The sequence below is a fragment of the Argiope bruennichi genome, chromosome 11 (assembly GCF_947563725.1).
Source record: "Argiope bruennichi chromosome 11, qqArgBrue1.1, whole genome shotgun sequence".
Taxonomy (NCBI): Eukaryota; Metazoa; Arthropoda; class Arachnida; order Araneae; family Araneidae; genus Argiope; species Argiope bruennichi.
The window spans coordinates 29,917,611-29,977,986 of NC_079161.1; the positions used below are offsets into that span (position 1 = coordinate 29,917,611).

Here is a 60,376-nt window from a genome sequence, read left to right on the forward strand (position 1 = left end):
TAGTGATCATTCCTGAATTATATAAAATCCTTTCAATATTTCTTTAAAACATTTTCTTCCATTTGAATTATATAATAAAATTTCTGTTAGCACAGATTTATTTTTAAAAAATAAGTTATTCATACAATTTTTTAAGAAAGTATTGAAAGAGTTCTAGCATTTAATTCAACCTTAATATTTATGATTAAAACATTTGTTTTTGTGCGTGTCTGCATGCCTTATTTCATGTTTAATAAAATTATTAACTAAGGAAAATAGAATCCTTCCAAAATTTGCATCCCTTCCCTTCTATAGTTCAAGAATGAACAATGGAAGGAAATGAATTGAACTATTGGATGAAGTTTTGATGAGAGTTTTCTGATAATTCATAAAATATTCAACAATTGCTTTATTCATTATAATTAATAAACATATAAAAAAGTGATAACATGAGATTATATTTTTTGATACGTTTAATTTTTATCTTCTTTCTACTTATGCCATCTTCTTTTTCAAATACATTGCAATTTCTTCATGACCTATAAATAAATAAATAAAAATTACTAAAAAATAAATGAAACATGCATTAGCTACTAAATTTCTAACAAATGGAAAATTAAATTGTTCAGTATTTGCATATATTATGATATAATTCATTGAAGTAATATTGAAACTCATTAAAATATATACACATTTCAGATCTGTTTTTAAAAACTTCCAAAAATGAAGCTATAATTATCGCATGCAATAACTTTTATATATTTCTGAATATCAGACAAAAATGCAATTTTTTCTTCAAAAATTTACCCAAAATTCAAAACCTACAGATGTTGAAGTAAAATCTTTAAAATCCTCAGACTTTCAAACATGTTTCCTTAAGAAAGAAAATATTGCCAAGTAGGTAAAAAGGTGGAATATTTTCTAATCAAGTCACTATAAAAAAAATCTTCAGACACCAATGACGATAGTTAATCTCTCCAAAGCTAGCACATCCCCCCCCCTTCATTTGTTGTCCTGCTTTCGATTTATGCCAGCTTTATTTTCTGTGGTATTTTACTTTTTGTTTTATAGATGAACAGGAATTCTTCTATGGCACATTTCTAATTATAGATTATCACAGTTGCAGAAAATATATACTATTTTCTATTAATAGTATGGCTGCTCAGCACTTTTGTATAAATCCTCAGTACAATCCAACAAGTCCACAATGATAAATAATTTCAAAAGTAAAATAATTCATTTTTACAAAATGAATAGTTACATCATTAAAAATTATTTTTTCATAAATTTAAAAAATATATTCTATATAAATAAAAAGTAATCTATTTAATTATTTATTGCTTGTGCCCAGGTACAATGAAATTGTCAAGGAGAGAAAAATTAGACAACATTTGAAAATTTACATTATTAGTCATACTATAAATTGTGCACTTTACATAATTAGACAGATTTACAACTAATGTATTTGAAAGAAAACTATTTTTGTCTGTATGGTTTGTTACACATGGTTTTATTTATTTTGAAAATGACTACCCCCCCCCATTTTTAAATAAATGTTATATGGCAATTAAAGTTAGAAAAAAAATTAAATGTAACATTACCCAAGAGATATAAAATGTTTTTAGAGAGTTATGATGTATTGAGTTTACTAAGTTAAAAATTTTTCTCACTCAGTTCGAATTTTGTTGGAGTAGTAACATAAAAAGGCTTGCAAGTTATTTAGATTGATATTATATTGATAATATTATTTAAAAGAATTTAGTTTCTAGTGGGTTGTCTCTAAATTTATGGGCCAAACTTTAAAGGTAAGTAAAATATATATATAAAGAAGCATTTTTTATACAACAATATGGGATTGGAAATGAAAAGTACAGGCAGTAAAACCAAAAAAATAAGCACAAAAAATCAATATAAATGAGTAAAACCTGCAAATAATTTAAACATTATAGAAATCTTAAGTATGTAATAGATTTTTTTTTTTTTTTTTAAATTATAGACAAAGTTCTATAAAGCATAAATAAAATTTCAAGACAATTAAATAGTTTATCAAATGCCTTGACACAAATGATGACACTTTACTTGGCAATACTATTATATTTTATCGGTTAAATGATTTATGACTCTTTAAATATGTGCAGTTAAATTCAGATTTAAACTCATTTTTCGTTTTCCCTAAAGCTCCTGCCAATACACAATTTTATTGGATCAGAAACCTTTTTCTTACATAACTGTTTGTCTCTCTTTTCCCATAGGGGAGTGATATAACATGGCTAATTATTTATAGTTAGTAAAAATTAGTTAATCAAATGTTCTCATATTAAAAAAAAAAAAATATTTTATTCTAATAACTACCATTTCTTTTAAATAAAAAATATATACTGAATCATTTAAAAATTATTAAGGACTTACAAGATATATATATATATATTTTATAACTGATATAATCTGTAGTTTTCTGAGAATCTAACCTTCAAAAATCACTAGATGTTTTGAAAATTTTAAAGTAAAAATGAAATCATGGGTGATGAGAATATTTTGTATATTGTATATACAAATGTATGTTATACAAATAAAATTATAATTATTAAAAATATTTTTATCCATATAAATAATATAGTTTGTTTATACAACAGTATTTTTTTAAATATTAATATGGGTGTGAGTGAATGAAATATATTTTTTTACATGTACATAGGTATTGCACCCAAAGCTAACATTTAAAATAAATTTATTTTCTTATGTGTAGAAGTTACATCATGTAATCTTCAACTGATATGAGAACTGTAATCAGTGTATGTTGAAAGTGCTTCAAACTTGCTTTTAATTACTGAAACATATAGAAGGTATCATGATATATAATTAAATAGTTAATTAATATTTTTATATGTAAAAGAGCTTAAAGTATTTTGATTTTGAAAATACAAGATGTATAAACTAATAAAATTAAGAAACTTTCTATCATTAGTTTCTTAATGTGCAGTGTGATTATTTTTAATTGTTGGAATGATATTCTATTACAATTTAAAATTTCAAATTCAGTAAGCCTTTTCAGTTTTTCTTTTCCCCGTAGCAAAATAGAGATAAACAAAAATTGGGATAAATTTCACATATATGTTGTTTATTTTTATTTTTGTAATAAAAAATACTGTTAGTTATTATTGTTGTTATATTTACAATTTTTATTTCTTTTCTGAAAGTTTCTAACTATATCTTTTTATGCTATTGTACATTTTTTTCTTAGGTAGAATGTTACCAGTAATTAATACAAGATAAAACTATTTTCCAAAATGTCATTAAAATTGCTAAAAGCAATACATGAATCCTTAACAGTATATGAACACTGTTGCATTGAAACTATATTCCTCAGAAATATGTAGCAGTTCATTAATTGATTAAAAATTAATTATACAAAAAATATATCCTTGCCTTCCATTGCAGCTATTTCATATGGTAAAATAGATTCAGCTGTTGATATAGTTGGATCAGCACCTAAATGAGAATTATTTTTCAAATGTGAGATTCAATAAATTGAAAAAAAATTTATAAATCAAATCAAATATACAAACAACTGGATTTTAGAATTTAAAGATATATATTGAATATATTTAAAAGTATTTAATTCCAAAATGTGCAATAATCTTTGTAAATATTATTTTTTCTTGCAGAATTTTAGTTTATATATGCTTATGTAAAGTGCATCTTTCATTTACAAATTTGAATAAATCTGCAATATTAGTGTAGAAACTAAATTATTCATCTAGCTAGTTTTTTTTTTTTTTTTTTTACAAATAGACAAAATTTTATCAATGTCATTTTTATAATCAGGGAAATACAGTATAAGTATCCTTAAGGTATCCAAGGTAGATATTTTCAGAATTACTTCATATCAAATCAAGAAAGAATCAAAATAAGGAAAGCTAGGTTTCTCATTAGAAATTTTCTAGTATTTAAAAATCATTTTTCCCCCCCTTGATGAAGATTTTGGTTTTAAAAGAGCTTATACAATTTTCAAAAATTTTATTAAAGAATTAAGCAATTCATTCAAAATTTTGCTTTGTTTTCTTCAAATGATTTTGATGAATATTAAATGTTTTTTACCTCAATCAATTAAAAAGTACCTTTATGTATTAAAATAAAACACAGTAAGCAAAATGGATAAAATTTGTTTTTGATCCTTATATCAAAACTGTAGATTTGTGCTTCTTTTCCTGAAAGAGGAATATATGACGGGGGAAGACAGGAACCTTTCATAAAAAGAATTTTTTTTGCCTAAAAGATTAAAAGATTACTTTTAAATGTTTTTAAAAAAGACTATTTTTTTTTTCTAGATATACTGCCTTTTTTGTTAAATAAAATAAAATCTCTAAACTTTTAATTATTTTATTTTTTGACTTACAAACTGCTACTCACATCTAATTTTTATAATTTATCTAATTTTTGAAGATTAATAAGAAGATATCTGAATAAACATTTAAAGCAGAAAGTGAAACTATGTGTGAATAATAATAATAAACAACATAAATTTTGTAGTTTGTAATGTTATAACTTGCCCGATCCCCCAATTTTTGAAATCTTTGTTGATTAATAAAAGAAAATATTGTCTATTTAAAAAAAAAAAAAGGAGAGTCTGCTTTTTTTAAACTTAATATATTAAGTTTTAATAAGTAAAAAAACAAGGCAAAATAAATAAGCACAAAATATTTTTGAAAAGATCAGCTAACTAATCTTAAGTCAAAGTTGTTAAAATACTTTTCCCTTTAACCAGATAAGCTGGAGCATATGTCCACAACTTCTCTCACCTGAGTCAGTTCTTAGATGTACACTGATGTAATATAATAATAGGCCTGTCAGAAATTCTGATTAAAAATTTTAAAAACTTCTGCATAAATTTCATGTTACAACTAGCCCCACACTCCCCTATGTCTGTATATTTGTTCAATAAGAAGTAAATTAAAATTTATCAAAAATAGTAAGAGGGACATTGCACAATAAGCCTGGTCTTTTATTTATTTTTGTCATTTTACTAATCCATTGATGATAAAAGTAATTTTGGATACTTTCAAGGGATTCTTTATCCTGCCAATCAAGAGCATTAGATTGTGTACCACAATCATTTTTATTAGTAATATGTGGGGGAATATGATCATTAATTCTCCTCAATCTACTGTTTAAAAAAGTGTTGTTCTTTTTACGAAGAAATACCACAATTTCAACATAGAATGAAGAATAAAATCATCATTAGGAAAAAAATAATTACCCTTTAATAAAAGATACTGTACAAGACACAGATTTCCTCTTGAACTGGCAAGGTGCAGAGGTGTAAAGCCATTGTTGTTTTGACAATTAATATCACAACCTAAACATAATTAAAAAAAAAGATAATATAAATGATTATAGTATATTATATTTTCAAAACATAAATTTAGTTCTAGTTTCAGATAATACGAGATCAATAAAAGATTTAAATTAGTAACATTTAGTATAATCATATAAAAATTAGATGTATAATATTCCTTCCAAAGTTAATCGAACCACTTATATAAGCCACTTATTTAAATATATTTTGAAATTTTACTTATACAGTCAATTTATATAAAGTTTTTTTTTCTCAGCTTCAAATATCAGTATTTTAAAATTGTGAATGGCAGAATTCAAAATTGATAATAAATGAATATAGATAAGCCAAAAAGCAAGCTGCAGTTATCCAGCTTTGTTAAAATATCATCTGTAATTAATGCTGTCAGATAAGTTTCCAATTTTCATTCACATACAGATAGGTTTTTCATAATCGAATAAGTCAAATAGACAACGACATAGGGGATCTACAATTTTAGAAAACTCTAATGCATTAAAAAAAAAAAAAAATTGCAATAATTTATGTATTACCTAATTTTTTGATTTCATTTAATCTAAGAGGATCATGTACTTAAACATATTCAAATGAAAATCAAATTTTAGAACACTGTTCTAAAGACCTTTTTTAGAATTGCTTGCAGATCAATGCATTCTTTTCATTTTTTTCCTGTTGGCTGATCTGAATTTATAAGTCAACAGTCTAATAACTCTGTGTTTCAGTATTCATCATGCATTAAAAAAGTTTTATAATTTTTTCCACTTTGTTTAAGTTTATTTATATATTTGAAATTTTCATATGCATGATATTAAAACTGCCTTGAAGGTGATCTGAAAAGAAATACTTATTATTTCAGTTTATCATATCTGTTCTTTAAAAGCAACTTATGTACATTTTAAATAAAAATCAATAGAAAAATATGTTTTTAAAAATTTCAAAACAGGAAAGTAGGCCCTGAAACTTGCATTGTGCCTTTAGAGTTTAATCTACCCCTACCCATAGGGAAATCTTCAACAAAATGAAAAGTAAAATACACTTATTAAAAAGGCATTTCTAATTTTTTTCTGAATTATCTAGTAAATAATAATGATGATATGCTTCTTTATATAAGAAGAATGTAATAACATTTAATAATGAAAAGTTTTATTTTTAAAAATTACATGCTAAATCCACACATTAAAGATGGAACTCATAGATAAATTTAAAACATACAAAAAATATTTATTATGCAATGAAATTAAACTTAAATTTTGCATTTCTTTAATTTATAATGGGGAAATATTTACTTGCATACCATTCACTAATCTAAAAACATTTATTCAAAATTAAATATTTTAAAAGAAATACAATAAGAAAGATACTGAAACAATACAATAAGAATTATATTGAAACACACATCAGTAAGATGAAAATGTAAGCAGACAGTTAGCTTCATGTATCATTTGTTAAATTGTATAGCCTGATATAATCAGTGCTGCTTTGGATGAAATTTTCATGGTTTTTTTTTATTATTATTATTAATGAAATATCAACTATTTACCTATCACAAGATCTAGAGAAATTCGAAGCATAACATGACACACACACACATATATATATATAAGATCAAACTTATAAAAAACCAGATGTTGAAAAATGTAAAAAGCTGTATACATTACATGCAAGAAAATAAAAACAAATTTAATATTACTATTCAACAGAATATCAATGAGTCTGTAAACAAATGCTTTTTTAAACTTATATAACATTTTAATAATTTTTTTTTCTATAAAATATTAAAATAAAATCTTTGTATGATCTGCAACTACATATTTAAATAAAGAATGAGAAAATGCTTTTTATCAAAGAATTTTAATATTAAACGATTTTATATCTGCAGCAACAAATTGTAATTAAAGTTAAAAGCAAAATGTTAATTTTTAAAAATAAACTATTTATAAATTTAAAGAAAGGTAAAAAAAAAAAAAAAAATTCCATTAAACAATCTTTGGCAACTTAAATATGTATTTGCAATATGGAATATAAAATCAGCTACTTCAACAGTGAATTTCAATCTGTAGTTTTGTAAAAAACAAGCAACTAAATTCTTGTTAAGAATATTTTAAACTAATTTTTAAGGTTAAAGAAACATTTTCTGTAAAAGTAAGGAAAAATAAATCTTATTTAAATATATTTCCCAAATTTTCTGTTTTAAATTATTTTACTAAATAATAGCAACATGTTATTTGTATGCATGGTATTGTGCATACATGATAAAATATTTTTCAAAGAATAAGAAATTTAGTTTTTAAATTAATAATAACAAAGCCTTCGACAAATTCTTATAGTATTTACAAGATAAATTTGAAAAAAAAAAAAAAAAAAAAAAACCCTATTTGGTAGTTTAGATTGCTACAAAGAAACAAAAAATTACATTTCAGTTTTATTTATTTAGATTATAATGCACATTCCATATGACAAAATTTTATGAAAATTAATTTTGAGAAAATGTAATAATCATTAAAAACCAAGTTGCAGAAAAAAGGTAAAATACTTCCATACCAGCATCTAATAAGATATCTAAGTATCTGAAATCTGATACTTTTGTATTTAATCCATACACAGCAAAATAAAGGGCAGAATCTCCATATTTTGACACACTATGTACATCTGCACCTGCAGGAAATAAAGATTTTTAATCAATAATCTGCATTTTACAATTTGATTTTTTTCTCCACATTTTTGAATGATTGGAATTAAAAGATAATTCATATTTCACCTCTTTTGATCAGGAATGTTATTAAATCTGCATTACCACTAAAGCAAGCACACTGAAAAAGTAAAAGATATTTTTTAAAGAGCATGTTATAAATATTTATTCCCACATGTAAATTTTTTGCATAATCTTCAAGATAAATATAACTGAAATCAGAAAAAATGAAAATGTAAATCTTTATTTATATATTTAAATAATTAAAGCTCTCAAAATAAAACAGTTTTATATTTATTTTAACATTTTCAAATCATTCATTCAGTTTTCAAACTAGTAAAAACAAATTGCAAAACTTAGAAAAGAATAAAAGATGTATTATTGTTTCTAAACTGCTTGATTTAGAAAAGATCTTTATAAGTGTCAAATTGTATTTATAACAGTCTTTTTAAAAATCCACACATTTAAGATGTGATAAAATTAATTTGATTGAAAAAAATGGCAAAATATTTTTAAGTGTTGGTTTGAAAGTACTGACTGTTAGAATGATTTTGAATTATCATGTAAAATATTATAATTAATACATGCAGACTCAAATTATAATTGCAATTCAGAGTCAAAAAAGATTACTGAAGGCAAAGAATATTTCAAGGGATTACAAGGAAAAACAACCAAAATATTACAGAATTTAGATGAAAAATTAAGAAATAAACAGTACAATTAACTATAAAAAAAAACATCTTGGGAGAGGGCAGATTTCCCCAGGGGTAAAATAATGACAAGAAAATTAATTTAATAAATTTGCAAAAATTTCATGTCTTCCAGATATAAAACCAGAAATGAATTCTTCAAATTGGAAAATGAATTTGTTTACAAAAAAATTCATAAACAAACCTAATTATATGAAAATTTAAAATACAATGATAATACTTACTAAAAATACTGAAAATTGTAAATCCGAATTAGTATAATTTACATCATAATCTTCTTTTTCAATCAGTATCATACATAACTGAGCATGTTCTTGTTTATAGGCAGTCTAATTTTTTAAGAAAGAAAATATATCAGTAGTGCTATCATTAAGAAATTTAATATTTGCAATTTATAACTGAAAAGAATAATTAGTAACACATACTTATTTTCCAATTTATTTTACTGAATATGTATTATTGAGGTATTTATTAATATAATAATTTTTGAAATTCATTTGACTTTTAAGTCAAACAGAAGGATGATAAGAAATTGATAATATTGATTGGCAATAGTTATTTATGATAAAATTGATCAATATGACTTACATATAGCAAAAATTTTATATAATCAAAATATCAATGCCAAGCGTTTGTATAAATCAAAAAATAGATAATGTATTTTTAATCTTTCTATGAATAATGCCAAGTATAATTTGAAAATTTAATGCAAGAAAAAAAAATTATTCTTCCTTCAATAAAATATGGGTAATGACTTTTTACAAATACAATCATATTATACATACAATAGTGTAAAGAATTCTTAAAGTGTACCTTAGCCAAATAATACACTACTGGAGCTGGGGGCTTTAAAATTCTGATTTTATGACCTAAAATTTAAAAGAAAACATAATAATAATTATTAAATAAAAATAATAGATAGATGTTCATTTGGTTTTAGCAATTCAATAAGCATAATAGATATTAAAGAATTAAACTCATAATATTTTATGATTATTTACCTTTCCACAGATATAAAAATATTATCATAATGAGAGTGAAGAACATTAGAGTTATTATGAGACCACCATAATTCACTCTGTATACATTTATTGTAGTTGTATGATTGCCATCTGATTTGACATTCATACCTAAGAAGAAGAATATTATTAGCAAAGATAATTGCATATAGAACAAATCAAACATGCACAATATTCTTAATAACTACACAATTAAATAGCAAGATACAAAGCAAGCAGCTTAATTTATTTTTGCTGTATTTTTTTAAAATAAAATATTAAGAGATAGATTCTAAAATTTTAGGTTATTTATGTACACACCTTTGAAACCTAAACCACATAATATTCCTTTACTTATTTACATAGAAAGTGAAACTTTCATTTAATCTTATTTTACCTTTTATAAGAAACAACTTTAACATTCAATAATATTTGAAAAATCAAAAATTGATCATGTTAAATATATAATTAAAATACATAAAAACATTTAAACTTCATACAATATATAAAAAGTCTTATACAATACAATATTGAATTTCCTACTCCAGGAAATAAATAATAAAAACTAAGCATCAGTTAGCAAGAATCATATCAATTAATATAAAATTTAATAAGGAAGATTAAAAAATTATTTTTAATTCTATGAATAATGAGCTCAGTTACATAATCAAGAAGTTGCAGAAACTTTCAAATGATCATCTAAATTCTTATTTTTTTTTACTAACATAATTGATTAATAATTAATAATTGAAAAAGTTATCTCTAATTAAAGAATTTATAAATAATCATTTTAATCTATATATTTAAAATACTATGGAAAAAACAAGGAACCAGGTGTCCAAATCTAAATACTGGTTTGATTTTGTTAATTTTTTATTTCATATGAAAGTTCATAACTTCTCGATATATGAAGGGACAGCCTGCAGCAGAGTTTGCCAACCACAAATCATTGAAGAAATTTCGAAATTTTAATTTCATATGAAACCTTACGATGCCTAGATATATCATCAATGATCTCCTGCCCCTTATCCATACACTTATTCCTTTTTACAAAGAAATTGAAAAAAACATTACTTCATATTTCCTATGAAGAATATCCATGACACAGTTCCCCAGTTGTAACTTCAGAACTTATTTTGAGAATTTTTATTTGGTATGAAAGCTAATGATTCTTAGATTCATCACCAATGGCCTCCTGGCCTTGTTATTCACAATTTTCTGAGAAATAATAATAATAAGCATTGCTTAACTATACATTCCCTATGGGGATAAAATCCTGACTAAGTTCCCAAACTGCAATCATATTACTGATTTCAAAATTTTTTGCTTCATATTACGGATCTCATTTTTGAAAATTTTAACCATATTACTAATTCCTAAGTACATCATCATTAATCTTCTATCCCTACTTTCCATTTCAAGAGATATTGCAAAGAAAAATTTTTGGAGGATCCCACCTCCAGAACCGGACCTTGTTTTCATTAGTAACTTGACAATTTCACCCCATTGAAGTGTAGTTAACCAATCAGAAAGTTCTGTCATTACTATGCAAATGTAATTTAAAATAGTACTTTTGTTTATATTATTGTAATCGTTTCCTCTGATATTTTTTATAGATACCACTAAAAAATGATCCTTGATATCTATAAATAGTTTTAATGAAATAATAAAACTTTATTATTATTTTTAAATAATTCTCAACGAATTTGAACATTTAGAATTCATTAGGAATAGATAATAATTTCACATCATATTTTTTACTTGTATTTTGTATTCTTTCATTTCTTATCAAAATTTCTAGATATATACTTATTTACTGCAAATGTAGTACATTAGAATAATAGAAATGCATAAAATCACTTTAATTGTCTAAAATTCTAATATAGAGCACTAGAATTTAAAGACAAAGTCATTTAAGTTTTAAGAAATACAGAATAAAAATACAATAATTAAAGCTTTATGAGAGCTTGATAGAAATTTAAAAATATTTGCAGAGATGAAGTATGTGTATTGAATTCTGAAATTGAAATCAAATTAAATATGAAGCAGTGCATTAAAAATGAATCAAATCTTTATTGCAGCAAAATCCAAGCTAAGAATGAATGATTTAAATTTAATGCAATGTAATATGATAAAAGGATAATTCTTACAAGGAGATATTCCACTGATTTCTGGAATTTCATAATCTATGATATGATTCAAGGAGGGATGGAGAATTTGAGGCAAACATTTGTCATATACCGATAAGTCAGAATCAGGTCCTAAAAAGAGAGATTTTTTAAACAAAATATTCATATTTTAATTTTGCACAATCAATATCCAATTATTGCAAAAAAATTAATGCAAATGTCTATGAGATATCAAAGAACAGAAATTACAAAACTGTATCAATGAAGAAAGCTTTTCATCAATAAGAAGTACTACAGTGCAAAGAAAAGTATCATTCATTAATTAAGAAAATAACAGGCAAAAATCTGAATTTAATAATAAGATGTTCTTGTCTTAACTGTGTTGCTTTTTTTAAAATTATTTGCCTAAACTATATATATATATATATATATATATATATATATATATATATATATATATAATATATTTCAAATGAAGAGAAAAAAAATTCAGCTTTAATTGACTTTATATAAAAAAAAAGGAATGAAATAACAGTTTTTGCAATAAAAGTTAAATAAGATACAGTAAAGTAGCAGAGAAAAGAGATCCAATTATTTTAAACTATAATATTAGCTGTTTTGTTTTCAATCATCCAGCTCAACAAAAGAATTCAGAGTTAAATTATTATACAACACAAATAAAAAAAATAGTAAAAAACATCTACTTTAGATTTTTTTCATTTTATTTCTAGAACCTGAAGACTTTGTTTCTTTAAGATTTCTTACTGGAATCTATATTCTTGAAATGACAGTAATGTAACATCTACAGAACTGAAAAGCCTATACCAAATATTTTATAAAAAATACAACTGGAATATATATTACAACTTAATGAATAAAGTAAATAAAAGTTATTTAATCATAACTATAAGACATATTGCTTTGCATTTTATCAACTATCATAAAATGTTAAATATTAAATTAACTATTCCTGCTTTCATATTCAGAATCATCTAAATGATAGCCGGTGTATAAGAGATCATTTACAATATATGTTATAAGTATTCTTCAGAATTTATTAACTTCAACCTACAAAAACGTAAATTACTTCTGCAACTTTTTTTTTGAATCAGTAATAAGTATTTAATTAAAATCATTTGTTTATATCCAAAGTTTGCATTTATTTTAATAAAAAAACTACCAAAACACAGAAAATGTGTTATTAATAATATTTTACAGATATTGTAAATTCTTACATTGAACTATATCTTTGGTTTACATATAGATCAGCACATAATCTGTTTATCAAATCATTGAAAAAAAAAAAAAAACTTTTTTGCAAAAAAAAACAGAAATTTTAGTAACATTTTAAATATATTTCTTTAAAAAAATAATTAAAAAAATATTTTTCCTGGTTTTGATCTGATTTAGTTTCTTAAAAACTTTTTTTTAACTTGACAGTGATTTATACCAAGAATGAAATTCTCGTGGTATTGCTTTCATTTTAGAATACAGAATCAGGCCACAATACTTCTGTTTGCAGACTGCAAAATGAGAAGCATGAGAGTAGGTTGGAAAGTTTCTGGCCTAAGAAGGAAAATAGATAATATAAAAAAAATCTGTTTAATGGTTACTTTATTTTTCAATATTATCCCCCTGTCAAAAATATACACTTGCTCCAGTGGTACAGCAATGTCTTTTTCTTACAGAGAAAGTATCCAAGGCACGCAAGAGGCTATCCTTTCCATCTAACTAAGGCCTCAAAATAGGCATTCATCACTGAGATGACTTCAGTATTAGAACAGAGTTTTCCTACCAGCCAGATATTTTTTTCAGGTCAGGGAAAAAGATATAGACTTAGGAGGGCATATCAGGAGAATAGGCTGCATAAGGAAGAATTTCAAACTTCAATTCATGAAGTTTTGCCATCAAAATGAAGCTTTGTGGATGGAAGCAGTGTCCTGGAGAAACATGACTTTCCTCTTGCCCTGAGCTGGACTTTTTACTTTGATTTTTGAATGCAATTTTCCAAAAGATTAGCATAATATTCAGCATTGATAGTCCTTCCTTTTTCTAGATAATCTAATAATACAATTTCCTTAGTGTCCCCAAAAAACTGTTCCCATACCTTTCCAACAGATGGCTCACTTTTTTGGTGTTAATTTGACGTTTAATTCCACTAGTTTGATTGCTGTTTAGTCTCTGGAGAATAATAATGGATCCATGTCTTATAAATAATAATGAAACACTGCAAAAAAATCTGTTGAGTTTGAGTTATATAGAACTAAGCATCATTTCAGGTATCATCATGTGCTGCAGTTTTTAATCCAAGGTCAGCAAATGAGACACCCATCTTGCTGACAAGTTTCTCAAACCCAAAATGTTGATTAAAATACAATATGCTCATTCATTAGATATATCAACAGACTCAGTAACCTCTGTAAATTTCAATTATTCAAAATGCTTTTATGAACTTTTCTAACGATTTAATCTATAGTGGTCAATTTTGGTCTTCCAGAAAACACTCCGCTTCTAGAGCGCTTGTATGGCCATTTTTAAAATCTCCAACCCATGTTTTAACAGTTGTAAACAAAGTAGATGATTCCCCCCCCCCTGCTAGTGTAGCATTTAGCTAAGTTTTAATATGCAATGGAGATAAGAATTTTATATAAAAAAAATATCTTATCATAGCTCCCACTTTAGTTTTCTCCATACTCGGTTAAAAACAAAAGAAGAAAACTAAAACAGCACTATATAAAAACAACCAAATATGAATTCTTTGAAATATGCAAGCATTAAACAAAGATGACATTTTGAAATATCTTTATCAAAATAACTCTTGCAGTGTCATCTCTAGTTCAGACCAGAAATTTTTCATTTCATCTTCATATAAGCCTTAAAAAATGTAAGAGTTTGAGTGCTATAATAGATACCTGCACATATAAAATATGAGGGAAACTAATGTGCTGATTCTTTGGCTAAAGAAGTCAGAGACCTTGACCAATTAAATATCATTATCATGTTTGCAGATGCAAACACAATGAGAAAATTGCTTCAAGAGCATGGAGATTTGGACAACATAAACAAGATCATACATATATTGGAAAAACTGCCCTGAAGTCCAGCTCACACCAAAACATATCTTTGAATGCCCATATTTCTCTACAAATATATCAAAATTCAGAATGATACCATTCATGAATGATATCCACTATGGGAAATCCTATATAACCCTTTTGTATAGTAGCCACAGTTGTTCGAACTTTTGGGGGAGTCTGATGATGAAATTGCATTTTAAATTTTTCTTTGATGTGCTTTAAAATTTTAGGATTTTGAATATTTTAAAGCATTAAATGTTTTTAAGGTTTTAGTGTATTCAATTATATATTTTAAATTGTATTGGATGTTTAAATTATTTCTTCACATTTTGTCATTTCTTTTGCTGCTAATCCATGGACATAGAAAAATATACGAATCCTTAAATGACCACATCAGAAAAATATTAATCCAAGATATTTATTCTCGAAGCAGAAGCATTTTACTTTCAGATAGTCAACTTTATTACATTCAATATTCTTTGTTTTATTCTATATACACATATAAGTTAATGTTTAAAAGATTAAGGGAATCATTGAATTTAAGCTTCTCAACGAATATGGGAAAATATTTGACCACTGTGTAATGTACTCATTATGTACATTACACAGTGGTCAGTCTGTAATATATTTAAAAATATATTACAGACTGACATATATTTTTAAAGAGGTTCAGTGGAGTTATATATATAATCACATTCCAGCATTCAATATGCAGATTTAAAAAAAAATCTGAGTAATTCTGCTGTGCATTTTAGTATTGACTTGACTGGAACCCTTTTAATCCCAATAGAAGAATAGTCATTAATATGGTATTTGTCTTATGAGAGTCTCTGGTTCAAAATGAATTTGGAGAATCAATGCCGAGTCATCAGTTATAGTCCGGAAAAACCTGAAATGTGGTGACAGCATTGTGTAGTCTAATACTATTACTCACACAGCCAGTTCGAAAAATTCTTTCATTTGGGCGTTAAGAGATAGAACAATTATAGCCTATAAAGGTTCAAGAAGTAGTAGATAAAGCAATGTTAATCAATAAAGTTAATAATTGTAATAAAAAAAACCCAGTTAATCATGAACTTTAATTTTTTTAAAGTATTGTTAATCTTAACAGCCATCTTGATTTTTGACCATGGCAACTTGACATCTTTGGCGATGTAACAGGGCACCATTAAAGTAGTTTTCAAGAAATCTTCTTATAATATAAAATACTGTATAATATTTTTACTATGCAGGATATCATATAAAGGTATTCTGGCTTAATATAATACATATTTACCTTCATTGCATAATTTTACAAAATAAAGAAAAAATTTTTTTTTCTGGACCATAAGAATACGGAGTATTATTAATAAGCAGAAACAGATTTATGTTTTATTTAACGGGAAAGCAAAATTGTTAATCAATAAAATAAATTACCCAACTTTTTATTTTCCCAACATGCAACAAAGTCAAAACAACCTAAAATAATTTAATCAAAATATAAAACAAATGTTCAATAAAATATAAAATAGACAAAAATTCTACTACAAGTCATCTCAATGAAACATATGAGATAAAATTCACAAATACAGACGCTTTTAAGCACCTGCTTCATGGATTATAGTAATAAAAAACATTTTATAATTCAAACATGGGTAAAGCAATAATACTTCCTTTTTATGATTTTGAATTAACTTTAACAAAATTTATATTTTGGTTAAGTTATATGAATAAAATCATTATAAAGAGAGAAATATTATTTTGCATGCAAATAAACTTAATATTTCGACAAAGCAAAACAATAACTTACGACTCCAGAAGTCCATATCTTTAAAAAGAGATTTTGTATCTCACATTAAACTTCTTCTGAAAAATATCAATGTCAGAATTCCATTGAATCTTTCTAAAAGAACTCGAAAGATAATAAAAATACAAGAATAAATAAGTGACAAACGATTTCATTTTCGTCCCCAATCGTGTTGCTTTTTTTTTTGAAAATACCTCCAAAATTCGATGCAGTAAAGTTGAGAAGAAACATGAATTTCCAAATACATGAATTCCATATTTCCCCCCCCCCCCTCCAAAAGGTAATGTTCATATGCAATGTATTTTATATTTTAATTTATAGAAAATAATCAATTAAAATTGGTAGCAATTAAGTCAGGCATATAAATGTAGTCAATGAAAATAAAAATATATGCAATAGCATTGATTTTTAAAAATCTGAAAAAGATGCACAAATCTGTGACATTTATGAATTATTTATTCAAAAAATAATAATCATATTAAGGGTGCATTTTTAGATTTTTTTTTATCTCTTCGAAGATTTAAATTGTGCGGAATAATCAGGCCAGTTGAAATTTCTTTGTAATCTTCTGAGTTTTGAGTGGCATCATTGTCGTAGCCGCATCGTTTTCGTAAAATCTGCGCTTTGTGCAAGGGTTAGCTTGCGGACTGTAAAATTCGGAAGTAATAACTAAAAGTTTTCAAAAATGGTTTGTATTTCAGTATATTTCTTATTTTAATTATTTATTCTGAAGCCTAATAATAGATTTATTATGTTTCCTTAGAGATCAGAATATCTTAGATTGATTTCGGAAATTCAGTGACACGTGCCCTTCTTTTTACATATCCCTAAATTTTGCGGTTTTTTAGTTTAAATTTTCATCACGAAGCTATTTATTTTTTATTTAAATGCATTAAACTTGCGCATTAATATAGAATATATAATGTGCAAATTTTATTAATGCGAATAAAATTTGAAGTAATATATTAGATATATTTTTTACACTATTATAATCGCAATAAAAAAATGTTCTCTCAATTCTAATTATGTGTTAGTTGTACCCTAAACTTAGTTACATACAGCTTAATAGTTCTTTTTATAATTTGTATTGATAGGTGAATGTACCAAAGCAAAGACGCACCTTTTGCAAAGGTAAATGCAAGAAACATACCTTGCACAAAGTAACTCAATACAAGAAAGGCAAGGATTCTATCTGGGCTCAAGGTATTCAATGTCTAATATTTTTATACTATTGACCTTATCTTGTTGGTTTTAAGTGTTGTTTAAAAGATGTGTTTTAACCGTTTTTTTAAAGTTATTATAAAATTTACATTTTGTGCTTTAAAAGAATTCTTTTGTATAAATTTCATCAGACATGTAATAACAATTTTTGTAATTGTAACACAGCCATCAATTATTTTGTAATAAATGCATGTGCACTTTATATTTGGGAGATTTCAAATTTCTAAATTTAGTATTTGTAAGATTTGAAATATTTGTTAAAATTATTTGTATAGGTACTCTTTCTTTTAAAGTATAGAAATTTATTTTAGAATTATATTATTGGTGTGCAAAAAAAAAAAAAAAAAAAAAATACTATTTAAAACATTTCGTTCTCAATGCTACCATTTGGATATACTTTCTAAAAGTAGTTTTATTTTAGTATAATAATAGCTGCATATATATATATTTTGGTAAATTAATATCCTATATATAATAATAAGTAATCTTGATATTGTTTCATAATCATGTTAAGAAATAACATATTTTTGATATTTGTGTTGAAGAAAAACTGGATACATTCTATTTTATTTCGTGAATTTGAAAGATTGTATTATTTTAATATAATTCTTGCTGTTTCTGTATGTATATATTCTCTTTTAGAGGAATATCTTAGCATTTGTAAACTGAATTAAAATGTGAAAAATATGAGTACTTTTTTTTGTATGTAATAGTAGGAAATATTGGAGGAATACTGCGTTGTCAAATTGAAAAAAATAACTTTCTTTTCTTTAAGTCGTTTATGTGATCTCAGATCACTTGGGAAAAGAAAGTAAATTATTTATGTTGGTGTCAGGTTATTATATTGTGTAAATTCAGAGCAAATACGTTGGGACATGCATACTATTTTCATTCCTGTAATAAAACTCCTTTTGGTGGAAATATTATTTTTGTATAAACTAAAATGGACTTTGTGTTCTACAATTTAACCAGCTTCAGAGAGCGCACAAAGAGCGAAATTTTATTTGTATAATTACTTAAATTCTTATGTTAAATAAGTTAATTATAAAACCAATGAAATATTCTAAATATTACATCTTGTTCCCCAAACAACGCTGCCACTTGAACAATTTTTTCAGGTCTGGTTTATCTGAATTGGGGTAGATAAATTCTGCATTAAAAAACATTGATATTTTTTATAGATATTTCAATATCCTGGATGCAGTTACATTTATAAAGTATAATTTGCTTGTTTGTCTTAAAGTCTCAAACTTTTAATAGCATGAGTTGAAATTTTTTCATGAGTAGTGGTTTCGATTTGGATTTTCTTTCTTTATCTTTAAGTGGTTTGTGCTATTTCAAATCACTTGACAGAAGAAAGTAAATTAAATCTAACTTCCAAGCCAGATTTTTTTTCTAAAAATTCTGGGTAAATGGCCTAGTACAAATAGATATCTATTTTGTCTTTGTAATTACTTATATTCTTGTATTGAGTTGTTATTTAAGTGCAAAAGTAGTGAAATGTATTAAATGTCAGATCTTTTTCCCCTAACAACGCTGCCATTTGAACAAATGTTTCAGGTTTGGTTTTTCTGAATTGGGGTAGATAAATTCTGTACTAAAAAACATTGATATCTTTTTATGGGTATTTCAGTATCCTGGATGCAGTTACATTGATTGGTGATAAAGTTTATTTTATCTTTAAAAGTTATTTAAGTTAGTTTTATCTGAAGCTTTTAATATTGATCTTTTCCATTACTTACGTTTGGCTTAATGTATGTAAAAATACTTTGATGTTATAATGGTTTTCGAGCATTGTTGAAATCTTAACTAAATTATATGAAGATTAATTTAAAGGGGCATTTTTATTTTTAGCTCTATACTTGTTTAATCCATAGCATTGCTGTGTTCCACGATAGGGAACACTTCACTTGTTTCTTAAAAATTGTTAATTTCAATTATGAATGAAAAAAATAGCTTTAGGATTCACTTTTTTATCTTTTTTAATAATAGATGACATTTTAAATCAAACAGGTACATATTTTTATACGTATGACATTACAAGTTATGACATGGGTAAAAGTAAAGTTTAAGGTACGGACCCTCGCCAAACCGCGCCAAGATTTCGCCAAAAGCTACAAAATTCGCCAATTGTCCTCCATCTTAGATTGCTCAAAAATGGCGCTATTTTTACTGAAAAAATGATTGTGATGGGGGGGGGACCCCCCCCCAACCCCCCCGACACAGAATAATTAAAATATCATTAAAAAGACTAAATAAAGCAATTTTTACTTAAAAAATGATGTAACAGACAAAAAATTAACCCTTTTAACGATTCTAATGGGGGGGCCAGCCCCCCCCCCAACCCCCCGATTAGCAAATATTAAACATATTTAAAGCACAAAAAGAATACATAAAAATGGTCAAGAAATGAACGAAATAACTAACCTAGTCATTCCTCGTCAGGAGAAGCCTTGGACCAAACACAAGCATACTCATACACACTTCACGACAAAAACTCTTCCAATCAGCCAAAGTTGGTTTACTCAAGTATGTAAATTCGTCAAGAATCCATTTTGTGGGTGTCTCTTTCACCCACAAATAGGATAAGATTAAGACTTCGGGGATGGACAAATGACTTCGAGAAAACCAACTACCCTTTCTCACAGATCTTTTTATGTAGTGCATACTATCACGACAAACCCAAATCCATCCATCATTCGCATCAATCCTTTCAACCAAATTCATCTTTTCCCCACATTTGCAACACACATACTCATTAACGATCAATTTCTCATTCATACACCATTTAATCACATCCAGTTTCGGCGCCTTTCGTAAGTCCAAAAAAAAAAGAAAGATCATACAAACCAGCATCGTCATCGAATTGTTTCTGGATTTGAAATCTTGGCAATTTTTTAGCTACAGCACCCATCACGAGAAGCACGTGTTCAAAATCTAACCCTTTCGAGGATAAAAAACAAACGTCTGATCCTAACGGAGTTCAAAGTGGAAAAGACCCCTGACCCTTGCAGAACAGACTAATTTAGGGTTGCCATAGGATAGCCACCGGTCAAGCTCGCCAAGAAAAAATTGAAATTTGGCGCCGTACCTTAAACTTTACTCTGGCCATGACGTGCTTTGTAAAAACCCTACCCCTTATTTCCTAAAGAATTTAATTTTTTTTTTGCTAGTAAAAAATTTAATTGATGGGGGAGAAAATTCAGTGCTATTTTGTTGCTGTATCTTAAACTATTTATATATTTTTAATTCTTTTTGAAGAGAATACATATGCATAATCATTGGATAAAATTAGGTGTTCATCAGCTGAAACACGTGTTCCAATTGTGTTATGCAACAGGATGTTATGATGGAAAGCTAATATCTGTCTTCATTTCCTGGTCTTCTCTCTTTTTTTGTGGAAAATGAATTTATTTCAAGGAATATTGTTTGGGTGGTTTAGAAATCTTGGAAATTCTAGGTCTCTGAAGGTTTTTTTTTTTTTATGTGTGTGTGTCAGTATCTTGGTCTTTTTACTTAGCATGGAGTTTTCTGCTGTTTGAGTTTCACTGGCATTCATTTTATATCCTTTTGTAAATATTTCTAATTATATATATTATAGCTTTTTTATTTTAAATATAATTAGTTATTTTACTATACATTTTGTTAAAATTGCTATGAAATAAATTTATTTGTATTGAATAGATCAACTAAGATGCAAAATGTCAAAAAGGCTTGAAGTATTGCCCATTAATGGCACACCTGAGCATGCCTCCTTGTCGATGAACTTTGGAACATGCTAATTCTGCTATACATGTTTAAAGTTTTTTTTTTTTTTTTTAATTGAAATGCAAGAAATTTTACTTATTTTGGCACTTACTAATACTTGCTTAGCTGCACTTCTTAGAGCTACAGTTTGCAGTGTTCATGAAATTTAACAGTGTACATTTTTAAACTTTAATAGGTTACATACAATTCTTTTTTGCTGGAGTTTAAAATTTAAATGGTAGCGCACTATAAAGGGTTTAGCAAAATTGTAGATTGCACATGACAAATGGGAATTAATATTGAAATATGCGAGTGAAAATTAATATGAAATTAGTTTCATGAGCAGTGTTTTTGTTTGGATTTTATCTTTCTTTATCTTTAAGTGGTTTGTGCTATTTCAAATCACTTGACAGAAGAAAGTAAATTAAATCTAACTTCCAAGCCAGAATTTTTTATTTTCTAAAAATTCTGGGTAAGTAGTCTAGTACAAACAGATTTTTATTTTTTCTTTGTAATTGCTTAAAAAATTGTTGCATTCAGTTGCTATTTAATTGCAAAAACAATGAAATATTTTAAATGTTTAATCTCATTCCCCAAACAACGCTGCCACTTGAACAATTGGTTCAAGTTTGGTTTTTCTGAATTGGGGTAGATAAATTCTGTATTAAAAAACATTGGTATATTATAATGGGTTTATCAATATCCTGGATACAGATACATTTATTGGTAATAAAGTTTATTTTGTCTTATAAATATCTTTAGCTTTTGAAAGCATTCCTTTTGAATCTTGCTTTTATGTGTGTAAAAATGCTTCGTTCAAGGTTTTCAAGTATTATTAGAAGCACTGAAAAATTAACTAAATTGTATGGAAACTTTTGCTTCCAGTTATTAAAAAGATTAGATGAAATTAACAAATTCATCACCAAGAAATTTTTGTCTTAATATATATATATATTTAACAAGTGTTTTCTGAAATCTAGTAATGTTTAGTGTTAATTATATGGATATGCTATTTATTTGTCCAAATAGTAATGGCTTAGAAAACTCATGAGTATTCCTTTCTTTAACTTAGGTAAAAGAAGATACGACAGAAAACAGCAGGGTTATGGTGGTCAGACCAAACCTATTTTTAGGAAGAAAGTAATTATTTTTTGCTTTTTTTTCATTCAATATAGTGTTTTTTAATTTTATTTTCTATAAAATATAATAATGATAATAAATATAAAAAAAATAAGAAATTAATGCATTTCAGTATCGAGCTAAAAAAAATCCTATTTTTACTTGGAAATCTTATCTGATTTATATTTAACTAAAAGCTTATATTAATATTTAAAATATAATTTATGTTAATTTACAGTATGTACTTAATATTGAATTTTATTGTCTTAGGCTAAAACAACCAAGAAAATTGTTCTAAGAATGGAATGTTCCGAATGCAAATACAGAAAACAATTACCTATCAAACGCTGCAAACACTTTGAAATCGGTGGTGACAAGAAGAGAAAGGTATGATTTATGGAATTTTTTTCATTTAGATATTTTGGAGCTGAAAATTTCTTTAAAACTTTGTATGTTATTATTAAAATCCATTAAAATGCTGCTAACATATGAAGTAACATCTCCTATATCATCAATTATACTTATTTCTGAGTTTATTGTATATATTATTTTGCTACTTAATTATTTTTATAATTGATTAACTATATTTTTTCCTTTAAACTAATTATAACTAATTGTTTCTACATCTCCTCCCCTTTGAAAAAAGTCAATTATTGTAAAATTTCTTTTTGCTTCTCAATTCATTAGCGATACATTTCAAATTATAAATATGCATTTTGACTGAGATTAATGTTTTTATTCTTTCTTTTCAGGGACAAATGATCCAGTTCTAATCTGTATGTCGTGTCTTGTACAGTCGTTTGGAATAAAATCTTAAGATCTAGTTGTGTTGTGAATGTTTTTATAGTTACAAAATATTGCTCTATGTTACAGAGCAGCTTTGTTCTAGTGTTATATTTTTAAAAGTTCAACCATTCTTTCACGTATTTACACTGTAAGTTACATAAGCTATGATTTATCAGATACGCTTCCTAATGTTAACCTTATAGTTAACTCAAATGAAAGTCATTATTTGTATTTTCAAGCTTAGATGTTTGGGAACACTTAGAAGCTAGATAATCAATAGGGCTTAGGATGTCAGTGTTTTAATTTAAATATGTTCTTACTATATCAGATTACTTAATTAGTTATAATTAATGCATTGTCAAAATGAGAAAAAACAGCGGCACCAGTCTAGATGTAAATGAGCCCAAAAGATCACATTTATTTTTATTCATTGAAACCTTTATTAATAAAAAGATCAACAGTATTCTGAATGACTGATCCTTTGAAATTTGGCCTAATGCTTTTGAATGCAAAAAGGCCAGGAATAATTTTCATAAACCAGTGGGAGTGGTCTTCTTAAAACTTTCTCACATATCTTCTGTTATGCAGCAGAAATTATTATGTATTCCACGATTTCTAAAGCTTGGAATATATTGTAATGCAAAACATGAAACACTATTTTAATTTCATAGCTTCATTTGGTTTACGATATTTTGACACTTTGCAACTTTCACCTATTCTTACAAGGATTTTGAAGCGTAACAAACTGCACAGTAAATTACATTCTAGTAGAGGTATTATTCCAGAGAAAATTTGGCATGGCATTTGCACACAATAATAATGAAATATGAATGTTTGACGTTAATTTATCATTATTAATCTCTGGCATTGGTCAGTAGTAACCAAAAATTGAATTTGTGTATTAGAAGCATAGATGTGACACAGAGCTACACTTGTAATCACAAAATCGCATACCAAATTTGATATATTTTAAGTCAGCTCATTTTTGAGTTAGTGTTTAAATATTTCTGAAAATACAATCTACAGACGGTCAATCCCTTGTTGTTGGATCTAAATTTGATATTTAAACTATAGATGTTAAATATGTGTAATCAATTATTATCCATCTTTCATTTGTAGTTATTGTAGATTCGAACAGCTGGGCAGACGGATGGCCTCTAGACAGATTTTATTAAAAATTTGATTAAAATAGCCAAGTTTGGTTTCAAGATTGTATACGAAATTTCAACCGTCTAGCTCTGAACGTTTTTTAGTTATCTTTGTCACAGACAGACATTTACCAAAGATGTGTGTTTTAAATTCGGGGAGATCTTCATCAAAATTTCGAATTTTTTGACGATTACTATACTTATTCTATACTACTCGTATGAGGAAGTAAAAATCGGAGTTTGCGATCAAAAACTAACTTAATAATCGAACTAAATATGTTCTAGTTTTTTTTTTTTTTTTTTTTTTTTTCCTTGTCGGAGAGAAAATCGAAATTTAGTTGTAGGGCAATATTTCAAATGCTGGGTTTCTGATTGAGTATGGAATGAAACGTATTTGCGATAATTGTCAATATTTTGATTTCTAGAAAAATGTAAAGGCATTTGAGATAATGATGCTTTTAAAGTGATTTTTGCATCTTAAATTACTTGATACTTTTACTTATTGGCATATTTAAAATTAAAAATTTGGTGATTCAATTTGCGAGTTAGAAAGGTTTGTATACGAAACAGTTAAGAAAAGCCAGTACATGCAACTAAAATTGAAAATGGAGGGAAAAAAAATTTTTTTTTTGAAGAATATTAGCTTGTAATATAGACAGAAAAAAGTACTTAACGATAAGAACATATGCTTAAAAATGAAGATTAGAAACTTCATATTCAAAAACTAATTGCTTTAAAAAAAAACGCGATTGTTTTTATTTTTAAATATAGAATGAAAAATATTGGGAAATCTGATGTTTAAGTATTCCATTTTTCACATGTGCATTTTTCTTATCTTACTAAGCCTTACATAAAATAGTAAGTTTGCACATGCATTTACAAAATATTTTCTCTAGTCTTTATATCAAACAGCATCATTCTGTCTTTTCCGCATTCTGTATTGTCTGTACCCAAACTGCAGTAAACTTTAGTTCGTGCATGCGAGCTTATTCGCCTTGGACTCAAAACATGTCTGAATTCTTGCTCGTTGTTGCAATGTTTATATAAAAATTATTTTATTAACTACGTTTTTTTTAAAAATAATAATTGACTTTTGGTGAAAACATCGAATATTTTTTTATTGATTATTCTGGATTTCTGAAAAGTTTCTCTTATAAAACCGTTTGAATTTAGTTTCTACAATTGTTTTATATAGCCTTTATGGTAAAAGCCTGCAATCGATACAAAGTTGAAAGTATTCTTTCTCAAGAATGTCTTGACGCTGATTACGCTAAACAATACAAGAGTGCGAAACATCCGGTATACAAAAAAATTAGGTAGCTGCAGTCTTAGAAGTGGATGTAAAGAAACAGAAGAATCCATGGGAAATTATTTCATCAAAAGTTCCTAGCTTGAAACAATGGTTCTAATATTCTTTAAGGTACTGATGTCAAAGATGAATGATTCTCTCCCCCTCGTATTTGAAGGGGTTTATAAGAATGAATTCTTGTTATTTTTTCGAATTTTCTCTAATTTGATAATTGATTGTGTTTTATTCATTAATTCTTTTCATATAATTATATATTTTAGAAGCAGTATTCACTTTTAAGAAAACCTTTAAAAATTATTTAATTTCATTTTATAAAGTACTATTTTGTTTGTGTTATTATCCAATATTAAGCATTTATAAATTTCTGTAATTCTGTTCGATTAATTTATTTTTCTTGTAACTGAAACATTTTGCTAGTATTGAAAAAAAAATTAAGAACTGTGTCAAATTTGAACCGAATTCAAAGTAGTTAAAAACGTATTCCTCGTTATTTTTCAATTAAATATTTCATTGGTCATGCAACAACAAATTTAGTTTTGCAATCTGTGTTTCTATCTATACCCTAAAATTTAGAATAAAATATAACATTGTTCTTTCTAGAATCAAAAGTCTCATAAAAAATAAACTCAAACATTGATAACTAATAAAAGAAATTCTGATTTAAAAAAAAAAACATCTTTGCAAATTTTCAACAACGAGAGAAATGTCAATATCTGAACGATAAAAACTAAATAATACTTAAATTTTTTTTAAATTATATATAAAATTAATTATTATGAGTTACTTTGAAGCCAAATCAGAGAAGTTGTGCTTGTCCCCCTGCTACCCCGTCGTCAAACATCTGCCACCGGTTCTGATTCTTAGTGGGCTGACTACAAATTATCGGTAGAATTGACTTGCTACTTTATCGATTATTTTGAAAGGTCTCGGCTTCGGAACCGGAGGGTTTCAGGTTCGAGATTCGATTACACCAAAGAACCGTTGTGTGAGCGGGACTGGTGCACGCTACATCCGTCTGGGCCAAACGTCCTCCCACTGGTGTGGTGTGGAAGTCTGGAGAGAGGGTACCAACCAGACCACGGTACAAAATTAGAAAGTTCGTCCCAAAATAACCCTTTAAAACGGGACGTTAATATAACTTAACTAAAGAAATTAGTCAAACAGCTTAAACCATTATTTGGATTAAATATGTATACTATAAATAATATTTCGTTTATTTATAGTATATTAAGATGGTTTTTAAATTGTCTTGTTCATTAATGCCCAGCACTCCATAACTGCCCGAGAAGGTGAAAACTTTCTATCTCTTGCTACAGGAGGACAAATGGTGCCTGTGTTGGAAATAAAGGCTTATAATATACGCTTATGGCTTACAGCTATTTTAAGTGTTAAACACAATAAAATATAATGAACTTCATTTTATCATTTATTTACTTTTTGCTCGAAAAGCAAAGGGTGTAAATTTTAAATCTCTTATTTATGTGAAAAGAAATAGCTTTGATCTTCCATTCTTGCGAAACTAACGAACACTCGACAGTAACATAGATTGTATAAATCTCAAAATCTTTCAATGAGAGTATGATCTGAGTTTTAGAAAAGAGTAGGTTTTTAAATACCTGGCAATGAAAATAGAATCATAAATAATAGAAAGTATATGTATGATAAGTATAACTAAGATATAAATCTCAAGATAAAATAATGAATGGAAAGTTTTCATAATAAAATGAATTTCCCAACTATTCTTATTAGGGGCATCAAAAGAAGACGAGAAAAAACCGTGGTGCCAGAGAAGATGTAAATAAGCCCGAAAAATCACCTTTATTTTCATTCAATGAAAATTAAAAATAAAATTAATTAAATACCACTTTTATTAAAGTAGACTAAAGTATAAGCCAATTTTTCCTAGTCACATTCAAATTCCTAACACCATATAGATGGTCCTAAAAATTTGCAATTATGAACTAAGAAAATTCATGATCGCAAATTTTCGAGGCAGTTGGTATTGGTCTACGAGGAATCGTATTATTTATTTTTAAATCCATTTTAAAATGCAGTATATTAAGTTTTTAGATATTTAAATAATTGTTATCTACTACGGAACAGCAGCTTTCACATTTCAAAACGTACTCACCTTTCCTAAAAAGAATTCTATCAGAATATATTTACACTTTAAAATATTTTTTTAATAATCTTTTTTGTATAAAAGATTATTGAAAAAAAATTATCGGTGCTGCCAAATTTTACAGCTAAACAACGCAATTATCTCAACTTAATTATTGAAGATTGTTGAAATTATTTTATATGTATTAACAAAGGATTTAGTTTAATATTCAAAATTTCCATATAATGTCTAATGACAAAGAAATATACATAACTTTTTAATTATTATTGAAACATATTTCCATGGATTAAGATATTTTCTAGACATTTTATATTTTTTAAAAATTATTATATAAACAGAAATCATTTTTGATTGATATTTCAATAATGTATTAAAAATTTCACACTAACAGCTATTTGATTTTTCAATCGGCTTTCTAACTGATTTTGTAAAATTTGATTTTCAAACATTTTTTTAAATATTTGTATGATACATTTCATACTTAAGGGCTCACCATGTATAATGATCATACAGAAGTTATTTATATCAGTTCCAAGATATTTTATATAATATTATTTATATTTAATTGCAGTTTCAATCATTGCATTCCTTGGTTAAGGTCTGAAAAAAATAAAGGTCACGGAAAAGGCATAATTTTGGCCCTGTATGCAGGTGTTTATGTCTACTGATAATAATGTAGTTTAAATGTTGTTTCGATTTTAAGAAACAAAAACACATACATCACAAAACTAAGTTATTTTAATACTGAAATAACTGAGATTACACCCTTTTTTTTTTTAATATACAGATCATTGTAGAATATATTTTTTTCTTAATAAATAAATATTATAATAATTTATTAAGAAAATAACATCGATTTTTTTTATTGCTATATACAAATTCCCAAATATTTTCATAGAATATGACAAAATTAATACATAAAAAAAAAGTAAAATATAAATGTTTATTTTCATAAAACATGATGATTAACTTTCTCCCACTATGGATAGTGCATGAATTTGTGCAAATCTTTGATTTTGTTGCTGTCTCAATTCCATTTCAGTCAAATCAGTTCCATTTTTCAAACTTGGAATAGTCTCAGCAAATAAATTGACAGAATTGCCACTATGCTCGACCTATGAAATGAAGTATTTAAAAATTTAAATATCTAAAAGTAAATAAAAAAATTATTTAATCAAGTAAGATTACATTAAAGATTAAATAGGATTAAAAAAATTTATGCTCTGATTTTAGATGATATAATAATTAGCAGAAAGAAGTGGTAGAAATAAAATAAAATAAAAGCACAGTGGCGACTGGTTTTTGATATACGTTACATTAAAAAGTCAATTTTTGCAAAAAAAAAAAAAAAAAAAAAATATTTTTTTATTTATTTAATATACTCAACTTCTGAGCAGTCTTTGAAAACTATTTGAATTTTGTCTCTAAGCTTATTCTTTTGGAAAATTATATTGATTCTTAATGACTGCAAAATGTATATTCTAATACTATTTTAAATCTTTAAATGTGATTTTATCATATTATATATTTTGATAGAATTTTCTTACAAAAAACATCATAAATTAAAATATAATGTTATTTATGAATCAAAATCTAATATTTAAAGATTGGATAGAAAGAGAGATCCTTTGTTAGTTCTGAAACTAAGAATATATGCTTTAAAATTTCTGCAAGGTTTTGATCAAATCATTTGGTAAACTTCTAAATTAGAAAATTTTTTTTCATACCTCTTTCATCAAAAATATCTATTTTTTTTTTCAAATTTTTTAAAAATTTGACATTTAATTGATGTATTTTAGTTCCATTGAGATTTTTTTCAATCAATTGTAAGCAAAAATTAGAAAACATTACAAATTTACAGAGTTTTTCAAAATAGTCATCCCAAATACAGTCACATCGTCATTCCTGAGCATAATAATCATTGGTCAATAATTGAGACAAAATATTAGTTTCAAATCAATTTCCAAATTTTTTTTTCCTGAAAATTGGCGATTATAATACTGTTTAAAATTATAGAGGAACATTTTTAAAATAGGATATTTTTGACACACAAACCGAAAAAAAAAAAAAAAAAATGGTTGCACATTTCGCTTATTTTTCTAGAACTTAATGAAAAATGAACAACTTTTCGGGTGGGGGGGGGAGAGAAAATGAGCATAGAAAAATAAAATTCAAGGAATTTACCAGGACTTTTAAGGATTATAGAAACTCTATTAATGAAACAATGGAATTTACACTTTTGTGCTTCCTTTAAAACTGAAAACTTACTTGAGCTTTAATTAAAGCCTCTAAACAAGGTTGGAAATAATCTATTCTTCCTTCATTTAATAGAGGTAACTCTGACTTCAACAATCTGTCCTGGGCTTTGAAGTCTTCCTCTAAATTTGCCAAATTCTGCCGTGCCTGCAATATTTTGATGACTTAATATAGATTAATAGATAAAATAAATATTTTTTTTTCAAAAAGATAATTATAACAAATTAATTTACAATAGAATTTTTCACATTAAATATATATATATATATATATATATAATTTATAATTACAATTAAAAAATTAGGAGAAAACACAAGGCAGATATTTATATATATAATAATGTATTTTTAATTACAAAATACATGCTTTAAAAATTATTAGTTAGACCATAGAATAATCTGCAAAGAAAGCTACAGAGATGAACACAAATTATAAGTTTTAAACTAAATCTCAGCCTATCTTAGTCTAATCAGTGATATCCAAAATTAAGATTTTGTAAAAAGCTACACAATTTAATTACTCCATTGAAATAAACAACTCTTGCATATACTGAAACAATATGTTTCCAATTAAGAATAACTGAAAATTAAACATTACAATAGAATATCTCTAATGTGACTTCCCACTAGTCCAATGCAATTGCTGTAATCTGTTGCTTGGTGATGAGTTATTCTTCCTTGCTTTTGTACATATTTTGTACATATTTCCCTTTTGTACATATTTTTACTATTTAACATGCTTCTTTCAATGCCTTAACATATTTTTCTGTTAGTTTGTACTCAGACATAGAAAAATGCATTATTGTGTAAATTCATTCATTAAAGCATATCATATCATATATAAATTCATTGACATCTATAGTCCAAACACTATAATCGAACAAGTGTCTGGTCCAATAAATATCGGATTAAAGAGAGCCTAATGTGAAAATAATAACTGGTAAAAACTAAACAATACATTTTTGGTAAGCCCTTACATAATATTTCATTTAATTTGCTATGTATAGTTTGAAATTAGTGTTTAAATTCAATGTGAATCATTGATTTTACTTTAAATCCAATTTAATTTTTAATAATATTAAATGTAAATAGTTAAATTTTCAAGATATAATTTGTTATAACTGACAATATAAATTTAAATTGCATTTTTTAATGATATAATTGAACCATTCAATTTTGTTTTGTTATGATTACTGTGGGAAAGATAAATTTCATCTATACAGTATTTAAATAAAGTTACTTTTATAGAAACAATATTTCTTATTTGGAAAGCCAATTTATAAAAAATTATTTTAGTGAGCAAAAGTAAAATTCATATCGATGTGTACACAAAAAATTATAATTTTTTCCACATCAGCTTTGTTCTGTAGCATGATTTGAATAGATGAATAACCATCATGCTTAAATTAACATATTTTAAGCAAAATTTTTATTTAAATCATGCCTCAATTTTATGTGCAATTTAGAAAAGTAATTAATCACATTCTTTTTCAAAAAATTAATAAATTTTGATAATTTGATAACTTTTTCTTTCAAGAGTGAAATAATAAACATTAAATTTGAAAATCCAAAACTTTTCTCATTTTTTTTTCTTCTTTTTTTTCTAAATGCAAATGAACTTGAGCAAGTTATAAGGTAAAGAAATATACTACAATAACTAATCATTGATTGAAACAGAATTTAACTTTCAGTACTACATTCATATAAAATTTCAATAATCAATAAAATTTATTAAGTATAATCAAATTTATAATTATTTCAGAGAATTTCAATTAAAATAGCATTTTATTAAATCATAATCGTTTATGTAAATGTAAAATACAAGATGCAAGCATTTTCAAAAAAATTATTAAAATAGTTTGCTCACAGCTTCAAGCTTTACTATATTAGGACCAGTTTTTTCTTTTTCTTGAAGTTTCTGCACTTTCTGTCGAGCCTTCTCACATTCCTATAATGTAAAAAAATTCATGCATAAATAATTTTTATTTCTGTATTTACTTTGATGAAGCAGAATGTCTCAAAATAAAATTTTTCTAACATTTAGTTTGATTTGACATTAACACAATTCCAATTTAAATTACTATTTTGTATTAAATAGCATTCTATGAATTAAAGAATACTTTTTTAGAATAATTTAAAACCAAATACAAAATTTTCAGGCTTAATAATAAACACTGCCAACATTAGTAAAATAACATAAATATACATAATGATAATATGTGGTTATAATGTAAATAAATACAATTTATCATATTCTCTTCTAATAAAAGGAATCTAATGTAAAGAAAGTGGACAATGTGTGAGGAGGGGAGGGATTAATAAATGGAAACTACTATGAAATTTAGTTCTAATGCTCATTAGATTTTACATTAATAACAATATTTTCCAAACAAAACCTTTTGTTTCAGAAATGTTATTATTTACAAAGCATTTGTCAACTTTTATCATGGTATTACAAAGTATGTTTGTACAAAATTAATCAACAATAAAAATATAAAACAAATTGTAAGGATTAGAAGAAAAATAGACGGAAACTTAATCAAAGAAAGTCTTCTACATTTTTAATGGAGAAATTTAATCATTAGTAAAACCAAACAAGTAAAAGCAGGAAAAAGTACAGAGCAGAAAAAACTGACTTTGTAACTGAAAAATTATGTGTTGGTGATAGTTACAATGATTAAAATTTATACAAATTGAAATAGTACATTGCAGTATAAAGCTGAATGCACAGACTATTTACTTGGGTTGTAGATTTTTGGTCTATGATCTAGAACTGCTGAAATACCTTTTTATGCATCAAGAAGGGGCAGAACAAATTTATAAGGGCTACAATTCATGCAAACTTTGCAGAAGCAAAGAGAGCAATGATATTTTATCAAATTTCTCTGTTTGGTGTGTGTGTGTGTGTGCGTGCGTGTATATATGTATGTATGTAAAGAGAAGATTTGGAGAATTCTGAATTTATTATGTATATTGTGTTTTAGTAGTGTTGAAATATAAAACATTTCAAAGCTAATGATACTGGTAATATTCATGTGATTGATGAAAATACAAATAAACAAAACTGCACTTATATGATACTACGAGGGCAATTCAGAAACTAACCTCCGATTGGTCACAGTGCGGGTAGTGGGGGGAGTAGCGCGCCATCTGTGCATTCACACGCTCAGCAGGTCAGTCGGCATCAAGCCGTAGTCGAGTGAACATCGTACCTGCGCTAGTTTAGTTTTTGTGGCAGTTTGAAATGTGTGCTGCAATAGAAAATCCCGCCAAATGTGAAGTGCGTGCTGTTATAAGGTTTTTTACAGCCAAAGGATACTCTGCAGCAGCTATTCATCGTGAGCTTTGTGCCGTGTACGGACCAAAAGTTATGAGTGAAGGAGTTGTCCGTGAATGGGTACGTTTATTTAAAAGTGGACGAGAAAACGTTCATGATGAAGAGAGGAGTGGTAGACCAACCTTGGTGACTGACGAACTCGTTCAGACAGTTGATGCAAAAGTTCGTGAAAATCGACGTTTCACAATGGCGGAGTTGTCTACTGATTTTCCACAGATTTCTAAGACTCTTTTGTACGAGATAGTGACAACAAGATTGGGTTACCGTAAGTTCTGTGCACGATGGGTGCCCAAAATTCTTACCGACCACCACAAAAGTCAAAGAATGGCCTCTGCATTAGACTTTCTGTCACGTTATGAGGACGAAGGAGAACCATTGTTAAACAGAATCGTGACCGGTGACGAAACCTGGATTAAGTACGTGAACCCTGAGACAAAAGAACAATCAAAGATGTGGGCACATTCAGATTCGCCTACCAAACCAAAAAAAGCCCGGCAAGATTTTTCTGCCAGAAAACTGATGGCAACGGTGTTTTGGGATGCCAAAGGGGTGTTGTTGGTTGAATTCATGGAACGTGGGACGACCATTAATCAAGACGTGTACTGTGAAACACTAAAAACATTACGACGGGCTATACAGAACAAACGCCGTGGTATGCTGACTTCCGGTATCGTTTTTTTGCACGATAACGCCCGTCCTCACTCTGCTCGCAGAACAACAGCCCTTCTTGAGTCCTTCAAATGGGACGTTTTCTACCATCCACCTTACAGCCCAGATCTGGCGCCAAGCGATTATCACCTCTTCATGCGTATGAAGAAATGGCTCGGGTCCCAGCGGTTTGATGACGACGAAGAGCTCAAAGATGCGGTCACAGGCTGGCTCAAGGCACAAGCGGGTGATTTTAATGCAGAAGGAATTTCAAAGCTTGTGAAGAGATACGATAAGTGCCTCAATCGTTATGGAGACTATGTCGAAAAATAGTGCAAAGATGTAGTTGTAAGATGTATATATTAAAATATTTTTACTTAACTTGGTGTATTTTTTTCAATCAACTGGAGGTTAGTTTCTGAATTGCCCTCGTATAATGACCAGAGTCTTCAACACAAAGGTTTTTAAAATTAATGAAGCATTTATGCCCAATAGGAATAGAATCAATATCATATAGTAAAGCATATAAATAATGAAGTCAAAGTAGTTGCATTTCATGTTGGAATAAATCAAGAATAATTTAGAAAATAACATAATCAAAAATTTATGATACTAATCATATATATCTTTTAAATATAAATAAAACCCAATCAAATTAAAATATAATAACATAATAGAATTAAGAGAAACTTTATTCACTAAATGGAAGGACTACATCTATAGTTAATATTAATAATTACACAGATAAATATTAGCTAATGCAGTGAGAGATTTAGTAAAGCTTTTCTATATGTTTCTTTTCCTTCATAATTGTCATTGGTAAAAAAAACTAGGTATATAAAAATTATTGCATTATATTTTTCACTAAATTCTTTTCTCATATAAATTTTGATCTAAGTACTCTCTTCTTCTCCAAAAAACAGACAAAATCAGCTTTTAAAGTTCAAAAATTCCTTTTTTTAATTGTTTCTTCAATTTTGATTCATATTGTAAATTATTCAGATGGTGGGACCAATCATTCTTGATAGAATCATTACATAAGATCACTTCAATCTATCACAGAAGTATCACTTTAGGAGATAACTAACTGCTGATCCTGATAATTAATAAGAAAAAAAAATCTACATGCCAAATTACCTTTTTGTTTATTGATTAATTATTATTATATTTGATACCAAAAATAAAAATAAATGACAGTGAAGGTTTCAGTTTCCTACTGAAATATCCATCTTAAAATAGTGAAATGAGAATGAATTATCTGGAAGAAAGAAAAGCACTTTCAGGTTAAAATGGGGGGGGGGTCTTCAGAAAACTGATGAAGGAATTTAAAATTTCATAAAATAAATATGATAGGTAATCTTACCTGCATGGCCTGATCCCGTTTCCTTAAAGCACTTCTAGTAGCAGAAAACACTCCCTGAAACCTAAATTATTAAATATTAAAAAAATTTTAAACAGATAAATGAATTCATTCACAGGAAGAAACTGACATACCTATAGATAATTATCTTATACATTTTTTGAAAACAAATTAAAATGAGTTCGAATAAGAAAAATTAATAAAATAACATTTAAAATTTCTTTCAATAATATCATAATTTTAGAAAATGTCTTCAAGTCAATTTTTTCCTTGTGAATGACTTTTTACTTTTCTTAAAGAACAGCACATACTCGATAAAATTCTCACAATGTAATCCAAATAAATCTATTCTGTCTCTTTTTGACATGGATGCTAAAATTTAATAAGCATAAATGCAAAGAAAAATGCATTTTTTTTTGCATTATTAGAAATTTTTTAAAAAGAGATATTCATTAAAAAAAAAAAAACTTTAAAAAAATAGAATCATGTTTTTTTTATGCAAGTTTTATCATATTATTTAAACAAAATTAAACAAACAATACCACTCTTTTCATTTCCAGATAAAGTTTTACTGAATATCAAATATAATGCAAATAAAACTTTAGATGCAACTGAAATTGGTAATTTCCTTTCTTTAATAAATAAATATTTTTTTATACTGTATTGATTAAAATGATCCCTTTGTGACAGAAATTAATTTAAAATCATTTTTACATTTAACATTTCAAACTAATATCACTCAAATATCATCCTGATAAAAAACTAGATACAATAGTATTCCAAATAATGATAAAAAAAAAAGTCATCATACCTGGAATTGCTAATTAGTAAAATGTAATTTATAACAAAGAATAAAATATCTTACATAAAGTTTTCATCAAAGTAAAATAATATGTTAAAAAATGAGAATAAAAGAAACTCCTTTTTTAATGAAGAACATTTAAAAGAAAATATTAGAAATTTACTATAAAACAATGAGGATTTAAAAAATAATCTTACTTTTTCATAGGTTCTACAACTGTGCGCCGAGTCACTAATACCTGAAAAAGAAAGACATATATCTTAAAAATCTTATGTGAGATTTATCTTCATTATATATATATATATATATATATATAATATTTAGAAGACTATTTGAATTTAATCATTAAATTGAATTTATCATTGAAATGAATTTTTTTCCCTTCATTTCTAAAAGAAATGTAAAAAGACTTATTAGCGTAAATTCCAATATCTATTTGGGAGAAATATTTTGTAACTGACAATTATTCTTTTGTTCCTTTTCAAATATATCACATTTTCAAGATATTAGTAGCTGCAGAGGCAATAACAACAATTTTTCTAGAAACATTATTAAGTGCAATTTTCCATAGTTCAAAAAACAGTTTTGTCTTCTAGCAGTGAGCAGTTCTTTCCATTTTATGGACATATGAATAAGCTATTACAATGATAAAAAAAACCCTAACACAGTTGAAATATTTCAAGTTAATTTAATGTCAATGCCACTGCTTTCTTAAACTACCACAAATAAATTTAAAAGAAATGTTCATGTACAAAATTGATATTTAAACAATGGCTTATTAGTTAAAATTGATAGTCCTTTTCTTTTTGTCACAAGTTATTGTGCAACTTTTAGGTACATTCTGCAGGATTTAACAGTTATGAAAAATATTTTCTCTTGTCGACAAATAGAAATTGCTCATGTTCTTTAGTTCTTATACATAAAAAAAAAGAACACATTAGAAAGTAGCACAATCCTCCCCTCCCCCCCCCCCCAAAAAAGGATGCAAAGACAAAACTGTTGGTTCTTTCATCCTGATTTTAATTTTCTATTTTTAAAATAAATTTAGCCACATTTCTATTGACTGAAACACATGAACTAAATTTATACTTCAATAGATATTCTACAAAAAAAAAAAAAAAAAAATTCTTATCAGCAAGTGAGGATATAAAAGCAAGTTCTTCTTGCTTGATCCATAATATAGCATGATAGAAGTTAATTATTACCAAAAGTGAATGTCTGCATATAAGCAGGTAATAATTGTCCTTTTCTCTTCAGTTATAAAAGAAATGTAAAGTGAAACAAAATTATCCTTCACTATTTCCACTATTAATTTTGGAAGGGCAAGAACCATGAAAATTGATGATAAAGAAGAGAATGTAGATAATAAAAGTTTTTTGATGAAGTAGACATGCCTGGGTTGAAAAGCAGTTGAAAGGCAAGTATTGAAAAACCTATTTTAGCCACCAAGGATACCAACATTTTTTAAGGATAATTTTTTAAAATAAAATTATGATTATCAGGTAATTCATGTAATTATAATTATCTTTTTATCTTAAATAATAAGCGAGTCTTAGGGAAATTATAATTTCAATCCCACTATTTCACCTTCTTTGAGCCTAACAAGTCATCCATGAAACTGTTCAAGACTTCCTTTAACAAAATATCTCTGGACAATTCAAATTTATTCAAAACTACTTTAGATGAAGAGCTGTTGAAGATTCCAGGGACTTTAATCATAAAAATTAAGGTAAAATTTTATCAACTTAACTATAAAACATATAATAGGCAATTTTAATCAATTTTAGTTTTTTAATCAAATAGACAGTTTTATCTATAAGGACAATGTCCTAGTAAGATAATGAATTCTTAATTTAAAATATATTTAACAGAAAACATATTTTATAAACTTTGAAATTTTTATAATGTATTGTCCTTATTAAAAAAATAAACATCCCTTGTAATAAACAATTAAATTATTTATATATTTGATGCATATAATAATAACAATGTAACATACAAGATCTTCATCAAACGCATTGACTTGTGAAATATAAGAATGCCATTCTTCAAGTAATTCTCTTAATTTTTCTTCTTCATGGCAAAGCATACTGTTAGATAAATCTGATGTCATCTTTTTTTCAGTGCGGTTTGCTTCTGTAAAATTAATATAAATATAAACTAAGAATAAACATTTTTATTAGAGAAATGCACAAAAGAATAAGAAAAGTATTTCTTTTTATTACCAAGAATACAATCTTCATATTTTTTAGCATCCTTGTACAGTTTCTTAGTTGTGTTTTCTAACCTATGAAAAAAAGAAATATATTATTATATTGAACAATAACTTTCCAATATATTTTTGGATGAAATAGGTAAGTTAATAAGAAATAATATTACTATGAGAAAGTTAAAATCATTTTACATGAGCAGATATGAAGCATGCATTTAATAAATGAGATCAAGAACATTAGAAATAAGGCTGGACAAAACCTATTCTGGACCTGATTAAATAATTAAATTAAACTGGTCTAGTTTGGCAACCAGCTTATTCACTCAAGTATTGACTTTTTAGGTGGCCATTTGACTAATAAGGAATGAATCAATATACTATAAATTACTATGGGTGCAAATTAAAAAGATAATGTGCAACAAAATAGAAGTGAATGGGAAACTCCTATTTCAGAGTTCATGTCATATATATATATATATATATATATATATATATATATTACGCACACAATTGAGTATTTTGATGGATGAATTTCAATTTCACCATAACATTAAAAACAAAACTGTACAAAAAATTTTTTAAGTAAGTTTAAAAACATAACTAATTGATTAAAATAATTTTAAAAGCAAAGTTCAACGCATGAAAGTGTCAAACATAGATAGAGCATAGGCTGTGGATTTCATTTGACCAGCTGTATCTTTCCATTAGCAAATAAATATTTGTCATTAAACATAAATCTGGTCTGAAACAACACGCTTTTGCAAAATAACAGTCAGCAGAACTTATTCCAAATACAATAAGTCATAGATTTATAAGAAGTCAAACTTTTCAGTTGCTATACTTAATGAATTCGGCTGCTGTTGAATAAAAAGGAAAATAGTGATTTTTGTTTCATGCTTTCACTAAAAATTAGTATAATATTGCTCCACTGCTTTTCATAGAATACTATCACTGTTTAGATTACCAATAACTTTATAAAATTTCAATCAATTATGATAAACAACTGTGAAAGCTTAAGTGTTTAAGTATTTCATTACTATATTGTATATCATTTAACAAGGGAAAATATCACGATAGATTTCATTTAATCACACATTCACTGTGTCAATAATATTATTCATATTTTACACTTTTCAAAAGACCATAAAAATGGTGCATTAAACTGAAGGGAAAATTGTAAATCATAGGGAAAAGCTTACAAGGTAGAATAAGAAACCAGTGAAAAGCAAATCTGAAGAGACCAACAAAAGTGTTGCTAATGATAAGAATGCTTAATAAATAGGTATGCAAATATGGAGTAATATATTTCGTGGACAAAATCAGCATTATCAATGAAGTATAGAAATAATTTTAAAAAATATCTAAAAGATGATTTTGAAAATGATATAGTGCTACTATAGAACAGAAAAAAATGTAACTTTTCTATTTATTAATAATAATAATTGCAAAAACGTTCTTTGTAAATAAATAAAAAAATAGCACATATATTTATGTATATGTAATATTATAGGTGTACAGAAGATATTTTATGTTAAATTAAATGTAATACACATTGCACTAACCTGATTGTTAATTCAAACATGTTAATACATATTATTGCTGTTCAACATACCACAAATTTTTTTCATTATTGCTCCACAATTACATCATTAATCTGATTCATTATTCTGTGTCAATAGGTTAATTTACATTGTCCCAGATTTAAGAAATAATATTTTAGAATTTTATTCAAGAACACAGTACTTCATTTTACTTTAAATTTTATTCAAGAACACTGTACTTCATTTTATCTTAAATTTTATTATGAGAATTTAAATTTTGAAAGTTCTAATCTGAAAAATAATCTTTCTGCAATTTACAAGATCAATAAGATAACAGAAAAATGTAAACCTACATAATATTAAAAAAAATAATTATACAGCTTCAAATATCATTTGCTTCTAATTATTTATTCACAATGCTTTTCTTTGTAAATAATGAAAAACATAAAAGGAAATATATCACCAAAAAATAATAAAAGATATTGACAATATTTTCCATACTGCATCATGTTCTAGTTATGTGGTGAAAAAAAGAACAGATTTCAAACCACTTAAGATGTATAAAATTTAGACTTCAAGTAAAAATATTGGTGTAATCTTTACTGAATTAAATCTAGAAATCAGTAAAACATTCTATTGGTGGAATTTAGAGAAAATGCACACATAAAAATGTATTATTTGCACTTAAATTGAACAAACATAAAAAAAGGGGGGAAGTTTGCTTAGTTGCTTTGTGGATTAATGTGCTTGAGTCAATTTATCATAAAATAGCAAAGGAAAAATTAAATAAATGATAAAAATCAAATAGCTATTTGATTTAGATGTAAAAACAAAATAATTTTTATATATTATTATGATAATGTTGCCATAAATATACCTATTATTTCATTATAAATATGTTAGTTATACATTATTCAATATATTTAATTTTTTGCATTTTCTTTTGTCTATTTAAAGCAACTCTTAACTTCAATGCATTAGTTTGATTTTTGATTAATGGATGCCTTTACTTTTTCTTCTATTAGGTGAAGTTTTTAAATCAAACATCTTTTACCAACTGACATAGCTCAAGAATATTAAATTAAATTATATATTTATTTTCCATAGTTTCAGATATTTATATAAAATACAAGCCTAAATGTTTTTTTTTTTCTTTTTTCAGAATGGTTGCTAAATGTGCTTTACCATCATTTTATTTGGCAATATACTAATCCAACAAATTATATCCAATTAGATAACAATGGTGTTTTTTAATAATCAATTAAAAATAATAATTAATATAGAATGCCAAATTTGGCACATAAAATAAAAAAAGGAAACCTAATTTTAACTTAATATTTCTAATAGAAACCAAATGGATTTGATTGCTAGAATTGGACATTAGGGCACCATAAGTTTTTCTGGCTGATGACAATAAAACAGAAAGCATATCCATTTTAATGATGAATGCTCTATTTCTATTCTTAATCTACCAGGTCTAGAATAAGTAATGCATATTCATAAAATTATTTTTTAATGCCAGTAGCAACAAGCAGTTAAGCATAACATTAACAGCATTTTTAACATAGAACAAGCTGATAAAAAAGTTAGAAGCAGAAAATTAGCAAGTTAGTTAGATTAAAAGATTGCATGTATGAAAACTTACTGTTCCAGTTTAGAAACATGCTTCTCAAGCACTATCTCATCCTGCTATAAAGCATCAAACAAATATAATATTAAAATATGATGGTTAGGAAAAGATTTTTAAGTTAGGAAGTCATAATACTAATAGGGAGTTATTTGTGCAACTAGGCTACAATGACAAGATAAGAATATTTGTAATTAAACTTTTACTACTACTTTTTTCTATAGCTTGATCTAATTGGGTAGCATCAAATTTTGTAGCAGAACTGTCAGGCTTACTTCCTGACAATTCTGCTATGTTACGTTCAGGCTTACATAGTTAAATTTTATGAAACTTTATTAATGCAGAAAGGAAATATTTTTTTAGAACAAATGAAAAATAACTGTAAGTAATAGAAAACAATGAAAAAATTGTTTGCTTCATGAAGAAACAAAAGTAAATTCATGATAATAAATGTAAATAAGAATTAAATAAGCAGTGCACAATATAGATTAAGGATAGCATGAGAAAAAAATAACCTAAAAAAACTGTAATTCTAGATATTTCTGAAAGAAAAAAATATAGCACAGAGAAAATAAAAGAAAATTTTAAAGATAAAATAAATGAATAACAATGGGGGGGAAAAAATGTGTTGAGATTTCCATTTTTTTTTTTTTTTTTTTTTTTTTTGTTACTGCTACCACTTTCATAAATTTCTGAATAAATTTTATTCCATTTGGTTACACTGAACAATAGATGGCAGAGTAGTCTAATTTGCTTAATTATAAATACTTTAGATATGATATTCTGATTGAGAGAAGAATCAGTTTTGCTAAGAATAGATAGAAGAAAAGAAGAATAAATGCACATTTTAATATATCTTAAGCTCAAGAAAAATTTTATTTTGGAAATATACTAAAATAGAATGATTTATTCTTAAATTTTATTTAATTTAATATAGCTGTTTTTTTAAAGCTTATAATTTTTAAAATGTGCTAAAAATTTACAAATACACCAAGTTCATATTAAAAGCCTGAAAGCTTAAAAAAAAAAAAAAAGCATAATTTTTGCAAAAAGAAAAAAATTAAGTAATAATGTAGACAGAACTAAGGACTTTTCATAAATATTAGCTTTTAAAATATAGGAACAAGCAATAGGATATACAGATGGGTGACAAAATAATATGAACACTCATGAAACAAGAGAAAAATTTTTATTAATAGGGAGTTAGACCACCCTTTGACACAATTAAAGATTGTATGCAATTTGGGATGGATACATAGAGATCATGAACATTTGATAGAATATGAAGCCATTCTTCCCGAAGAGCTGTTTTTCTAATTCCAAATACATAGATGGTGGAGGAATTAAGGCATGGAATTTTAACTCTAAATATCATAAAAATGTTCAAGTCAGGAGACTGAGGGGGCCAGCAGGATGTCCTATTTTCTCATCATGCTCTTCAAATTGTTTTTGGATGATTTTAGCAGTATCAATAGAAGCAATGTCATTTTCATAAAGTGGCAATTTTCTGGGATATAAATTGTGGACAAAAGGATATGTCTAACCCACCAGAATATCAATATAGTGAGCAGCTGTAATCTTTCCATGCAGAGTAACAAGCAGCCCAAAACCATGCCAAGATACTGTACACTATAAGAGGACCACCTCCATGCTCTATAGTTAGCAAGAGGTAGTCAGGAGAAAATGCATTTGTGGTCGTTCTCCATACATAAACAAGTTTGGTGAAGGTTAATTTGAAATATGGTGAATATTAATTTATCAAACCAGATAACTTGTTGCCACTGTAGTGGGTCCAATTTATGTGTGTTTTACAACATTAGCATCACTGAAAAGTATGATGTGATGTTATCAATGGTTTATGAATTGCAACTCTTCCATAAATATTCAAAGCATGAAGTTCCCTTTGAACAATTTTTGCTGAAATGGGGTTAAGGGATCACTATATGCTTTTCAGATCAATAAGTGAGTCAATCACTAAATGAGTTTAAGTCAGTCCAAGTGAGTTCTTGCACATCCCAAACAATTGACTGTTTCCATCACCAAGGAACTAATTCACCATATTCCAATAATCATGCTTTTCCTCCCTTTTTTTCTTTAAATCTCTGACAGGTCAGTCATTATTGAATTTTTCACAGAGTATGGTAGATATATGCAACACAAATGACTATTGCTGAGCAACTAATACATTACCTTTCATAACCACTAAGTGGCAGACTGGATGTGTGTGTTCTATTTCTTTGAAAAGGACCATGCCTTTTTTTATGGGTGTTTGCATTATTTTTTCAACCATCTGTAGCATATAGATATATAAGATAACACAGATAAGATATAAAATTTGAAGTGTATAGGTTATTATCAAAATGACAGTATGATAGTTTTTTTACTTATATATAAGTTTAAGGAAATTAATGAATATCAGTTTATTTATTCTGCTGCTATTATATTACAACAGTGTAAACAAAGCAGACTTATGTGAATATAATCTTTTTATATAATGAGTATATTCACTCTAAATATAATAGAATAAAAGAATCATGGATATACAGTACACTCCCGATTATCCACGGAATTGGGTGGCGCGGCCGCCGCGGATAACAAAAATCGTGAATAATCCGAAAAAAGCTAAAAACGGGTATAGCAAAAGAGAAAACAATCATTCCAACTTTGAAAAATCGTTTTATGTACAATAAAACGTAAAATAAACAGCAGGAAATGTTTAACTAACACTTAATATTTTAGTATATCACTCAAAACTAATCTAAAATGCATTTTGTTAATGAAAACAGAAAAGTACTTTGTACTTTCGAGAGGCGTCAAGGATACACAGAAAAATTAATACATATGTACTGTTTTAATATTGTAATGTATTATGTAATTACAAAAGCATAACTGTAAAACTACACCTTTTTGAAGAAATCAGTCATTTGTGTTTACTTCTTGCTTTGGAAGCATTTTCTCTTTGCTTGGAAGCAAAAAAAAAAAAAACTTAGTGCGGCAGGCGCGAATAACCCGCCCGCGGATAATCATGAGTCTACTGTATATTTACAAAAAATATAATCAAAATGTGATTCTAAACATGTCAACTTAGCATTTACATATAAACAGATAAATATTAAACATTATACACTTGGAAACTAAAAAGACACTTTTAGTTCAGCCAATCTGCAAAGCATTCAAGAAACAAAAAGTATTTCAATATATTGTTAGACATTTTTCTAGAAATCTTCCAAGTTATCATTCCATATTCTGTTGGAATTTTACTAGTCTCTCTTTTATAATGATCATCATTTCTGTTCCTTGTTGGTACAAAGGCTCAATAATCATAAAAAATTGAACATTTAATTTCAATAATAAGATATTATAAAATAATCAGAATAAAATGTTTTTAAAATGTAAAGATAAATAAAAGACTTACTCTTTGCACGAGATAAGATTTTGATCCATGTCTCTGAAGTTTTTTCCAGGGATTCCTAAAATAAAAAGATGGTTAGGAAGATGCATATATTTATACAATATATGATAAATATTATTAAATTACTTCATAAAGACAAAAAAAATTAAGATCAAAGTACAAGTCTACTTATCGAAGTAAAATAAAACATATTAAAAGCAACTCTCACATGCTGATTTTGTAGCACACATGAAAAAGCTACAACTTAATACTTTTAAAGCAATTATTTTAATTATGTATGATGATTTTAATAAAACATCTATCAAATGTTTCTATATTTTATAAACCTTTTATTCATACAGAAATCATATACATTTTTGATAATCTTTTTAAAGTTTTGAACATATTTTAATTTAATACCATCAGTGAAAGTAGAAGAAGCTATGCCAACTGCATCAATATATAATATGAACTGAAAATGTGTTATCAAATTCAGAGCATGAAATCAACAAAAACTGCTAAAAATCAATGGACAAAAAATTCATCATTAAAACTATCACTATTTCTTATTATATGTAAAAACACTTAAGATAAATTATATTTCATTTGAACATGATAGTTGAGTTCCTACTCTTGATCCTTTCATAAACTGCTGTTTTTAAATTTCTCTGTAACATGAAAAATTTGTTAAACAACCTAAATTTAAAATGATAACATTTCTCATTTTGGAAATTTAGAAATCATTAACATACTTTTAAATCGATACTATTATAAGCTATGTTCAATGTCTTTTCAACTGTACACTTCAAGAAAGATGCAATTAAGAGTTTAAGTCTCTAAATTAATTTTATTTATGAATATTAATTGAAAACTGCATTCACTACTTCATCATTATATATATATATATAAAGATTAAGAATAGTATATAAGCTATAACGAAATTTGAATAGTTTAGATACATGATGTAAATTTTTTTAATGCAATTGTTGTTTAACATTTTATTCTTTTTTTAATGCAATTTTTCTCAATACCAATACTTTTGTGAAAATATAATTTTATATATTAGTCAAAATAGTACTTCATGAAACTTTTAAATTATGCAAACTAAGAATATTCTTGTAATAGATAGTTTAATTTAGTATAATCAGACTAAAATTCATTTTGAAACTACATAGGGGTGTTTAGAATAGATATTATTTTGAACTATGGTCAGTTACCAAGAAAAAGACATTACATTTGCTTCAAATTTCCACTGGTAATAGTTGGGAGGATTTGCCTTTTATGGATTAAAATGCAAAATGACCTCCAATGGATCTTTAATCGAAACATAATATAAATATGTCTTCATCACCCCTAAAGCTTAAACTCGGTATATTTGTTCTATACATTTTCTATATATCTCTATGTTGGGTCAACTGCCAAGAAGTATTAGTTTTCATTTTATTGAGAATCTCACCTTCAACCAAATATATAAATATATATATATATCTTTTTAATTTTTATGCTCAACAAGCAATTTTGCTATATTTTTCCATTAATCATCTTATCATACATTGAACATAAAAAAATGAAGTAATAATTTAAAAAAAATAGTATGGATAATATAGTGAAATAGCATTTGCTTTAATGTAGGGTATGAATAAAGTTTTTTTTTTTTTCCTTTTCTGCTTTTAGAACAGCATATCCTTTAATTTCATACATAAACTAAAAGAAATAGAGCATGTTTTTATAATACAAATACAAAGGAAATATTACCAACTCATTTACTTCATGGAAGAGCTACTAGACTGGATATATTTTTTCTGTATAAACACTGAAATAAAAGATAAAGAATAAATTTTAATTATGCTAATTCTATACAGTATTGATTTTGAATTAATGCTTTTCTAACCGACATTTAATTTATAATGCATTTTAATGTGTGTTTATTGTTTCTTTGTCATTTAATATAATTAAACTTTATTCCCTATATTTATGAAATTTCATGCCAAAAATTAGTTAAAACATTGGGCTTTAAATGTAATTAATGTGCCTATGTTTTAACTTAAAAATATGGTACAGACAATGTAGAAAATGATGTACAAAGGAAGGTTGTACACTGCTGATGATGCTTCACAAAATTTATCAAAATTCTTTAGGGTATACTAATTTTAGAGCTGCATTAATTAACTTCATGTTTTTACCGATAGTTCAGTGCAGGACAGTTCCATTTCAAGGTAAAGGATATACACACATTAAAAAGAAAGAATTGGAAATCAAACTTTAGACAAAATTGTTATTTATAACTAAAATTAAAAATTTCCTTTTTACTATGGAATTTCTTTTCATATGAATTAAAAGTAATGAGACATTTGTTAAATGAACTGTAAAAAACTTATATCTAAAGAATATCATTACAGCATCTCAAAGTAAACAAAGTATGATTAAGTAAGCTTTAAAATTACTCATATATGAAGAAGAGGAAACAATCAAGTTGTCCCATCTTCATATTTTATCATAATTCCAAATTTTCTCTTTTATGTTCTGGGAAAATGTCAGGTCATTCAATTTAAAAGTATCATCTAGATTGTTATATGGATAATATAAACTAAAAATGATACACTGATCGCTGTTTACTCTTTAATAAGTTTTCATCAAAAAATCAAATAATAACAAAAAGAAATAATCTGCGTGAAATGCTTCGAGCTTATTACAACGGTTTATTGAAAATAAACGAGTTTATTCCATTTTTAGAAATTAGTTATTATTACACAATCGAAAATATACGCACAGCACATTCAAAAAGAGAATCAGTTTTTGGTTTTCATTAAAAGATGATGAAGAGATTACTGTAATTGAGAAATTAAAGTCCAATGAGGAAAATTATTCAAATACTTCTTTAACTACATAACAAATATTTTCAGGTTTGTTTTATCAGTTTTTGAATGAATGTGTGATATTGACATTATGATTAAACAAGTATAACGAAATCTGGCATATATATATTGAAAAAAAAAATGATAGATAAATTGCTTAAAATTTTATGCATAATAAATTTTTTTTTACCTAAATCGAAACTATTTCCGATTATTTCAATAATATTTTATTCCTTCACTTCAGTTGTGTTTTGGTTCATTGGACTTATCTATTTCCTTTACTTTATAATCTAGGTCAATAGGGTATTTTCTTTAACTGCACGAATTTCCTAATTTCTTTTGATAAATAAAATATCTTAAACAATTTTCGAATTCACCATATAAAATGCAAAATTTTATAGAATACCAAAGTGTCTTGACTGTGGGGGACAATATGTATTTTAAGAAGAATTAACCAATCAAACCCTTTAGGGCTCAGTAAACATCCTCTAGGATTGGATGGTTTCAGTTTCTCTGTATCTGGCTTTAGATACAGCTGCAGACGGCTGAGGCTTGAGAGTCAGAGAGGAGGTGTGGAGGAAGTGTCATCCCTGGACGAGGAAATATAAGGTTGAATTCAATATTAAAATATATAAAATTGTACTTGTGCATTTTATTAATGGCGGCTTGTTGTACAGATCGTAATAATTTGCATTTATCAGTAATGTATTAATTAGCTTACTTTCTCGATTTCACCTATAGAGTCTATCTTTGGTGGAATGTTAATTATTTTTTTTGTTACTTTTATTCATCGTTCATTTTTATTTTAAATTTTATTCTTGCACAAATGATAATATAAATAAAAAAATTTCCCTTTAATTTCTAATTACTTGCAAATAGATAGTGTGTAATATTTCCGGGATTCATTTCCATCGATCACATCGTAAGGTGTGATGGTGATATTTTTATATTCATAAATTAGTTAAGAGGGGGAAAATAACATTTTTCATACAGATATAAATTATTCTTTCTCTTAACTGCCCTATAAATTTTAAGAAATTGATCATCATCTGTGTCATGACGGAAATGTTCGTACTTTAATAATTTATTTCAATATCTCATGGAATATTTTTGGTTTTTAACGTAAGAAGGAATGGAAATTTATTATTAAATTTCTTTAAATAAATAATTTCTACAGATATTTTTACTGTAAATAATTTTCATTTTAGAATTTGTTTGTTATATTTCCATATATGTATCTGGTAGTAGATTATCTATTGGTACTTAGAATTTTGATCTGTAACAATGTTTCAGAAACATTTAATTTTAATTTATTTGCATTTTTTAAAATATAATTTATAGTATTTGTTTAGTTTTTTTTGTCTGATATTTTATAATTTTGATGTTACTTCATATATAAAAAATCAGTGTTTATTTTTTTAAAAAATATCAGTTTTGAATTATTTGATTTAAGCTTAAAAAAATGAGTAGGATAAAAATTGTTTTCAAAAAAATATATTATAAATTTGTTGAAAATGCCTTTAAACTTTATTTTGTAATTTCAAATTTTTAAAGTCTGCATTTTAAATACATTATTATTCTGTTTGTAAAAAATGCTATATCCTAATTTTTTAATGAACAAAAAATAACTAAAACACATAAAAAATTCATTATATTGAAAATAAAGTGATAGTGTTAATTTTCAAGCTAAATCAAATGATTAATTGATTTTATCACTATATTTTAAACAGTTCAAGTTTATGTGACATTAGATTCTTTTTTATGCTGTGATATTTTGAAAATTCTGCATCGTAAGTGATTTTGTGCTTGTGTTTAGTACTGAATTGTGAAAGCTTGATATTTTATTTTACTTATTAAATTTAGATTCAATTTTTTTTCTGTAATACATTATAATTTTGATATCAAGACTGTTCTTATATATTAGTATATCTATAAGTACAAAAAAAAGCAATTAAGAAAAGCACTCTTTCTAATGTGAAATTTTATTTCTCAAAATGTCCTTAGTTTGAAGCATTCTATTGAATAATTCTTCTTGCATAGCATTGAATAATTCCTATGCAAAATCTGTTTATTTTTTTATTCTTTCTCATTTTAAAAGAATTCTCTACTTTTCTAAAAAATATTTTCTATTATATTTGTATATTTATAAAACAAAATTTTTTCACAGCTTGTGGCTTGAAGGATTCACTGGAAGAAAGGTCATGTTTAGTTTCCATAAACCAAAGATCTATCGTTCTATTAATGGGTGCTGTATATGTAAAGCCAAATCGTCAAGCTCAAGATTTACTGATAGCAAAAAATACGAACCTGAATTTGAGAAATGTTTTCGAATAAGCGAAAAACGATCTGGTGAAATTTGCAATGCATGTGTTTTGTTGGTAAAGAGATGGAAAAAATTGCCAGTTGGAACTAACCGAGATTGGCATCATGTAAGCTTGCTTAATTTCTTAAATGATGTTTTCCTCTGTATTTCTAAAAATAGATTAGTGTATTTGGGAAGCTTTTATGTTCTAAAAATATAAAGCACTAGTTGCTGTCACAGAAGAAATAATTTTTGAAATATTATTTGAATTTGCTATCTTGTTTAATTAAGAATGATAAGAAGAATATCTATTTTCTTGTCAACAATAAATGCTTTTATTGAAATTAAATGATATATAAAGAAGTATAAATAATATTTATTCTATTTTTTAAAAATTTTATTATTTAAGTGCTTTAGAGTAGACAAAATTTTTGATTTTTCCTATGTTCATCAAAAACAAATCAATTTCTTGACTGTCCAACTAATGAGCATCTAACATACAACGGCTATGTGAGAAACATTGATTTTCTGGATTCAATATGCACATTTAGAGTGATTTATTTTGCATCTTGTTGATGGCCATTGAGAATGCAAATAGGGAAACTGCAGTCATTTGAAATCAAAAGGTTTGTCGGTGGGAATGCGTGGAATGAGCACTTTTTCTCCATTCGACTTTCCATTAAGTATAGTTGCCTCGATTCTTGCCGCATGTTGATTTTGAGGTTCTGAAGCAATTGGAGCATTGTAAATTGCCATTGGTAAACAATCTATTTCGTTGCTTGCTTGCGAAATTGTTTTGTATGAGAAACTCGAATTCGCTTACTTCTGCATGCTGCACTGGTAGATGTACTAAGTGATGAACGTTTGGAAGGCATATTTCTTTATGAAGCAATTAACACGATATACAATTGTATAACTGAAATATCTTTTATTGATTCACTGAATTACCTTGTTCAGCATTGATAATAATAATTTTATTTTGTATGTATGAAATAAACTCTGAATAACATGTGTTTCACTGCAGCCAAAATAATCTGCACGTTGAATGACAATATTTTATGTAGATGACTATTCATTAATGAAAAGAAGAAAAAAAATTAGCACATACACTAAATATTTTCAATTTCATTTCACTCACATTGATTGGCATTGTTGATAATTTTATTTTGTTTGATATATTTGCAGTTAACTCTGAATGACGTCATTTGCAATTTGTTCTTTTGTCAATTTTAAAATAATGTTGAATAATAGAAACATATAAGATGGTTTGCCTGTAAATCTATACTTATAATAAAGCTCAATGTGTGTGTGTGTGTGTTGGCGCTCTACAGGCCAGACCGTTCGACCAACAGCTACGAAATTTGGCACGTGTATACCTTGGAGGCCGGGAATGGGCACCTCGGGGTTATTTTTTCGAATTTTTAATTAAAATTCTATTTATTTAAAAAATAAGCGAAATTTTAGCGTGTTTCTGCTATAACTTCTGAAAATATTACCGCACAAAAAAGATTTTTACATCAAATTAAAGATCAAAAATTTATCTTTTAAATGATACCAATGTTTTAACCTTAAAATTAAATTTCTATTTTTAATTAATTTTTAAATAAATATTTTAACTATATTTTTCAACAATTTTTTTCGTACAAAATAAAAATAAAATTTAAGCTGCACGAGCACGTTTCGCATTCATGGGGAAAAAATTAGCTTTTTTCAAAGTGTTGCCATCACATCGATTAAAGCTCCATTTAAAAATAAATTTAATCTTTTTGGAAATGAAATCTGCAAAAATACGATTTTCGTCACATGTCTGTAGGAAATGAAATAAATATGAAATATTATTTTTTTCTAAAAAATAAATTCAAGAAAAATTATTTTATGATCTTTTACACTATCTATATTATTAATCCAATAAATCAGTTTTATTTTAAGGCAAGTTTTGTTTAATATGAACAGGATATCCATTCAAATCAGGGCCACACAGCTAATTTGTAAACCTTTAGTAATAGATACAGATCTTCTAAAATGGTCTAAATGGAAAATGAATATATTTTATGTAACTTGATCCAATAAATACTCTAATATATAACAAATTTTTGATTTTACATAAAGCTTCTGCTGTGGAAATCATGTTTAACAAAATGTTCTTGAAACACTAATATTTTAAATAAAGAATTAATTTCCAGTCAACTAAATCAATCACTTAAACTGACTGATTTATGAAAATTTAAATATCACTATTCAAAAAAAAAAAAAGAGAGAGAGAGAGGATAATTTTAGATTTTCTATCGATCGTTTTAAAGAAAATACTCCAATCAGCGCGCAGGATTCTCAAGATTAATTGGCCTAAGATTATGAAAATGTTGAGTTTTTCAAAATTTTTAACATTCAAAACTTCATAAATCAGTCTTAGTTAATCGTGGAAAATAGAAACATTCATTCATTTATTTAAAATTTGGTGTGTACAGAATATTTCTCAGAATATGATACCTTACTGCATAAAATTTAGACTTCATAATTTTTTAAATATATTTATAGGTCGGATCAAAATATTATTATTGACTTCATTTTAATCCTTTTGAAAGCAAAACTAAAAACTGAATTTTATGCTGAATCGGAGAAATTTTTGTTGAATTATTCTTTGAGATATTACGCAAATTATGAAAAATATTTTGTAGTTCACATAAGACTTAAATACCGAACGATTCTGTTTGCAGTACTCATATTCAATAATAATAATAATAAATAAATAACAACAAAAATGATAAATAAAATAAAACGTTTGGACTCATTAAAAAATATCTTTATATTAATTGCAATTTCAGCATTTCCACTTTAAATTAAAGTTGAAATTTTACCGGAAATGACAACAAATTAGCAAAATATATATAGTAAATTGAACGAAACGATCTAAACAACAGTATAAGTTTGGTATGATTATCAAAATTTGAAGATTAAAAATGTTTTGTTTGAGAAGCTATTAAGAGACAAGTTACTTAAAATATTTAATTGAAAATTGTAGCGAGCGGTAATACTGGTGAACCAGCTGGTTGCCAAAGGCGGCTAGTTTAATAATAAAATGCTAATAATTGTATTATGCCTATAATCTTCGCGCAAGATGCAAGAAATGAGTTGGCAAAATTTTGTTGCAATCGAAGGGATGGTATGGTAGCGCATAAAATACAAACAAACAATTTTTTTTGATATATTAAATTAGAGAAGCAGTCAAGGAATAGTAAGATTATGATTTAGGAAATTTATCTGCAAGTTGTCCCCTTTCCTTATTATCTTATTCTTTAAAAAATAAAAAATTAGTTAAAGGTTTTGCATTTCAACTTAAGTTTCCTGAATAATATCCTTTGTTATCTACTGTCACTTTCCTGTATTGTGGTATTCTCATTTAATAGTTTTTGCATGGCATCAATCAAGCTTACTTATTCTTCACATGGCATATAATTTTCCATTCCACTGTTTTAATTATGCTATGTGTGTTTAATTTAGAACATGTTAGATACACAGTTGGATAAATGAATTATTGTAGAAAGATTAAATGTTAAACTGACAATAAAAATTGCTTGATATTTTATTTTTTTAATAGTGTTCTATTTATAAGTTAATAGAAATGAATTTTTTAAAGTGAATAAGAAAGATTTTGTTTCAATTTACTTTTGATCAATTTATTTTTGGATGTAAAGGCATTTAAAATCATTACAAATTCAAATTTAAAGAAATTGTCAAAGGAGATATTAATTATTGCTTCTTAGATTTAAATTTGCTTACAGAAATGTTTATAAGGTTTCATCTTTAAAAATTGCCTTTTACTAATGTGTTAAAATATGTTGTTAATATTTTGTTTCTGTTGCAAAATAGAATCCCCCCCCCCTTCTTTTTGTTTAAAAAGAATTAAATTTTATGAAATGTTAAATTTTTAGAATTCAAGTTCGTTGTCATAAAAGAAAAAATTTTTTAAGAATATCTCTTTTGTACAATATAAATATTACTAAGACTTTAATCAGTTGCTTTAAATTCATAAACTGCTCAAGTTTTGACTACTTTGATTTGTGTATCTTTTAGGTGGTTGATGCCAGAGCTGGACCCGGGACAAAATGTACAAGCAAGAACAAAATAAAAAATGAAAGGAAGCCAGCAAAGAAACTCCGATTAAGACTATGTAGAAGCAAACATACAAAAAATGAAGTTTTGTCTGATGATGTTGCTGGTAAGTTTTCAGTATTGTGATCGACTTAAAACTGTTTTATTTCAGGGAAGAGTAATTAATATATTCTTATTAATGGATACATTTTTTCTTAATACATACATTAATACATGCATTTTTCTTGCATACATTTTTTATTGATTTTTCTTATCTAAATTTAAAAATAATAGAAAGTATTTTTTATCTTAAAAATAACCCATTCAATTTTTGTTGTTGTTGAGATATTACTACTATATTAACATGCTGTGTTTAACAAAACTGATCTACCATGAATATTAGCTTTCTTAGTTGTTAAATTTTTGAATTATTGAAGTTTTTCTTTTTTTAAATTTGACTGAAAAATATCTATTTAACAATATATATATATATATATATATATATATATATTTGGAAATTATATGCCTATTTTTTAGCATATTTCGAGTGTTAAAAATTTTAATGTTAATTGCATTGAGTTAAATGTCTATCATTCCAAATTTAAGAGTAAAATGACAGGTGAGAAAAATAGCAGAATACACATGTCATATTTTGGATGAAAACTTAAAAGAATAATATTTGTATACTAGGTGAAAGAATAATAATTTGAAAGTCAAACTAATTATTCAGAAATACTAAAGAAAAATGTCTTTAATATGAAAGAAAGCAAGTTTTTTTAATCATAGTTTCAACAATTAAAAAATTATTAAATGATTTCATTGAATAGTGAAAGTACTTTGCATTTTTGATTACAATTTTCTATTTTTATACCACTCACATAAAAAACAGATTAAAATTCAGAAAGAATTTTCAAGATAAATAGATTGATATCTTTAAAAAGATGATTTTTTTTTTTTTGAATTTGTAAATGATGTAAAAAAATATTTTTTTTCTGATAATAGCAGCAGCAGGGAAAAAAAAATTCTTTTAAATTTAAAGAAATGTGCATCCAGGAAGTATATTTTTGTCCTTCAGTTCAGTGGTCTGACTGTCCAGCAGTTTGTCTTATAAAGAACCAATGTGCTGATCCACATTCACTTTTTTTATTAATGGAGATATAAGTACTTCTTCTGTAGTTAATACATGCAATTGCAATCTGTTTTCCCCCCTTCCCTCATGTGATGGTATGAACAAATTTTTGATTCTACTGCACATTTTTTTAAAAAAAATTTATTGTTAATGTATATATCTTTTTTTTTTTTTTTTTTTTTTTTACTTCTTGCTCTAGAACTAATCCATTTGTTCTCTTTCTTGTTTCTAGCTTTTTTTATTTTCCTTTTCAAAGATCCTTCAAGGATAGATGATAATAAACTGTTATAATTATCATTATTATTAGTGATCTCATCTTTTATTCTTTGTGTTATTTTAAAAGTGAATATTTTATATTTTCAAGCAGAAGACTTTGAAAATAATTTTTTTTTTCCTGATTAGAAGCATATTAGATTCTTTTTAGTCAATTTTTTAATTATAGAATTTTAAAAATATTTTGTGACATATTGTAATTTCTTATATGGAAACTTTTATATTATTTTCAGATTTTTAACATTATGCAGATATTCATTAAGTGAATGGAGTTGTTAGTATACTTCTCTTTAGGTATATATATATATATATATATATATATATATATATATATATAATTTAAATTTAGTTTGAGTGTCAGACATTCACATTTAATATCTGAAGTTCTGTGATCATATCTTAGGGTCACATTTGTAATATTGGGATTTATTTTAATTTTAATTAATTTTTATTATAATTAATATTTTATTTTATGAAACTTTCTTTTTAATAAAAACTTTGATTCTTATAAATATGAAAATTTCTGTAACAAGATAATTTGTAGCGAAGGAACATAGCTAGACTAAATAAATATTGAATAATTTGTAAAAATATCTTTGGTTGGCTGATTGATAATGGGCATAATGTATCAAATCCGGGGTAATGAATTAAGGTAGAAATGTATGATTTCGGTGTAGTAGGAAATATAATTCCTTCTACAAAATTCCTAGAAAATAGAATGTAGTCTGATATTGATATATATATATATTTTTTTTTTGCATCTAAATTGACTTATTTGTAAAAGATGTCTAATTTTTTATTTCTAAATCTATATTAAGCACAAAAAAGTTTTATTTCTTAAAAAATGATAATACATATCTTTCTGAAGTATACTTCCTAAAACTTGTATTGTGATATGAATACTTGCAACACTAATTTTTGCCAATTCACTAGCTATTTTGTAGTCCAGTGACCCTTATTTTTGTTGCAATTGGCATGATAAATACTGTGTGATAGTCTAAAAAGGAAGGTTTAAAAATATATATTTATTTATTTTTGCATAAAGAATTTACATCCCAACAGTTTTGAGAATAGTGCTAAAGCTTTAATGTTAGGAAGAAATAAAGAAAATTTTAGGGAATTCCATTCCAAAAAATTGAATTTCTTTATCAATTTTTTCCCATTTGTCTTGATACAAGTCTTTATGCTTATACTTCTGGCATCCCAATTTATTGAGTCAAAAAGCTTCTAATTCCTTTGAATTGTTGGATGAATGCAGCAATATATATATTGAGGGGGTAGATTTATGCAAATAAAAAATGAAATATAATTATGAATTCAGGGATGCAGAATAATGTATATGATGCATCTATGATAAATTAGATATGTTGCTTTTAAATGTATTTTTAATGCTGCTTAATTTTTATAAAATAAATGCCTTCTACTTTAATTTCAAGATAAAAGCAAGTCTACTTTCATTTAACAAGTCATGCAGTTCTCAATTAGGTTGTCTTTTTTTTTTTTTTTTTTTTTTTTCGCATTTCTAAAACATAAAGCTTGTCAGCAAGTCTTGCATGCTCTTTGTCTGTGATTTCTTAATTTTTATGATCACTTTGATTCCACATGTTATAAATAACTCCAATGATCATGGTTATGGAAAATTTCATTTTAAAGTACAAAACTAATACCTTTTATCACTTAAAGACTGTGAATATTAAGATGAAAGACATTTTGATTTTCATCATTGGTTGGCATTGATTTTGTAATGATTCTGCCTTGAAACAATACTCTTTTCATTTTACATACATAAGAAAGAAGCACAATCACATAAATTAATGCACATGATATAAAAATTTAATTAATATAAACACGAGTTGAAAAAACACCTAAATAAATAAAAGTACTATTTTGGAAATTTTTGCAAATTGATGATTTCATATGCAGCATACTATCATAATGATATATGTCTAACTTTTTAAAATTTTTTTTTCTTAATTGTATTATAGACATTGTGTTTTGTAATCCCTTTCAAATATTGTAACAGATGCTATTGTATGCATCTATTGTTCCTTATTCCTTTTAGTTGAGGTGTTGCATATATATGGATAATGACATAAAAATATATGTATTCAGATTATTTTTAAGTTTATTTCTAATATTTTAAAATTTTTTTATAGTTTTTAAATTTTTATTCATCCATTATATATATATATATAATATTATCATTATAAAATATTATCTTGCTTATAAAATATCATGTATAAAAAATAAAAATATTTCATTTTATTTATTATTGTATAATAGTTGGGTGTGATATAGAATTAAAAAAATTTTTACATCTTTTTCTTTGTCCTAGCCAAGTAGATTTTCATGCATTTTATTGCTGTTTTTGTTTCTGTTTCATCCAAAATCAATGCATTATGTATTTTTCGAGATTTTTCTTCCACACTGCACCTAGGGGCTGCAGTGGCCTGGTGGTAAGGTCTCGGCTTCAGAACTGGGGGGTTTCGGGTTCGAAACCTGAATCCACCAAAGAATTGTCATGTAAGCAGGTCTGGTGCACGTTAAGTCTGTTGGGGGCCAAACGTCCTCCCATCGTTGCAGTGTGGAAGTTTGGAGAGGGGGTGCTAGCTGAGATGTCGTCCTCGTCATCTGACAGTGGTTCAAAGTTTGTCCCAAAGTAGCCCTAGTGTGGCTTTAAAAATGGGACATTAATATATCTAAACTAAATCTTCTTACTGACTTGTGTTGAGCCTGTGGGTCAGGTGGGTTACCATGAGAATCTCATGCAAATTTGAGTAAATATTTGAATCCTCTTGATTCAGGCAATGAAGATAGTTTAAGTGAATCCTCAAGCCTCTCAGTGCCACTTAGTCGAGTGCCAAGTCCCTCTCCAAGCAACTCCTCTGATGATTCGACCATTCTTGAAGAACCTGAAGATGATATGGACCAAGAAATTGTTATCAAGAAGCAAAGGAACAAGACAAATGGAAACAAGATTCGAAAACATCGTAAACCATCATGTAATATTCATAAGAAATCTTCATTTTTGGATATGACATTTTGGAGAGAGTAAGTATTTATTATCATGATAATGAACCTATTATTACTTTCTTGTATACATAGTATAAAAAAAGTATTGTAATTGTCAAAAAATTTGAACTTGAGATTTTAATGAATCTCTACGTTTTATTGACTTTCCTGAGTTTAAAAGACACAGTTTTGGAAAATGTCCATCTGTTATTCTGCGACAAAAATGCATTATGCTAGACAGATGAAATTTGTTTTACAGTCTTTACACCAAATTCTTAGTTTCTATCAATTTTTGGGAAAAATCTGGCCAGAAGAAGTTTGTTTGAATATGAATTAATATGATAAATATAAAACAAAGTAAGCTAGATGGATAAAATTTGGTTCATAAATGCTCAATTGTATTAATTTGATATTGCATTTTAATGATCCAAAATGCACAAAATTCGACTAAAATTATAGTATCTCTTGTAGAATGCTAATTTTTTTTTTTGTAAGAATCTTTCTTTTTTATAATCACTGGATATCATTTTATCAAAATGTATGACCAAATCTTTTTTTTTTTTTTGATATTACATTAAAAATAGCTAAATCAATAAAATTTTCCAAGAAATTGATACAAAGCAAAATGTTAGTCAAAAACCTTTTATCGAAAACTTCATTTCTAATAGGATGACACTGAAGTTTTTATGCTTTCAGGGAAAGGATTTGTTGTGGAGTAATTTTTCGGGGACCCCATGGAGAGGCACTTATTTATCCTAAGCTGCTCCGTCCATGCCACTGCCGAAGAAACGGCGATTCTACGAAGCGCTTCATGTCACAGCAAGATGGTAGCTCATTTCTATCTAATGCAACCAACACTGCCACACATGTTGCCTGCTCAGCAGGGCGAAACCAATTTCCTAATGGAATAAGTGCTTAACGACTATCCAACTTAGGAATCTAAAGTTTTTGTTCCTCATTCTCGTTTGGTTGTTTATTTTAATTATTTATTTACATACATCAATCTTCTTTGGTTATCAAATAAACCATCACTGCCTTTATTTTTTAATGCAGATAAATGTGCTTCCATTTTTAAATGAGAAGATAAAGTGTATTTTGTTTTGTTTGTTTGTTTGTTTCTTTACATTTATGGACCAAATTCAGTTGCATTGTCAGAAGGATTATTTTTATTTCGTATTTGCTTAAAAGTCAAACTGACTTGTTTGCAAAAGAAAAAAAGTATACAAAGAAATAAAAAAAAAACTCATATTTTAAAAAAAGATTATTAAACTTGAGAATTAGCAAAATAAATATATAAATAATCGTATGGAATATTTAAAAATTTATTGTTGCAATGAACAAAATAATTATTTTTGGTCTCATTATGGGAA

General features: G+C 26.4%; 4 protein-coding genes across 11 annotated transcripts; 2 read left to right on the plus strand and 2 right to left on the minus strand.

The window, feature by feature from the left end:
• Positions 1 to 450: 450 nt before the first annotated feature.
• On the minus strand, positions 451 to 16,917 carry LOC129957457 (putative ankyrin repeat protein RF_0381). The gene is made up of 10 exons (XM_056069772.1): positions 16,725 to 16,917; positions 11,880 to 11,990; positions 9,733 to 9,861; positions 9,545 to 9,600; positions 8,956 to 9,060; positions 8,091 to 8,142; positions 7,874 to 7,987; positions 5,237 to 5,335; positions 3,406 to 3,468; positions 451 to 518 (listed from the first exon to the last, which is right to left on the minus strand). Exons 1-10 carry the CDS (start codon positions 16,738 to 16,740, stop codon positions 475 to 477), a joined length of 789 nt encoding a protein of 262 aa, XP_055925747.1. The 5' UTR covers positions 16,741 to 16,917; the 3' UTR covers positions 451 to 474.
• Positions 16,918 to 17,286: 369 nt separating this feature from the next.
• On the plus strand, positions 17,287 to 23,631 carry LOC129957589 (ribosomal protein rpl-36.A). Its single transcript, XM_056070002.1, has 5 exons — positions 17,287 to 17,409; positions 17,816 to 17,924; positions 22,762 to 22,829; positions 23,079 to 23,195; positions 23,561 to 23,631. Exons 1-5 carry the CDS (start codon positions 17,407 to 17,409, stop codon positions 23,579 to 23,581), a joined length of 318 nt encoding a protein of 105 aa, XP_055925977.1. The 5' UTR covers positions 17,287 to 17,406; the 3' UTR covers positions 23,582 to 23,631.
• A 5,471-nt stretch (positions 23,632 to 29,102) lies between these two features.
• Positions 29,103 to 48,675, minus strand: LOC129957384 (bridging integrator 3-like). Of its 6 annotated transcripts, none has more exons than XM_056069682.1 (11): positions 48,608 to 48,675; positions 47,102 to 47,159; positions 45,371 to 45,425; positions 41,974 to 42,017; positions 38,801 to 38,862; positions 38,575 to 38,711; positions 36,773 to 36,813; positions 35,777 to 35,837; positions 32,296 to 32,376; positions 30,442 to 30,576; positions 29,103 to 29,288 (listed from the first exon to the last, which is right to left on the minus strand). In XM_056069682.1, exons 2-11 carry the CDS (start codon positions 47,107 to 47,109, stop codon positions 29,139 to 29,141), a joined length of 774 nt encoding a protein of 257 aa, XP_055925657.1. In that variant the 5' UTR covers positions 47,110 to 47,159; positions 48,608 to 48,675; the 3' UTR covers positions 29,103 to 29,138. The 6 variants fall into 6 exon arrangements, with proteins under 6 accessions (XP_055925657.1, XP_055925654.1, XP_055925655.1 ...); XM_056069679.1 differs by lacking the exon at positions 48,608 to 48,675 and adding an exon at positions 48,392 to 48,549; XM_056069680.1 differs by lacking the exon at positions 48,608 to 48,675 and adding an exon at positions 48,117 to 48,250.
• A 23-nt stretch (positions 48,676 to 48,698) lies between these two features.
• On the plus strand, positions 48,699 to 60,118 carry LOC129957382 (SIN3-HDAC complex-associated factor-like). 3 transcript variants are annotated; one of them, XM_056069677.1, is made up of 5 exons: positions 48,699 to 48,810; positions 50,369 to 50,630; positions 54,575 to 54,719; positions 58,799 to 59,045; positions 59,703 to 60,118. In XM_056069677.1, the coding sequence occupies exons 2-5, from the start codon at positions 50,403 to 50,405 to the stop codon at positions 59,923 to 59,925; spliced, it is 843 nt and encodes a 280-aa protein (XP_055925652.1). In that variant the 5' UTR covers positions 48,699 to 48,810; positions 50,369 to 50,402; the 3' UTR covers positions 59,926 to 60,118. The 3 variants fall into 3 exon arrangements, with proteins under 3 accessions (XP_055925652.1, XP_055925653.1, XP_055925651.1); XM_056069678.1 differs by lacking the exon at positions 48,699 to 48,810 and adding an exon at positions 48,869 to 48,901; XM_056069676.1 differs by lacking the exon at positions 48,699 to 48,810 and adding an exon at positions 49,218 to 49,323.
• Positions 60,119 to 60,376: the final 258 nt, after the last annotated feature.

Bases quoted from the DNA above. Each gene is read 5' to 3' on its own strand.
- LOC129957457 (XM_056069772.1), bottom strand. The intron at 9,862-11,879 runs GTAAGAATTATC...TCTTCTTCTTAG, and splicing joins AATCAGTGGAATATCTCCTT to GTATGAATGTCAAATCAGAT. The intron at 519-3,405 runs GCAAGGATATAT...ATTTATTTATAG, and splicing joins TGAAATAGCTGCAATGGAAG to GTCATGAAGAAATTGCAATG.
- LOC129957382 (XM_056069676.1), top strand. From the start codon at position 49,301: ATGGAATATTTTTGGTTTTTAAC. The intron at 49,324-50,368 runs GTAAGAAGGAAT...ATTTTTTCACAG, and splicing joins GAATATTTTTGGTTTTTAAC to CTTGTGGCTTGAAGGATTCA. The intron at 54,720-58,798 runs GTAAGTTTTCAG...CTCTTGATTCAG, and splicing joins TTTGTCTGATGATGTTGCTG to GCAATGAAGATAGTTTAAGT.
- LOC129957384 (XM_056069682.1), bottom strand. The intron at 38,863-41,973 runs GTAAGTTTTCAT...TTTTTTTCATAG, and splicing joins CATGTTTCTAAACTGGAACA to GTTAGAAAACACAACTAAGA. The intron at 38,712-38,800 runs GTAATAAAAAGA...TTAATTTTACAG, and splicing joins ATATGAAGATTGTATTCTTG to AAGCAAACCGCACTGAAAAA.
- LOC129957589 (XM_056070002.1), top strand. The intron at 17,925-22,761 runs GTATTCAATGTC...TCTTTAACTTAG, and splicing joins GGATTCTATCTGGGCTCAAG to GTAAAAGAAGATACGACAGA. The intron at 23,196-23,560 runs GTATGATTTATG...CTTTCTTTTCAG, and splicing joins GTGGTGACAAGAAGAGAAAG to GGACAAATGATCCAGTTCTA.